Source organism: Semicossyphus pulcher, unplaced genomic scaffold (genome assembly GCF_022749685.1).
Source record: "Semicossyphus pulcher isolate SPU_LCO1_2020_fin unplaced genomic scaffold, fSemPul1.0.p SCAF_20, whole genome shotgun sequence".
Lineage (NCBI taxonomy): Eukaryota > Metazoa > Chordata > Actinopteri > Labriformes > Labridae > Semicossyphus > Semicossyphus pulcher.
Window position 1 is genome coordinate 14,599,008 of NW_027211694.1, and position 72,089 is coordinate 14,671,096.

General features: G+C 43.9%; 1 protein-coding gene across 1 annotated transcript; it reads left to right on the forward strand.

Moving 5' to 3' along the window:
- Window positions 1-1,590: 1,590 nt before the first annotated feature.
- On the forward strand, window positions 1,591-29,382 carry mdfic (MyoD family inhibitor domain containing). Its single transcript, XM_069671209.1, has 5 exons — window positions 1,591-1,807; window positions 2,099-2,257; window positions 4,103-4,213; window positions 21,170-21,544; window positions 26,299-29,382. Exons 2-5 carry the CDS (start codon window positions 2,164-2,166, stop codon window positions 26,550-26,552), a joined length of 834 nt encoding a protein of 277 aa, XP_069527310.1. The 5' UTR covers window positions 1,591-1,807; window positions 2,099-2,163; the 3' UTR covers window positions 26,553-29,382.
- Window positions 29,383-72,089: the final 42,707 nt, after the last annotated feature.

Here is a 72,089-nt window from a genome sequence, read left to right on the forward strand (position 1 = left end):
GTGCGCAGAACAAAAAGAGAAGAAAAGAGGAGGAGAAGAGGAAGTTACAATATAAAGGTAAAATTAGGCGGTACCATTTTTTAATCATGCCGTTTTGTGTGAAGACGTTTTATTTATTTCTGCTTGCTAGCTACACCGTGTTTAATGTGAAATGCGCACTGCATCGGCGCTGTTTATGTTTGTGATGAGTTTTCATTAGTTTTCTACACAGTTATCATCTCTGCCTGTATGTCCGGTCTGATTTGGTATTTTATTTCAATTTCATCACGTCATCATTATGTTTGGTCGAGTTGAAAATTAATTTTACCATAGTCATCACTAGTATATTAACAACTGTGTGCCCACTGACACAGTTGCTGCTGCTGGTGCTTAGTTCTCCTACTGTCTTATCAAAAAACATGTGACCACAACCCTGAAATCCTGGTCAGATACAAGATGGGAGAGTCGAATCAACAGTGTAGAGGCTGTGAGATACCAGGCTGCAGAAGTCAGAGATGCACTTATAGAGGTGAGGGACAACACCACAGACCCAACTATAAAAATCGAGGCACAATCTCTAGCTGAAGAGGTTGGATCTTACAGATTCTCAATCTGTACTGTGGTCTGGCATGACATCTTGACAAACATTCAACATGTCAGCAAATTATTGCAGTCAGAAACCATGCAAATGGATGTTGCAGTTGACCTTCTAAGGAAAACTGAAGCTTTCCTTGTAGGCTACAGAGACAGTGGATTTGCTTCAGCTCAAGTGTGTGCCAAGGAGATGTGTGACAAGATGAATGTAGAGGCTGTCCTTAAGCAGAAGAGAATACGAAAAACTTAGAGACAGTTCTCCTATGAGGTTCCTGACCAGGAAATGACAGACGCACTAAAGAAAATGGAAGTTTCCTTTTTCAATGTGGTGGTGGATATCTCCATTGTCTCACTGCAGGAACGATTTCAGGCATTGGGTAAAGTTGAGAAGACATTTGGTGTTCTTGTCAACTTCCCAGAGTAATCTCGCCTAGGGCACTAAATTAGGTAGAGCCGGCCCTGGTTGTGACAATAAATACATAAACAACTCAAACCCAATATGTGGGCTTTTTCGTTAAATCAAGTCATTGCTATCACGTGACCAGAAGTTCTTCCGGTCACGTGATAACAATTAAGCGGGTCAGGGACAACTAGCAACTTTGTTGACAGATGTTAATACCTTAAAAATCTTTTTTTTTGGCAGTGTTTTTTTAAAAGCCTGAATAAATTACAATACTATGTAATGTTTTGATTCCAAAACATGCTCAGAGAGAGTATATTTTAATCACTTTGAGGGAAATTTGAACATTTTTATAGGCCTACATTTTAAGGACATTTCAATGTACAACAAGACAAAAAAAATCGACGAGCAATTCCTTTTCTTCATAATTTTGTGTCTTGTTTTTCAGTTTTTCCTAACTTAATTTTGAGGACACATGTTTAGGGAGGGCTTTGTGCACTTCTCTGCAGCCAAGCAAGCAAAGGAGGAGAAGAGAGGCTTCACTGGCTGTACTTCAGGAATCCGGATATGATGAAAATGTTTTAGACCTCAGCAAACTACCGCCACTGAGCGTCGACGGCGTCGCGAGGATTGTTATTGATATTTTAAATACGTCAACAACGTCTGAACAAACTTGGACATATTGTTGCTGAAGTTACCGAAAAAGTTTCTGGACGCTGAGTTACTCTTTCACTCGGTTTGTTTTTTTCTTCCCAGCGTCTCGGGGAACGAGTAGGAGGAAGGAAGGATGGGAATAAGTCAAATTTGAAGCGAGGGAGTTGTCATGTTTGAAAGGTAAGTTATGCTTTATAAAAAATATGTCCGCTTTAGCTATAAACAGCACTTAACACTCGTCCGTAGCGTTTTGATAAGGAAAAGGGAGTGTGTGAACAAATGGGCTGCATGTGGCTGCAAGTTTACGTAAAAAGCGAGGGAAGGGAAATTTCCACCAAGTTTAACTGCAGGTCGACGTCACTTTCTCGGTGTGTGAATAAGCAGACGACTTTCTGAAGTTGAGTAATGAGCTACACGGTGTTACTTTGTGTCTCAAAGCTTGTGCTGATGATGAGGCATTGCTTTTCACAGCGCTGAGGGCTGAGGAAAGGGAGGAACTACTTCTGCTGTGTTTGTCCCAAAAAGACGACTGTCTCATGTCCAAGGAGACCGTCTTTCCTCCGGATGGGCCGGCTGGGCCAGGGAAAGGCCCCCAGCAAGAGACGAGTCCGCTGCTGTCACCCTCACAAGGTAAGGGCACACAGGACAGGCCAGAGATCAATAGCAGGGGGTGTTAAAGTTACATTTAGGGGTCAAAGTGGAGTCTAGAGGTAATTTGCAAGATGTAACTGCAGTTATAGTTTATTAATTTGAAGGATTCTGTACAAGTTCACATCTAACATCTAATGTATATCTCATTGGGTCGATCATCCAATTTTTAGTGGTTCACAAGCTAAAAGTATGTCTGTTCAAGCACTCTGTGACTTCCAAACATGTAGGAATCTCTGCTATATAATGCACTGCTTATGTGCACTTGAAGTCCTCTCTAGTGAATGTTTATGGAGAGCACAAGCAATTAAACTCCGCTATAAATATCTGTGACACATTGTGTCAAGAACTCATGTTGCTCGTACTGTCAAACATGGCAGAAAACAAGGGTAAAACTACATATAGAAAATTAATCAGTGAGTGCGTAACAGATTACTGCACGTCAGGATTTATCTGCTTGGGACAATATCAGCCTTGTCTTTTTAAATTACGTCCATGTGAGTATACATCAGTATCTGTGTGCTCCAGTGTTAAGCCTTGATAATGTTTTTGCTTTTTTCCCCTCAATAAAGTCTGAAGAAACGCCCTGGTGACTATTAACAGTAACCACAGCCAATTATAGTTTTTAATTAACTTTCTAGTTGCCCCTAAGATTATCACATGTAAAATAAGCTTACCCCCACACCCCCTTTTCATTTTTCTTCAAACAAGCAATGAACCGTTAACCAGCCTATTTATACCAAGCATCATTATGGCACTGTCAAAAAATAGCAAAGTAGGACAAAGTAAGCAATCACTGGGGCTGCTGGATTGCGAATGGATTTTCGCTGGACCCTTCAAAGGCGCTTGCAGTTAAGACTGGATTTCCCCTCTCAAGGGACTGTAGATGTACTGAGAATAGAGCAATTTATTTCTAACTGTGATCACTAAATACTGCGATGCATCACACAGTGCTGCTGCTAACGCAACTGCCGCTACCATACATCAGCTGCAAGCTGAGATATGTGCCACATCTATCTCAGGCTGCTGGCCTGCGCCCATCCGTTCCACTCCCCGATCCATCACTGCTTACAAACAGAGAGTGTTGTAGCGTCGGAGCAAACGCATCAAGCTTTGATAAACGTGTTGCTGAATCGCTCTTGGACAATTTTTCTTTTCCCAGCTCGAGAAACAATATGTTACTGAAAAACTTGCAGGCTGTGAGAAAAACTGTGGGTTATGAGGAGGCGATCTGGCACCAAACCACTGAATAAAGTCATTGTGGAAGGTGTGTTTGCTGAACAAAGCAGCAGTGTGCGACGAGCAAAGCAGTGAGAAGACGGGGCTTAAAAGGATGAGTGGAACTGTCGCTCGTGTTTTTGCAGGCCGAGCTATCAGGCTGAAAGTCTTTGCCCACATACTTTTTCCAATTTAGATGAATGCAGCCTTTATGGCAGTAAAGAAGCAGCTTGGCAGGTAGAGCACACCCGGGAACAGAAGGGGAGAAAATGAGATCCAGAGCTCTGGCAAGGCCTTCACCTGAACCGCCCCACCATGTTGTGCAACCATTTGCCAGCGGCCTGTGTTTTTTCTGGCAAAAACAGGCCGAGCGGCCTCTGCACCTCTTGCTCGTCCAGCTGTCTCTGATACTTCGTCCACCGTGGCTGACCCTGCTTTAAAAGTTTACATCTGTTCTTTACACGTTAATTCAGAACAGTTGCGCTCGTAATGGGATAACATTAAAGTAAACAACCCAAGCACTCGCTGTTCTTAACTATGCACCATAATATTTTGCTGCTTTACTTTGTGTGCAACAAGTTTTCCAACATTTAATGCTTGTGACCCTAGATGCCTGCGACAGTGAATCATCAGGACGTACACCGTCTCCCAGGAAACCAGCCAGCGAAGGACGAAGTCACGTGACCGAGGAGAAGCCTAATTATCGCGAGCCTGTAAGAAGTAAGTTTTAACGACCGGGGAAAGCTGCAGGCAGACAGCAGGATATCGTGGTGTTATTTTTTTAATGATAAACAACAATGAGGCGTTTAATTGGAGAGTGAGAATGATTAACATATTTCGCCTGCTAAGTCAGATAGTTGGGCTTGAATGCAGTAGGTGTGAAGCGATGTTTTATGTAACATTTAAATGGCTCAAATTTCTTAGTGTTTTTATGAACACGCTCCGGGAATATTGTTGCACAAGGCAGGGCCAGTTAGCCAACTTCAGTATTAGCTTCTGTATTTCAAATTAAAACGACATCAAGATAGCACTGAGGTCTTTTGTGAGTTGTAACATGCTCGCTGTCTCATCGAGACTTGGCTCGTGTCTTCATTTTCTCCTTCCAACCCTCAGCCGTCTGTTTGGGAAGTGGGGAAATCCTCCTCGTGGTTCTGGCATCGACTGTTATAACGCGCTGATTGCTTCTTAACCGCAATGTTTTCACCCCGTACCAAACATTTACCTATCGGAAAGGAATTGTGGCAACTGCTGGAGGCATTTTTCCCTTTAACAGTGTCTTAAGTTTGCACAGGATCAGGCTAAAGCAACATTACAGGGGCATATTGTTCCTACTGATTATAGCACACCAAGAGCATATGTTCTGTGTTTTATTTTATCAAGCAAATCAAAATTATTCATAGAGCACTTTACACACAACGCAGTTGTTCTAAAGAAGGAAACAAACACAGAATAGAGGAGAAATAATAGAAAAGGTAATAAAATAAGATTTATAGCACCAACACAAAAAGCAGCAAAAGTAGACATTAGTGTAATAATAGAAAAACTAATAAACAGTAGTGACAGATGATGGCAAAACTTCAGGAGAAGTACCTGTACTGGTTTTACTGGCACAGTTAAAGTCTAACGAGTATAAGTGAGTTTTAAGTTGACTTTTGAAGCAACACTTCGTCCTGGATCTCTTTGGTCAGATGATCTCAGTTGTCTGACACTGTGATATGGGGACAGTAGTTCTGTGATGTAGGAGGGGCCAATCCATGTCATGCCTTGTTAACAAACATGATTTTAAAAATACTTCTGTAGCTAACAGGCAACCAGTGTAGGGAGGCAAGAATGGGAGTAATATGCACCCTCTTTTTTTGACCTTGTCAAAACTCTTGCTGCTGCATTTTGAATTAGCTGGAGACGGGATAAAGACTGGGTGATACCAAAATATAAGAAGTCGCAGTAATCAAGGCGGGAGGATATGAGGGCATGGATCAGAAGTTCAGAGACTCGATCTGAGTTTGGAGATAATGCGGAGCGGCATGAAACTTACTTTTACTCCATGATTGATTTGTTTGTCAAACTTTATTCCTGAGTCGAATGTGACTCCTAGATTTTCTGCATGAGTTTTAACGGAGGGCGCCAATGAGCCAAGATGAGGAGAAATAGTATTTGTCAAATGCTGTGGTCCAAATAAAATAGCTTCTGTTTTGTTGAAAGTTTGCAGCCATTTAGGATTACATTTCTTGAAAACTGTTTTTGAGGTCAGTTAATTTGTTGTAGTTGTTCGGCTCTAGGGGGAGTTATATCTGAGTGTCGCCCGCATAACGGGGAAATGAAATGTGTTTTTGAATAATGTGGCCTAGCGCAATACGTGGGGAAGAGGAACGGGCCGAGTATGGAGCCTTGGGGGACGCCACAGGGCCTATGGGTGAGGATATGATCTGACTTTAGGACAATGTATTGCAACTCTAAATAATCACATTATTGTATGCAGATGATCAGACACAGGAAGGTTTCACAAACAAACACGTGGCATTAAAGTGCTTGAGTTATTAGCAGGTCAAATTAAGTCGAGATGCCCTCTTGTTCAGTGGAGTGTCTTGATACTAAGCGATGGTACAGGTCACAAAGGAAACCAGCTAAAAGCTTTGTGTGTTTTATTCTTCTCAAGAAGAGTGAGACGTGTCAGCGAAGGCTAATAGCAGCTGATTGCTTCCATCCATGCAAGTGCCGAGCTATAATAAGAATTGTGTTTTTTTTGCATTTGCCACAACAGTTCTTTTGTTTCTAGGTTGTTAACTTTTCCAGGGCGCTTTTTTTCCCCTTTTTTTTGTATTAAGCTTAATGACTTGCCGGTGGCTTGTTTACTGAATCAGCGAGGAAAAAGAGATTCAGTTGCAAAAAAAAAAAAAAAAGATTTTCTGTCAAGAGGTCCTTTTAGCTTGGCAGGTGTGTGGAGTATTGCACTTCTGGGGGGAGGCATGCTTTTCTTTCATCTCAGCAGATAAGCCCCTGTGACAACAGTTTTGCGTTGTAATTGATGTCACCCCCCCTCAGCCTCCACACATACTCTCTCTCTCTCATACACACACACAGACTGTCTGGTGAGGGAGTTTTAGACGAAGGAAGATGCGCTACTTCTCCTTTTTGTGACTAAAAAGAACATTAAATTAGTCATGTAAAAAGGAAGCAGATTTGTGCTGTGATAACCTCTGCGCTTTCAATACTCGCACCTGCTTGTGGTTAAATTAAATTTGGAAATCTTACATTTTAAAGGAGCTCAAGTCAACCTATTTTTTTTCACAGCCTCACTGTGATTTTGTTTGTCGAGGTGACCAATCAGATCGCTTGCCTGCACGGGTAATTGAGAGCCCTCTTCAGCGCAGAAACAGGAAATCAATAAGAAATCATCTTCCTGCCCACATCCTGGCCCTCGCTGTTTTTTTCCCCCCTCCCTGATGTCCCATTTAAGGCTTGTGTACAGTGTGCGGAGAGCGGCTTTTCACAACAAGAGGAAGCCTATTGTATTGTTGTAATAACAGCGCAGATCCTATTGCAGTTAGGAGAACATTGTTTTGACAAGTTGTCTTTTTAACCTTAAAACAGGAAAGCAAACATGGCAGCGGCTTCGTATTGAATAATCTTCTCGGAGCACGGCTTGCTTTTTCAGGAGGATGTATTCAACACGAACTAACTTAAAGATACAATGTCGAACATTTCAGTTTTGTGCTCTTGGGCTCCACCCACTGACAACAGCTGGCTCCTTTTGTCATGGTTCTAACTCTTGATTGTCCTCGCTTTCGTTTGTAGACTGTTTGCCTTCATCTGAGCGTCGAATTTGTTTCTTTTTCTTTGAATTTTCACTTATTTTTGAAGTTGTATCTCTTGTTTGTTCAGCCATAGTAGATTACTGTTTACTTGCAATGCTTGCAGAGCTGCTTAGCTCAGCCTACCCTCTCTGGCAGACCAACCACTGCTAGGTGATGGAAAAGGCGTCACTAACTGGGTGCCGCTTGTGACACCCAGTCCATAATAATACCATATACTTGCTGATAGATAGTGACTTAACAGACAGAGTTTGAGATTGTATCTTCAACTTCTGAAATCATCATTTAAAGCTTTTTGGTAAAAAAAATACTGCGCTGGTTCCCAGGGTTGCCAAAAACTGCAGCTCGTTAGACCAAAAAAAGAGTAAAAACTCTGCCCTTCCTCTAAGGCCGCTGTCAGAGAAGGGTTCCTCTGTGGCTCCGCCGTCCTGGGGGAGGAGGGAGAATCTTGTGGGGGAGACAGACATTCCTCAAGAGACCGTTCTGGGTTTTCAAGCAGCTGATATCTCCTGCAAACAGGAGCTGGGCTCTCCAGCCTCTTCCTACGGATAAATTGCTGCCACCCAGCACCAGTTTGAGGACTTTAATCGTCACATTATTCACCAGATTGTCGAATACTTTTTCAGTGCTTCTCCGGTTGATAAAGATGACCTTACTCGCTTTGAAGAAGAGGTCTGTTTTTTTTATCTTCTGTCGTGAGAAAAGGAAGGTCAAATAACATGACTCTTTTTAAGGGAAGACATTAGTATGGCCTTTGTGTGAATCCCTGATTGGGCGCTTTAGCGGCACACCTTCAAGGTTATTACCTGTGTGCAGAGTTGACCTTTGCGAGGGAATTTGTGACCCCTAATAAAAGGGATTGTTTAAATGGTCACACTTGTGCCTCTCCTGCAGGAAAAGATTCCCCGACAGTGTAACAATTAAAATTTAAACACAAAACTATAAAGCGTTATGATACCAGACGGTTGGCGGAGTTAGAAGAGGATGAAACAAAGGGCAAGTGCCTCCTCATCATCATTTTCATTATCGGTGCTGAAATATTTTGCTGCCCAAGTGTTGAATCAACATTCTCAGACTGTCACGCGTCGCCTCACGTATTTTCCAAAGTTACTCAAGTACTCAAAGACTTTTTAACCTCACGCCAGTTTTTCTTTTCCCCCCTCAATGTTTTTTCCGTCTTCTATAGGAAGTGCACGCTGATTGTTGTTATGCAAGATTCATATCTTCATCGTAATCCTCCGAGCCCTGTCTCTGCAGAAATTATGTGTCTAAAAGCAAAGACCTATTATAAACTGAACCGTAATTTTCAAGTGATTACTTACCAGTGGGTCATGGAATCAAAAACGGTATAAATAGGGTGAAATGCTAGTGTAGGGGTTGATTAAAATGGCCATTGTAATTCTACCTCTGTTGTAATTATTTTCTCATTGTCTTGGTGCAGATAGATTTCATATGGGAAATTTCAAGTGTGTTAATTAGCATATTTTACCCGAAGTGCCCGAGCCTATTCACTCTTAATTTTTTTTTTAAGATATTCAAAATACTTGAGCCAAATGATTAGACATGCGTACCTCGATTCATGGGCTGCAGTCTTTTAAGTGCTTATGCGAGATACTGGAGAACATATATGGACTTTGATTGTGGAGGAAGAGTGTGTTTTTCTTCCTTTTATTGCAGAGCATTCGGATATTAACAGCAATCTGTCCAAGTTGTTTTAACACCAATTGACCTTCTTGTTTGAATAGTTCTTTTGCAGCACATGGTGGAGAAATACCCGGACCTTTTTTTCACCTGCTAAAATTAGCAATACCGCATTTGGAAATTACAGATGATATATTAAAGTAATAATCTCAATTTCATTTAAATAAATGTCTGTTAAGTCACTTGTTATCAGCGAGTTAACACAGTGGTGATTGAGCCTATATGGCCCACTGATGAAAGTTTGCATTTGCAGTATTACAGTCTGTGGCGACTTTCGTGTAAAAAATCACAAGCGGCGCCCAGTTAGTGACGCGTTTTCCATCACCCAGCAGTGGTTGGTCTGTCAGAGAGGGTAGGCGGAGCTAAGCGGCTGCTTTTCCAGTCTTGTTGCGAGCAAACAGTAATCTACTATGGCTGAACAAACAAAGAAAAGAGCGATGACTACAGATACAACTTCAAAAATAAGTGAAAATCTAAAGAAAAAGAAACAAATTGGACGCTCAGATGAAGGCAAACAGTCAAGGAAAATCAAGAGTTACAACTGGAGCCAACACTATCTGGATATCTGGGACGTGTCCTCCCGCAATTACCGTTTATCGCCATAGGGGCCGCCAAAGACAACGAAACTGACATCTTTGAGATAACAACTTTAACAATGATTTTATGTTGTGGATAGTTTTATTATTCTTTTTTGATGATCGTGGATTTTTTAACAATATGTCAGGGCTTTTCAATCTGTCTTTGAGTGACGGGTGGACAGCGTTGCTGTTATGGATAAGGACAGGAAGTAGTGACGTTATTCCTCTTGGCCTTGTACACTCATCGCACTGCACCTTGTGGTGTTTATCCAGGTGGTTGAGCAAGTTTGGTGTTTTGCTTTGCGGCTCAGACACAGGTTTCATGCACTCTTTGCATGTTATTTTTTCATGCCTCAAGACAACCGATGATGAGCCGTTAAAGAAATTTGACTTTTGCTTCTCCTGAGCTATCCCTGTTGTTTACTCTTCCACTCCAAACTGCAGCTGCAAGGTAGGCGCGAATGGCATGACATGTCAGCTCCCCCTGAAGTGAAGCTAAAACCTCTCTATCGCCCCCTGGGGGTGCTGCTGATATGCAGCAGAGTTTTCTACGGCGGGAGCACGCATATTAAACGCCAATACCACCGTCAATCATGTTTATTTAATCGTGGGAAGCCAAAATGATGCATTCTTCATCATTGCAACCACTTCTTTTTTAGCACAGAAAACGCAGGTGGACTGCCCGGTTCATTGTTTACCGCCTCCCTAACCGACTCCTCACAGGACGGCCTCTGCGCCGCTCACAGCGAGGGGAGAGTGAAAAAAATCAGCCAGTTCAAATGAGAGCAGCGCAGGGGGGATTACTTGGCCTCTAACAGGGTTTTGGCTCCAACATTAAGGTTAAAACCCTTTTCTATTACTTAGATCTCTGCTGATGTTGCCCCCGCCAGCCCCGACCCCCTCGAGCTTCCAGCCTCTTGCCCCCTTCGTGTTTGCAGGTTCAGTGCCTTTCTGCGAGGTCATTCTGTCAGCCCCCCCCTGATCAGCGGAGGGTGACCGGGGACCGGGAGGATGGCTCCCGTCCAGACTCGCAGACAGCCACAGCCGACACAGGCCCCCCCCCCCCCTCAACCCCACCTCCGCCCCCTCCTCTCTTTCAGGCTAGAGCTAAAATCGATACGGGCGTCTCCGTGTTTAAAAAGCCACTCAGAGGCAGACGAGCACCTCTGTCCCGAAGGCTGATCTCTCAGCTTAAGGCCTTGATTGGCATCCCGAAGATGCGAGGCGCTGACCCACAGCTGTCCCATTAGCAGAGGGTTAATGCTGAGATTGATACTGAGCAAATAAAGGAACTAGATGTGGGGGTATTTTGATAGACTGCCTATCCCCTCTCTGACCCGGAGACAGACCTCGGCTTTATTTTGGCTTTTAGGGAGTGGTAGATCCTCATCTCTGACTCCAGCAGTGTTTGTGGATCAGCTGCAGACAGTATTTATTCGGCATGTGTAGCTGACAGTAAGTTTTTGCCTTTTGTGTACAAGCAGGATTGTGCGCATGTGCATGTACATGTCGCATTTCAAACAAGCGAGTTTCCTGTGGAACTTCTACTTCAGCGAGGAGATTTTGAAGCCGCTGGAATATTTGAGTCATCGATGTAACTGAAACTGAAAATACCCCCCCTCCCCCTCCCCCCCCCGCTCTGTTGCTCTGGTTTTGTTTTGAGTCGTCAGCGAGGAGAGGGTGGAGCACGTTTTTGGAGTATGGAGCCTGGCAGCTCCCTCAGGCCTGCTCTGAGTCACGTCATAATTGATCTTTCTAGAAATTGCGGTAGCTAGCCGTGTAAAGCCTAAATCCGTGCAAGATGTGCAGCTTTTTAAAGATACTGCACTCAGTTGCTTTTCTTTTTTTTTTTTTGTACAACACTCCTTCTCCCTCTTCTCGGATGGTAAGAAACAGATGAGGGAGAATAAAAGGCGTTTGACAAAGCTTAATGCAGAAACAGGCTCGTACAAATTCATCTCCGAAATGAGACGAGGAGGAAAAAGGCTCCGTTTACAGTCTCTCACAGCAGCCAGGTCGTACGGCTTTGAACGCCTCTTGATGTCTTGCTACATTAGTAGCACTCAAATTAGCACCGTGCCAAATTCCACACAACAGTGGCGAGTCCGGAGACTTCTGCGGTCAGAGCTTGGAAATGAAGGGGGGGTGAGTGTGAGTGACTCCCCCTCAGCATGATTCATGTAAGGGAGAATGGCATCTCTTTGGGAGTTTCAATGATTTAGATAGCAGTCGGACATATTAATCTGGGGAAATGTTCCGTTTTGAAATCAAAGCATAATTGATGACCCCCTTTCTCCCCCTTCCTCCTGTCACACACACACCTCAACCGGGCTCGTGCGCCGAGTGTGCTGAGAGGTTCGTCAAATCAAGCTCTTGTCTTTCAAGTTGCCTTTTCTACTGTAAAATGTAATTAAGCAGAACAAGGTCCGAGGGGGTTCTTTTTTTCCACTCAATCAGCAGCAAAATTTGAAATTAGCGACTCCCCGACGCCCCTGCTTCTCTCTCTTTGTTGCGCAGAGGCGGCGGTGAGGGAGGCAATAATATGAAGCTCTGTCTTGGCGTGTCGCTTCCCCCTTCAGCAGGTTGGAGGAGCCAAATTTGAACGACTGTCACAGAGAATTAAAAACAGGCTGGAAACGAGCCGAGCGATACACACCGACCGTCCTGGGATATGGGGACGGGAAAAAAAAAACAGGGCGAAAAAATGTGATGTTTCCCGCCTAAATGAGACGCTACACAATGTGATCAGCCTTGACAGGTGACGAGAGCTAATAGAGTTCTGTTGCGGGTTAACACACCCACACACACACACACACACACACACGTAGAGCATGTCACATTTGCTGATGAGGATCCAATATCAGAGCAGGTAATTTAGCTATCCTCAGCGGTCATCACCATCCCTACCTCGCCTTCATCATCATTTTATCTTGAATAAATAGAAAACATCAAGCGTGTGTGTATGAACTGACATCGCCATGATTACTGTGTGATGTCCAGAGTCACATTTTTTATCTCTTGGAACAAGTGACATTACTCTTAGCCTTTGTCAGGTCTGTAAACGCCATGTCTTTACCACGGACTGTATAAATAATGGAGGTAGTATCAGTGACGTCACCCATTGGTTTCTAAAGAAGTGTTTTGAAGCCCAAATTGCGGTTGCCGAAATCCCAGAGCGCGACCGAGCTGAAGCGTATGGCTTAGGACTATGGGCATGAGTCAGCCAGCTATGGCTAAGAAGCTAGGCTATATGCTAGTTTAACGTCGTGTTTCCCACAGAGGAGATTCTGTGTGTGACGGTGACTGACTGCAGGTGTTTATTTTTCAGACTTAAGAAGTAGTGGACTCGCCGCTCGCTCGCCCGGTGAGTTAGCGACGAGTCGACACGTAACGGGAAACTTAAAATAATCAATCTTCTCATCACTACAGTCCGCTGTAATCCCTCCCGGGGAAAGCCAACAACTTCTAACTCCTATTTACCGGCCGACGATTAAATAAATGTTGTGATAAACACTGCACAGGCTAACAAGCCAGCTATAGCAAGCACTGTATACCTGCTATGTAGTGCTAAAAATATATAATTGCAATAATACTTATTTAACTCACTGAAAAGCTGGAGCACAGACCAGAAAGTTCCACATATCCCACAGAGAGAGACAGATTATTTGTCCCTCTAAAGGCTCCAACAACACAAACAGGTGAAGTTAAGCTCAGTGTTTTTGTTTATGTCTAGCAGACAGCCAGCAGGGTCCACCTGTCAATCAAGTGATCCGGCCCCTATGATTTAAGGCTTTATATAATTAAAACAAGTGTGTTATGAAAAAATTCTTATCTTGAAGAGTAAAATTAGCTTTTTATAACAAAAACGTTTTTTTCTACCAGGCTGTAAACATGTTTATTTCTGCTGTAAAAATTGGCATTTTCCCATCTGCTGTAATGTTATTTCTTGTTTTCCGGAGCCTCAAGTGGCCACTCGAGGAACTGCAGTTTTTTTGCACTCCCGCATTGGCTTCATTTTTCAGCAGCGGAGGTTGCCCCTTTGTCTTTACGCTACAGGAGGCTAATTTTCTTCCAAATGCTAGCTCTTGGTTGCTTGTTGACATCGCCAATTTGCTCTCATTTCACGCGCTGATATCTGTGTTATGTTGATGCTAATCACAGTTTTTGAATGATGATCCTCAAGTTATGTCTCTTCCTTCTGATGCGTCTTCCCACACAATAAAGGAAGTCCTTGTCCCGTAGTTTGGAAGGTCAAACGGTAAACGAAGCTTTGATACGCCCAAGGAAAATTTCAATCAGAGCCCTTTGTAATAACATTCATTGTACTATTTTCCTCTCTCTCTCTCTCTGTCCCCCTCGCTCTCTCTGCAGTATAATTCCCCTGGTTTTGCGTCTATAAATATGGCCAGGGAAGATGTATAATTTCTAATGAGAAAATATATCCCTTTGGATTGAAAGGCAGGGGCTGCTCCACGCGCTGCTGTTTGTTAGGAGGAGAGATGATACCTCAGGCTGTTTTGGCAGAGAGAGGAGGAGGAGGAGGAGGCGGCGGCGGCGGCGGCGGCGGCTGCAGTGGTGGTGGTAAGGGGAGTCTGGCTAGGTCATTGCACATTTACAAATTAGCATTTCAATCATGCAGGTACACGGCCAGTCGAGCAGAAAATATACATGTTTTTCTAATGCAAAGCACAAAAAGATAAACAAAACGCAGGCCGTGTTAGCGGAATTAGCATGTTAGAGCTAGCTGTCACTGTATATGCTACAGTGGAAAATAAAGGTGCCTCTTCCTGCCTCATATTCCATGCACTGACAAACTCGCAGCATTGTGTAATAACGGCCATTAGGAGATAAACACAAGATCTGGATTGTGGTGTTTATTTGGCTGACATGATGTGACATTTGAATAACTGTATGCTCGCTATGATGGGCATTCTAATAAGCCTCGGCAAACACCTTTCGTCTCTCCTCTCCCTCTTCCTCTCTGTCTCTGGTGCATTAATATTAAAAAGGACTGAGCTTTAGAAACACACAGCTCGCGCGCTTGTTCAATCCTCTCCCTGACTTACCTGCGAGTCCCGGCGCAGCCGTGTGTGCAAATGAGAGCCTCCACGCCGCCCTGTTTGACCTCTGTGTTATATTTTCATGTTCTTGACTATTTTAGATTCTTGTTTATACAGCTCTGTTATATTTGACATGCATGCATGCATATTTCTTCCTGGTAGGTCTGCCTCTGTGCGCGCGATGCAGTAGGCTTGTGACATATATTTATACTCCCGCTCTTTTTTCTTGTGTCTTCTGGGTGCAATTTCCAGCTCCCTCCTGTAGGACCTATTTTCTGTGACAAAAACGGAGGTGTTTATATGCTCAGTTTTACATACAGAGCGATCCCCCGCACAGCTCCGGCGCAGCTCCAGCGCTCTCCAGACACTCCGGTGCTCGGTCCCTGTGTGGCACAGCCGCTGAAGACTCAGTGACAAATGGCAATTATATTTGTGTGTTCTTCATGAATCCATCAAACACTGGCCTTTTAAAAATGCTCCCCAGATATTTGAGGCTGTCAGCTACTGGTAGCTGGGACCAAATTGGGATGCTGCTTAGACAGTCAAGAACCACTCACCCCCTAGTTTCCCCTGTGATGTGTGTGACAGCGTGTGTAGGGGAGTACCATGTTTTATTCAACTACAAATGTACACTCTCAACAGTTGTTGATGTACTCGGAATAGGGAGGTTACAAGTCCAATTTGAAGTGCGCGTGTGCATGTGTGTGTCCAGTTTTTCCTCCATAACATGGTGTTTTAATGCAGCCTGTCAGGTTGTGTGCGTTCGGTTATCTCAGGACACCTACCTACCTGTCTCTGCACAAAAACTATCTGGGAGAAAATTTTGATGCAGGTTGTGTTTCCTGCTGCGCTGTAGGAACGATGCTGCAGCGGTGCTTCTGTGTTGCTCTTTCAGGATTTATTATGTGGCTCAGCTCTTATTTGCAATTATCTGCTGAATCCTCAGATGGAGAATTACACTTTATGCTCATAAAGTTTATTAAAGTAGAAGTTCAGTATTTATAAACATGGGCCCTATTTTTATGAATTTGTGTGACAAAAAATGACTCATCGGAACAAAAACTTTTGGAGTTGATCCAGTAGATGTCCTCCGCTGTAGCCGCGATACAGCCACAATGCCTGCAGAGTAACCTCTGGCCCAATCAAAGTACGTCCACTAAAAGTACTGACAGGCTCAGATTGTCCGACAACATTACGGAAATGATCCCAACAAAGATCGTTCTTTTTTTAAAGAGAAAGATCCTTTTTGTGTAACTAGAAGCAGTGACATTTCTAGGTAAAGAAATGACATGCATGTGTTAGGGCTACTTCCTCATGGATAGTTGCCCGTTTGGTCCCTGCGGTCTTGGCCGCCTCCTCCAGGTTACTTTGGGCACATGAAACAAAGTCTACAGCACAGCCCTGTTGATCAGAGGGGGAAATCCTCCGACGTGGTTACACAGCGTTGTGTAGTGTCCGAGGTATCATCCCTGGCCATCGAATTCAAAAGCCTCATCTTCATCGTCGATCAGGTAAATATTCAGCCATGGCTTTATCATATAATCTTGCTGGCAGTCCTGTACGTAAACAAATCCTCTCTCCAACTCTAAGTCACGCTTCTACCGTCCTGTTCAGGTAACATCTCACCTCCCGCGGGATTTCAGAGCGAGACTTCTGTTTCTGGTTACACAAGGATCTTACTCTTTTAAAAAAAAGGACGATCTTTGTAGGGATCATTTCCGTAATGTTGTCGGACACCTGGGGTAACAATCTGAGCCTGTCAGTGGCAAAAACAAGCACTTTTAGTGGACATACTTTGATTGGGCGCAATTGGCCCAGGGGATTATGTTGCAGCCATTGCAGCTGTATTGCAGCTACAGCTACTGGACTGCTTCCAAAAGTTTTTGCTCCTATGAGTCATTTCGATGCCCAAATCTGTAAAAATCGAGCCCAGGTTTAAAAATACCCAACTTCTCCTTTCGTGCAGTAATTTATTTTGATGTCTAATGTGTGTGAACCCAAAGTTAAAGCTTTTAGAAGTTGTCCACACACTTCTAAAATGTCTATAATACAGTAAAATCTACAATTTGTACTGATTAATACAATGCAAAATTGCACAATGAGTGGCTGCGGTGCTCTTACAGTAAAAGTTTCACATCCCCCAACTTACCAGCGTAGCACAAATCCAACAGGACCTACTGTGTTCCTCCTCTCTCTCATTATGTCTTCATTTCTCTCCCAGTGACTGTACAAGTCTGTCATTGCCATCTTTGACAGTATCATCATTATCATGATCAATGATTATGAATATCACTCCACTGTGTCCATTCGTCTTAGTCGGCGTATTCATCAGGATAAAAATAAAGACGATCCAGGAACCTGCCGCCTCTCCGCACACTTGAACCACTTTTGAGGGTTTTGCAGTGTGTCAGAAACCCGAGTCGCCGCTCGTGCTCTCTGGGTTTTACGTGGTGGTTTCTTAATGACTATTTATACTTTGCTAAATTGAAAGCTTGACTTCCTCAAAAAGGAAAGGTAATTATGCCTCCCAGTCGACTTTGGCCTTTTTGTGCATGAGCGCGTGTTTATATCTGAGTGTGTGTGAGACTGTGCGGCCTGCTCGTTTAACCTAAATGGGACAAAGGACTGTGTTATTATGCCAGATGTTATAGGTGACTGATTTGTTAAGGAACTGTGATCCTCTTGACAGGAGTCTGTGTTATATTCACCAAGACTGTGTTAGCTGTGTTTGTGTGTGCGTCTACATGGTGTCTTTGCAAATGAGTTTGGACAAGTTAGTTATTGTTGTAGACAAGGATTTCCCCTGTCAGTGCCTTTATGTCAGCCAGTGTTTTTTAGTGCTCAAACATCAAAATCTGTGGAATCAAACAAAGTGAGAAATCACCAAAGTTTGAATTCAAATTTTAAATTGGGAATTCGACAAATATTAAAACACAAATTGGCAATAAATCAGAGTTGCGGCTCAGTTTGTTTCTTGAGCTCGTGGTAGCTTTTGTCAAAGTTTTCGATACTTTTCGAGGCCGCGTGTTTTGAAACGATACAATCTTCATTATTTTTATGTTCCACAGTACTAAAAGGAGTTACAAAAACACAGATCTACAGTGTGATTTTCAACCCAAAGCTGCCGCGAGCAAAAGAGAGAAAGCAGGAAGTGAAGTGAGTGAGTGCCGTTCATGTCAATAAAGCAGTGAAACAGAAATAAGACATTTTCTGCTTGTTTCACAGCGGTTACGCTCTCAACAACAAACCAACGCGCCTACACTTGGTACAACCCCGCAGGAAGGTTCAGGGTTTAGTTTTTAAAGGGCAGAGTTGCGCTTTATCTGTAGCTGTGTCCCAGTCCAGGGGCTGCAGCCTTTGAAGGCCGATTGTATCACCTCGGCGCATCGAAGGCTGTCCCATTTCGAGGGCTCTTTCAGATGCGGGCAACAAATGCGTCCTCCTTTTTCCGGGCCATTCAGGATCCATCGGGTCTACGAACGTCTTTGATTTCAACTCACCTGGATAGCTAGTGGAACAAATGTTAAACAACCCAAAGGGCCTTTGAAACAAATTATCTTTAAATTAATAGGTTAAGTTACGTGAGATTATGTTAGCTATGTCAGTGTCTGTCTGGTCCGCCCTACTTCACACCTGCAGCTCTTATACAACAACGACACAGCGAACTGTTCTCATTCATACAACGGCAAATTAAGACGTTTTGTGAAGTCACGTCTCAAAGATGCAAAAGTTACGGTTGTGTCTGTTGCAGACAGACACACAGAGCAGAGAGGATTTAGTCCCGACCTGCTGACTGTTTAAATATGGTATTATAATATTTTAATATGGGTCTATCCAATATTTTCATTACTATTAACAGGATGTCAAATGAGCTGGTGTGTGTTTGTAGTTACTTTTTTCTGTACCAGCGCTGTGTGAAGGTGGGAAATTAAAAACAAGTTCTTTCTGGTTGCCGTGGTATCCAAACAGGTACCGAGTATGTTCTTTTTGTTTACAAGTATCGTACAGAAGTTTGAAATTCTGGTATCATGACAACCCTAATTCCTAATATGAACAGGGAAACACATTTACAAGCTGCACAAAACGAACCTCGGCCATCTAAATGAGGCCTACTGTGTTGATATGTCGAGAAGCGTTCTGCAGTGTGCATGTATCCCTAGATTTCCAGCGTAAATTGCAAACACCAGGGAGTGAATGCAAGGTGAATCTATTAAAATGAGTGAAAAATGTAGCACAAAAAGCAGCTGTCAGGGGTAAAACCGAACAACAACAGATGCGGCGAACTCTGAGTCCTTGTTAGCCCGCTTTAGTCCCACCCCACATTGTCATGGGCGGCCTGCAAAGCTTCTGTCTTTTGGAGAAAGAAAAAATCCATCAACCTGCTCTTAAATCACTGCATAATGAATTCTAGCGCGCGCTGCCCAGTTGTCTAATTCAAATTGCATGAAATCCTGATCCCCAAAGTCTATATTTGTTTATCCAAGCTGCATGCAGAAGCCTGAATGAGGAGAAGGCGAAACCCAGCGTGCGTATTTAATTGCTTTGTTTTACATCCACATTCACGTCCGGCCTCTCCCAGGGTGACGTGTTGTTAAAAAGGCGCGAGGCCCTGATTCCCACACTCTCGCCCTCTCTTGTTAACCGTAATTGCGCTTGTTTGGTGAGCTGACAGAAAGGAAACAAAGATGGGAAGAAATTACAGAGTTCTTTATTAAAATTTGCTGCCACGTTGGAAAATTTGTTGATTTTCGGACAACTGTGGGAACACTCTGTTGAATAAGGCAGACTCCGGTCGCTACGATACCATATATTTAATGTATATACAGGAAGTATGGAGAAAGAATAAGGATAGTTCACACAGACATACTTAAAAAGAGATGAATAATTCACAAACTCTCAAGTTCACCGTGCACTGGCGCCGCGTGCACACGCACAGCGGCTCTGATGTGCAGGGAAGGTAATGCAGGAGTAACTCCCAGTAGAGCTGAATGTGCAGGTGTTCCTCTCAGTAAAATGCCACCTCCTTTAGTCACTCACATCCTTCGCCTTCTTTCTTATCAGACAGGTCGCTGTCTCCTGACTTTCCCCGGCTGTCACACAGGCGCTTAGAAAGACTAGTTGAGGCCATCTCTGAGCTTTTCAGAGGAAAGGAGATCATTACTGTTGCAGACAGCAGCTATTTTGTATATGCACAGTATCACAGGCTCTCTTTCCCTTTCTACCGCATTAATCTCGCTCTTTCTCGTGCAACTGTCTCAACTCACCTGGGTGCTGCTCCCCGCAAATGTCTGTCTGCCTGCAGCGGTGGCTTTTGTGAACCTGTCACACATATAAGGTTCCTATATCTATCTGTTCTTTCTGTCGTGCTGGGTTGAAATGTTTGCCATGTGATCGATATTATCGTGTTGGGAAACGGTGGCAAGATTTGCTGAGAATTATTTAGCTGGGAGAGCTGGTGTGTCTCCATTAGTGTTCGGTTTGGAAGAAGTTAACTTCACAAGCTTCAGCGACTTTATATACGAGTTAAAGTATGAAAAGGTAGGTGCCTATAGTGCAGACGAAGTTGTTTCAGTTAAGATGAAGTTAGAGCAAGTGTTTAAGGGGGGAAGGAATCCGCAACTCTTTGTCCATGAATAGACACAAGGAATTGTAAGGAAGTTATTAAAGAGGGGGTACTATGCTGTTTTTTTAAGACATATATACAACGTTGGATGTTCAAACTAAATGTGGGTGAAGTTTCAAATCTGTCGGTAAAAGTATGTTGGAGTAATCCCCGGCTTCAGGTTTCAGACAGACTCCATACACTTCACTTTGTGATGTCACAAAGTGGAGGAACGCAACTCAGCCATGGAAATTGTTTTCACTGCTCTGCTCGATGGCTCTGCTCGTCAAGTTGGTTAAGATAGCTTAGAGAAAGTGTTTCTTTGGCTGTGATGGGAAGACATCACTGTTTACTATTCCAAAGGACAAGAGCAGCAGACTTTCATTTCAAATCGAGTCCAAAGTCAAGTTTACTCTTTGCCGACAACTCTGTAACACAGCAGCAGCAGCCCCGCCTACTCCCCGAACAAAGTATCCAGAGCCATGTAGACAGAGTCGCGTCAGTGGAGGTCCAATATGCTCCATGATCCGCCATTACGATGTCGCAACTCTCTCTCTACACAGCTCTGAAAGTACTGTCACTCACTCAGTCAGTCAGTCACTCAGTCAGTCACATACAGACCCATGTGTTGGAGAGAGTGACATATGAAGCTTGAAATGAGCATAATACCCCCCTTTAAATTACACCAGGATTCCTTTTGAAGCTCAATTATTGTAGCCTGTTATGTTTGTAGTGTTCAAGTTTCAGTTTTATTATTTTATTCTTGTTTTAAGAGCCTGAGCTTGCAGGTTTTTCAATGAATGATTGGTGAAATACAGGAAAAACTGTCCTTATATACGGATTTAAGTACTGGTACTGAAGCTACACACCCAACCCTTTTACTGAACACAAGTGATAATGTAATCCTCCATGTCTCCCTCCAGCTCAGCCTCAGTCTGAAGCTCAGCATGTGCCCGCCGAGCCTGCCGGGGGAGACGCCGCTGCTGCCAGGGACCAAAATGACTTTCTCCACAACTACGCGCCCGCGCTGAGCAACGGCAACGGAATCCACCCCGGGATGAACCGGGCCGGGGCCACGTGCACGTGCTCCTGCGGCGCCAACATCAGCAAGGGTGCCACGGCTGGGTCGAGAGCTGCGCCGACCGCGCCGACGACGGAGCAGCCCAGGAAGCAGCCGTCCACGCCTGTGTCGCAGAGGATGCAGAGGAAGCTGAGGTCCAGCTTGTCGGTGAACAGTGACAGCAGCCGGCGCAGCAAAGGCAGTTCTACCGGGTCACAGAAGCCTCCTTTACCAGAAGGTGAGTGATTACACGCAAGGTAAAGGGAAACCTACGCGCGCTTGCACTCTCCGACTAACTCTTCTAAACGTGGCTGCATGCTTCTCTTAATGCACCCCAACGTCTGTTGATTTATTCCATCTTCATCTCTTTGGAGTCAAGCGTCTTATCACCATCAAAGGGAGTGCTCAGTCGAAGGGGCCCTGCTGAAATAATACCTTCGATATTGGTAGTAAATTCCTCCATCTTCTCACCTTTTAATGATGAGAGTGCATGACCTCCCATATTTATCACTCCCGCCAACCAAATGACATCTCACTGCGCTCCCGTGGCTTTTATTTTCTCTAACAACAAGTCAGAGGGTCCGCTTGCCATGCGGGGAAGCCGTCACTTTTGTCAGGTGCAAGGCCGAGGTGAGTCCAGTAATGAAGGCGGCCGGCTGGTCCTTTTCCATCGGGGAGATAGGTGTGACCGTCTAACGAGGCCTGAGAGCACGGGGTGCCTATTAAAAGTCGTGACCAGCCGTCTTCGGGCCCTTCACGGCCCCTCACACCTCTCTGGGCCCTTTCTGGCTCTCCCTACATCCCGTCAGCACCACCCCTGGCCCTCATTAACAAGGCCCCGTCGCATCCCTCCTCCCAACTATTGTACATGTGCGTGTTTGCGGACATGCGTGTGTTCTGTAGCATGCACAATATGAGGGTTGAGGCATGTATCTCTAAAGTAGAGGGGCAAATCCTGCCTTCTCATGCACTCAAGGCCTTTGCTGTATTTATGTGTGCTTCTACTTCAGGGAGAAAATGGAAAATAATATGTAATTAAAAGATTCACAATGGTCCGCTTTATGTTTAATGAAGGCGGCAGTGGGCAGTCAGATCTTTATTTGATGATGCTTTTCTTGAAATATGCATCATATGGATTTGCAGGCGATCAAAACAAAACATCCACAACACCTCCTGAGAACAGGTGGGATGCATCCACCAGAGATATTCCAGACACGTCATGTTTTCAACGTCTTAATTGTTAAAGAACAGAAGAGAGAGGGTGTAAAAGGAGAAAAAAAAAACATCAGCTCAACAAGTCTGTCTCATTATGGCTTTTGTGTTGCTTATTTGCCGACGCGAGAGCTCTCAGAATCAATATGTTCGCTCTCAACTATTTATTTCCCCCCGGAAAACAGCCAAGCTGTGCTGTTTGAATGTTTACACGGATTAACATAATCTGTTTGCCTGTGAAATTAGCCTCCTAAACAGCCCCCTGAACACAGGAAATAAAAGGCGTAAGCTAGCAGAAGCTAGCTCTGGGGATTCTGCTGCTCCCTGTGTTTCTTGGCACACGCCGTCGGCGGCGTAGCCAATCTGTGATAACACCGCCGCTTCTGAGGAGTCATTTGCCACATTGTTTTCGTTCAGCGGGGCGGGTTGTCTCGACGCTTGTCATCCAGTTTGTGTTATTGTTAATTGTGTGTAATCAGTTAAGGGCTTCAAGCTGCTTTAGCCTCATTTAGAGGTTTAGGGCTGAGATGTGTTTGTACTCCTCCAGCTTTCACTTCCCCTCAGTCATGCATTATAAACAGGCCTGCTTTAAAGTGCATGTTGTGTGGACCTCCGCTATCCAGCCCACATCCTCTGCCCTCTTTACCCGCGTGTGCCCACTGTGCATTCCCATGGCCACCAAGGCTTTTTTTTCCTGATCAATCTCCCTCTCTTTATCTTTGTCCGTCTAGCCATCTCGCCCTCTCTCTCCCTCTTTGTGAGTTTGAATGTTTTGCACAGCTTGCCGCTCTGAGGCCCATCCAGCTTGTTTTGTGTCATGCCGCTCCCTTTTTTTTGATGTTAGCTTTCCAGATGTCTCAAACTATTTCCTCAGAGGCGCCGGACGCTGTTTTTTTGGCCCTGCAAACTGACATTAAACAGGAGCGGTGTCAGCGTGTGCTGTTCTGTCTGTCTGTTGGTTGGTTTCACTCTGTCTCTGTCTGCCTTTCTGTCTGTCTCTCTCTGTGTTTTCATGGAGATGTGCCTTGCGTCCAGCTCTCTCTTGTGTACAGTATACGACCCCCCCCTCCCTCGCCTCGCTCCCCTCCTCCTTGCTGGCTTCTCTAAGATCCAGACTAATCGCTGGTGTTGAATTATACATCCAAGTGAATAGCTGAGATGGCCGGCCGCTGCTTAATGCCTGTGTACTGTGTTTATATCGTATTCACAGTCTGCTGTTACATCCCGAGCGCTGGCATGGCTATACCCTCTGGGTCCTTCAAAGTTTGTTAGGATGAACTTTGAGGGTTTTGTGTGGGGAGCTGTGGCCGGGCGGCAGTTATTGTTGCACTTTGATGGCTCTACGTTACACTAAACGGCTACATCACTGCTGCTATAGGCTGTCTTATTAAAGATCATCCCTGTTATTAACCACAATACTCCCTCAAGATTGTTTTCTTCCAGCCCTTAACGCCGCTATTTAATGGTTTCACTTTAGTTTTTCTCCAATAAAACAAATCCCTAACCTGGCCGACAGCAACTTCCTCTCCCGTCCACATCAGGTGCTCACGAGCGAAGGATTTATTCTCATGCATCTTCCATCACACCCAGTGTTACGGCCTCAGATAAGGATAATAAGATGCATTCAAACTTCAGGCCCCCTCGCGGACGCACACACGCGTACTCGTTTCATGTTCCCTTCTCTATCTTGTTTGTATCACACACGGCTACTGCTTCTGGTCAGCTCCGCAGCCCCCTGAGCGCCTGCGAAAATAGCAAAAAAAAAAAAAAACCCCCCTTTTACTTTGATTAATCAAACATGAGCATCCAGCGGTCCGCAGCTTGCCTTCCCATGCCGTCCTCCACACTCTCCTCCTTTTGCGTTCCCTCTAACCCAATCAGTAACAGCCCCTTCTGACAGCTCAAGATGGGCTGATGAAAGTTATGCAAATGCGGCCTGTTTGTAATGCTATTTTTCTGCATACATCCACATCATGTCTTTTTAACACTCCAAAGCAGTGGCGCTGCGCTGGCCTCGGTTCAAAAAGGAGACAGCTGCAAGGAGAGTGTGCCAGGCGCACTTACCCAGTGATATTTAATATGATTTACTGGCTCAGACACAACTACAGAAGTCGTAGTGTGCAGCTGCATGATTGATGACAGCATAAATTGTGTACATTTATCTGTTATTAGTGCGGCGCTGTATCCGTGTCAATCATTGCTCTGTATTTAATCTCACCTTGTGTCCTAACCACTGCAGATTCTCTTGCTTTCTTGTATTCTACAAGCTTTTTCTCGTTGTTTTGATTAAATCACTGCAAGTAACACCTGTACAGGAAATAAAGCTTGAGGGCTGTCATGATATAGATGTAATGGGATATAGAATTAGTCGTATGTAGTGGTAAATACAGAGCTTCTGAGGTGCGAAGCGTAGCTCTGTTTTGTGAGAGTGGGGTGGTAGAGCGAGTGACAGGAGTTAGCCCCGAAGCTAGCTATAGCTTCGTCCCTGGAGCGGAAGAGCAACAAAGCTGTGTCTCAACCCAGGGGCTGCAGCCTTCGAAGGAGGCGGTCTACGGAGGATGCTCCATTCATAGCCCGCATAGGCCGTTAAAGGTGAACTGAAATGAGTCGGTCTGATCTACTGAGGATATCCTGTTTGCGTAACCAGCTGTTCCCGGCCCTTACCCTTGCGTCCCCAAGCGCCGCTCCTGTCGCCTAGCAACAGGTAGCAAGCGGGCTAACTAGCTGGCCTAACTAACATCACATAACTTAACCTCTTATTTTAAGCTTTAACATTTAAAAAGTAAGAGCCCGCCATCTCGTTTGCACCCGATGGATCCTTCGCAGCCCAGGAAACGGAGGACGCATTTGTCGGCCGCATCTGAAGGATCCTTGAAGGCTGCAGCCCCTGGATTGGGACACAGCTTAAGTCTCCCCTGTGCTTTTTGACCACGGTCGGGATGCTGAAGCTGGATCGGCTCGGCTCGTTAGTTTCATACATTGGTTTGTAGCAGGCGGCATGTTATCGAGTATAACGTGGCAGCATTCTGGGTCTCTGGAAAGCAGATGAATTCGATCACATCTTCGAACTATTAATATTCCACCAGGTTCGAACGATATATCGAAATTTCGACTGAAAAATGTGACAGCCCTATAAAGCTTGACTCATAACGATTTTCTGACTGTAGTTAAAGAAAACTTGCATCCTCCTTTAGCTGTGCATGGCTTTACTAACATGTTTCGAGGTAAAGTGTTAATTTTCATACATTTTAACGCAACTAATTCAGCCAATCAGACCCACATCTGCGATGGTTAATGGGCCTATTGGTAATATAAATGGGGCTTCTTTATTGCTGTGAAACAACAAGCTAGGGAGGGTCTGCGCCGAGGTTAAATGTTAATCAGAGGTGTGAGCATTGCCCGCATTAATCCACCTATTTACCGGTGCAGACTCTTGGACTTTGCTAATCATCTTCGTGTGATCAACCTCGCAGTTTGCATGATAATGCCACAATTATTCAACAGTCCGTTAATCAAAACTGCAGGGGGGGAATTCATGTCTTTGAATTTCTGTTACTTCCTTCATCCCCCTGCTTAGTTAGCCCTGACCCTTCTTTTACCTCGTGCCTACTGCCAGCCTCCCGAGCATGCACTCACTCTGCATGCACTGCTTTCATTAATAAGCTCTAATATAAGGGATAATCAAATTTGCATCATGCATTTGTATATTTAAGTGTTTAGTTTCTGTTTTTCTACTTATTCAAATATTTACTTCACCTCTCATCACCCCCCGGCTGTCAGACTGCTGCGTCCACTGCATCCTGGCCTGCCTCTTCTGCGAGTTCCTGACGCTCTGCAACATGGTGGTGGCGCAGGCCTCGTGCGGCGCCTGCACGTCCGAGGCGTGCTGCTGCTGCTGCTGCTCCGACGACCTGGGCGACGACTGCAACTGCCCCTGCGACGACATGGACTGTGGCATCATGGACGCCTGCTGCGAGTCCTCGGATTGCCTGGAAATCTGTATGGAGTGCTGCGGCATCTGCTTCCCCACATAGGTGCCTCTCTGCGGGGGATAACTGGACCCTGGATGGAGGAATGGAAGGAAACGGCTGCTGCTGTCTTTTTGAATTCAGCAGCAGACTGAGGGGATATGTGTGTGTCTGGTGTGTGTGATTGTAGACATATGTTTCTGTTGAGTGTGTGTGCGGTTGTGTAAAGCATGCTTTGATTCATGTATTTTGACACTGGGCTTCTACATCAAAACCAGCTCAGCAGGGGCTTGAAGTAACTCCACATATATGAAAATCGCAGTTAAATCTGTAGTGTATAGGACTATTTTCTGTTTCGTATTCTATCCTTTGCATAAGAAGTATTATCACAGGCTGCCTTAGAGATTTTATTGTTACATCAGGAATGCTGTCTCATCATATCTCGCTTCTTTTTCTGTCATTTTGATGACTGACGTGTCGCGTATGCTAAACAAAATCACCAAATCAGTGTTTTTTGTGACGCTCACTTCATTAGTCTTCGTACTGTACTACACTGTAAAGGATTTATGTGACACTTCACACATTCTTAGTTGCATACTGTAGTTTTGCAACGCTCATTTACACATATCTACTGTAGAAACTGGTGAAATATCAAAGGTGAATCTGGACGTCACATCATCTGTGACTCTCTGAAACCAAAGGTGTTTTAGGGATGTTTTTACTTTGATATAAATAGGGATTTTTTAATAGATTAAGGGGGAATTCACTAAAGGATAGCGCAGCATTTGCGCCTGCTAAACCTGCGCAAATGACATAAAAAGACAGATGCACCTCAAAAGCCTTTTTTACTCTACGGTTCCGCCTCAGCGCCGTCATCATGCCACCTCTGTCATTCTACATTGGACCGCGCAACGCCAGCGTGAAGCCGCCCCAGTGTGTGTTTTTAAATAGCGCTCTGGTGTTACGAAAGCAAAACGTGCGTAAGGTGTAAACAAACGGCGCGCGCTTCAGATACACACACACGGTGCTGTTCAGCCCTGACGGCTCCGCAGTTTACACAGACACCGTTTCGCCTCTGTTACACCTCAGAGGCGAAACGACTACGCCCCACCGGTCCACCTCTGTGCATTTTACATAGAAGATGGAACGTAACAGAGGCGTAATAATCCCGCCTTGAACTGGCAGTGTCAAAAGCCCTAAAGTGTGCTGGCAAAAAGAACACTAACGCTAACAGCACAGTGCAGTTATACCATTATAATATACCGTCTGCAGAGAACTGCCGCTAACTGTGGCGCAGTGTTGGGCTAACACGCTCTGAGTTTCCAGTAATCATGACGACAATTCCACCTTTTGTGTGACCAAAACATGTATTCTGTCTGTAAATACATTCTGTTAATAACATATTGTCAGTATTATTAGAATCGGGAGACCAATCAGTCCGGGGCTGTGCGAGGCTCAACCCCCGGCACACGTGCACACTTTGGAGCCTTTACGCAGGACAGGGATTATTATATGGATGAGCTGCTGTTGCGCGCATGTTTAAAAAATGAAGTTGCATTACAGACTGTTAAACTAGTAAACACCTATTGAGTCTGGATTTTATAGTTAAAAGAGCTGCCCGCTCCTCTCCCTGCTCATCATCGACCTGCGCATGGAGTTGAGATCAGTCAAACTGCACGGATCTGCGAAACTTTATGGCCGTGTTTGCGGTTGAATATCATAAGTGCAATTGTGAATCGGACCTTGAGACGAAGCAGATAGCGAGGGCAAATGGTGCGCAATTTATGCAGGTATCGGCCACCACAGTTCAGTCTTAGTGAATTCCCCCCTATGTCTGAGAAACTGCACAAAATAGCTTTAAAGCTAACAGTTGCTTGAAGTGTTAGATCTATGAAAGCGCTAACCAAAGAATCTCATTTGGCTCCTGATTCGGCTGCATTTGAATCCTCGGGTTGACTGGAAACACGGCGCAGATACTCTCATTCTAGATAAGAAAAAGGTTCTGACCAGCTTACTGTACAGTTTTCTGCAACATTAAGATAAACAATGTTCAGCTTATGTCTTTATTGCGATGACAGCCCTCCTCTAGTGTTAACAATACGGCTTTGTCAGCAGTATACGGTACCCGTCGTCTCTGTGATGCTGCTTTACATGCAGACTGTGTGAGCGTGACTTGTTGAACTGCACTCTGTTCACGAGAGGCCGTGATAAGGAATTAAAAAATGGTGACCCTGGTCGCCACATAAGCGGCTTTCGTGTATCAAACCCAAGTGACTCACAATACAAAAAAGGGGAATCAGGAGCTGTCATGTTGAAATGGTAAACTAATGCAGGGTAAAGGCAGTTTCCTCCCTCTGTAAGTCTGTGCATCTCCACATGAGTGTTTGGTGAATCACCAGCAGAGTCATTTTCTTGTCTTGGAGATCCGCTTTGATGTTGTTTAAGTGATGATACTTAGCTGGCCCTCATTAGCACTGCTTGCTAAATGGTTACAGAAAAAAAAAAAATGTCCCTTCCAAACGCCAACAAAGATAATGTGCTGTCATGTGCGGCTCGTCTTAATGGTGCACTGTTATTGTGTATACGGAGGTTGGATCGGCACCTCTGCAGCAGATAGCGTGCAGAGAGCAAACCTCATTTTCATGTTGATGATTAACTCTCGCCGCAAGTTTGTTACGGGCTTATGAGTGTCAAGAAAACACTATATATAATGTGAAAAGGAAACATATATACATGTAGCTGCAGTAGATGTCCTCGTATACTATACTGTTGTGTTATTATTCTGTGCCTTAGACTTGATCCCTCTCGTTTTCATCTCGATGCATCATTTTACAGCTGAGTTTCTTAGTTTTGTACATTCTCTTAAAGCTCAAAGAGTTTTTTAAATAAAACACGACCAAAAAAAATATGATTCTTGTTTTGCAGACTTTTTTTAACGATACATATTTGTGTCCATCATTTCCTTATCATGTTCAAACTCTTTTCAGCCTGATCGGGTAATACTCAGGTGAATTTGGGACCATAAAACCTTGTCTGTTTTTAGAATATAACATCTTGTGTCTTGACATCTATGTTGTTATTTAAATTTTGTATTTCAGGATTCAGGCTTTGCAGAAGATTTGTGTTTAAACTTCGTCAACATACACCGCTTACACATGAAACTGTCTTTAGGGCCTGTGTCCACTAACAGCGCTTTTTTTGTAGTTCAGTTTTCAGCGCAAAAACGCCCTCGGCCTTGTTTGTCACTGCACTCACAGGGCTCTAAATTTAAAACAGTATAACTTTTGGAACATTGCAGTGCTCGTCAATGTCACATCTCCCTCACCGTCCAATCAATACAAGAAGGGGCGGGACTTCAGATATCAACTTTGTCACAAACAATGGCGGGGACGCTAATCCTCTCGCCCTTTTCGAGGGTACAATTTTCTTGTGGTGGCTGTGGCCTGGTGGTAGAGTCCGTCGTCTCTCAATAGGAAGGTTGGGGGTTCGATCCCTGACTGCTACAGTCTCATGTCGAAGTGTCCTTGGGCAAGATACTGAACCCCAAATGTGATTGGCACTGAGGCCTCTGCCATCAGTGTGAAAGGGTGAATGTGACAGTGTAAAACCACAAGAGTGGTTGGAAGACTAGGAAAGCGCTATATAAGTACAGTCCATTTACCATTTGTCTAGAGCTGTGGCTAATGCCAGGACATGATTCCTTTACACTGTCTCTATGTTTTCTTTGCAAATGTTAAGCAAACAGAGCGATTTAAAACAGACTTAACAATCACCTCCGAGGGAAGTGGAAGTGCCACCAGACAACTTTCGTGACCTAGCAACAGTAAGCGCCGGTAAGAAGCGCTCTGAAATTGAGGTTGTGGCGCTTTTTGCGCCGTTAGTGGGCACAGGCCCTTATTTGCGTGCTCGGTCCAACCGTTGACTTAACAGTGATTTACAGCAGTCTTTAATGTTCAAGGCATCAAACGCAAGCAGTTGTCACTCATTGAATCGACAGAGGCACTTCATATTAACATTAATTATTTCAATTACAGCTCCATCAATTAGACAATGTAACAAATACAGAATATACAGAACATTTTTTCGCAACTCTACTTAAGCAATTTCACATGAGAGGGAATATCTGACTGAATATCATCATTATTGGATGCAGATAATCACAGCCATGACAGTTACACAAGCAACAAATAGCAGAACAAGTTACTTAACTGAAACTTTTGTTGCCAAGCAACCCAAAAATTCCCCTGCCCACTGTGTTTACAGGTTACCAGAGATCATCCACATTTATCTGTATGTTTTAATTTATCATCAACCATTAAAATAAGATAGATATTTGGAATTTTCTACTGATTTTTCATGGCTTAGATGATAGCGCTATAATTTAAAAATGGTAGTTGCTAGTTACTTTTGTGTCACTTTTTTTTATGAATGTCAGACCTGCTTATCTGTAATGGGACACTTTTTTTCTCACAAAGATGGAGCAGAAAGTGTGAGTTTCATCTGCAACCTCTCCCCCTCCGCGACTCTGTGTCGCACATCCCTCCATCCTCCGCTCCTTCTTTCTCTATTAGCGCGGGCACTCACCTGGCAGCAGCAGCGTTGGGCGCTAACACGGAAACATGACCAACAACACTCAGCGAGGTCATCAGAGAGCGGCGACCTCCTGCTGGCTGGAACAGCAGTGTGACCTTCAGCTGACACCACCCCCTGTTAACCCCTCAATTAACCTCCGCGTCAGCCCACCTGCTGCGAGAGCACAGAGGTAGAACCCCCCCCCAACACCACCACCATCCTTTCATTCTATCTTTATTTCCTTTTATCATTTTCTGCCTGGATACACCCCTGCCCCAGGAAATTACCATCTTCTTTCACTAATGCGTCGCGGAAAATATCACTGTCCAGAAAGTCTGTAATCACCCAGGAGTTGTACTTTCTTTTTTTTCTTTCTTTCACTTCATTCCAGGAGCAGTCGGAGAGTGGGAAATATTCAAAACTCCAGGTAGAGTGTGCGATGACCTTTTCACAAAGTCGGCCACCTTTCCACTCCTCTAATCAATCCCCATCTGATCGCTCGCTGCGCCGGATTGTAATGTCACAATTAGGACGGCTGCGTTGTTTCTGTTTGCCGTCTGGGGGAGAAATTCAGCACTTCTGATCTCAAGGTCATTTCGCTTACAATATTTAATAAATTAGCCTCGTCCATGCATCCGTCCATCCATCTTTTTTTATCCCTTCTTCCTGCTCAATTTGTCTCCGAGTCGCCGACACACAGCCGCACGGACAAATTACTGCTTTTTCTTTCCATGAGAAAAACAGCAGATGGGCGCATTAATGTTTTGTTTCCTTCATTTTCACGCTGAAGCCAGACGTCAGACTTGTGTACTGCTAAGATTATAACCATATTATAATTACATATAATACGACTAATTAGACAGGACATGAGGGGGTGGCAGTAATGTGTGACACCTCTCTTTATTCGCCATCTGTTTTATTTTTTTCCAGATGGAACATCAATGATTGTTTTTATCAAACTGTAGCTGCACGCGCCCATCCTCCCGAGTCCTCTGTCAATCCATAGGATCTATAATAGCCATCATTATGAGGCTGTTAGCATTGAGGTGATTCATTCTGATATATTTGTCATAATCTGTTGTCAGTCATTAAAGATAATCGTACAGATGCAGGAACTGTCAGCATCTGTGACCACATGGAGGACTACATGCGCTCGTGCAATATGGCACGTGTCGGAGCGGATTGTAAACATACTGCATGTGTCTTTGTTAAATCGCTGAAGAATGTGGGTGGACGTCTTTGTTATGCATTTATACGTGTGAAACCTAAATTCATGCAGTTTTTCTTTTCTTCCGCCCCCTCCCCCCTCGCTCGTGTCAAAGTTTGCAAAGCCTCAACCTTGCTGTTTACGCTCGGGCACGACGTTAAAATAAGATGAGAGGATATTTCAGAAGGCTGTGCAAGACAAAAAAAAAAAAAGAGGAGGGTTCAAGTAATGTCACTTTCAATTAATCTCCTCAGGTAGTGGCCCCATTAGCCCTCTCACACGAGGGCCTGGTTTACAATGCAAATAGGGTCATTACCTGAGGACTCTAATTGACTTTGACAAGAGGCCGGAGAAGCCTTCCTCCTAACCCCAAGTGTTATTTGTTTGCTTATTATTACTCTTGCGCAAATTATTTATGTAGTTGCCGACATGTAAAGTGCACTTACGGTGACAGCTTGCTGACGAGACAACAGGAAGTGCCATTTTTTGCACAGAAACTCAAATTCAACACCCTGAAATTGCATCAGCCTCCGAGCAGTGTCACAGCAATGAAATGTAAATGATTTCCAAGGGAAAGATTTGTCCTCTTTGTTCCCCTTCTCCTCTTAGAGCAACAACGTGTGATCGTACTCACACCTTAAATATTTAAAGACCCCCTTTTGCTCGAGCTTTGCTGCCGTACACGGGCCTCTGACTGCTTCTAATCTCCTTGTTACCTGGAGGCGTCGCCACAGCGATGCAAAGATGATAACGTGGCAGTTAGCGAGATCACGAGACAGGGGGGAAAAAAGAAAAACCTCCGGATGGGGCACGGCGAGGTTCAAAAGTTTCTGCCACGCATCCTGCCCTGCGCCGACAACATCTGCCTGCGAGAACGCGGGAATGAAAGGAGAGAGAGGAGGCGCAGAGATGTTTTCAAATCCTTTTTTTCTTCCTCGACAGCGCTGAAAACATCCCCTCCTTCCTCACCCTCATCCCCGCTGAGTTCAGATGTTGTGGCATCTTAAACTGTACGTTTGTGTGCACATGTTCGGGGAGGTTTTTCTCTCACAGATGCCTGCAGAGGTTTCTTGAAGCAGCAGCAGAAGCAGAGCATCTCGGACCTGTAAATAAGACATCAGCGCAACTCTTTCAACTTTTCTATTTTCCTCCCTGTCCTCCGTCTGAGAGGCAATGGACCGTGGGAGAGGCAAATTGAGAGGGACGTGCGGGCCAGGGATGCCTGTTTATTTGCTTGTACACGCTCCTTGAGCTATAAATTAGATGTCACCATTGTTACATGTCATTTGCTGATGTGGACGTGTTGCGGTCTCCCAAGCAGCACTTTTGATTGTTTGTTCTTAACATCACTTAAACGAACGCCGACTCCACTGGCCCCGTAGTCATCTGGATCTGGCGGGTGATTGGCAGGTTGTTTGGCAGGCTTTGCGTGTTCTGTTGTAGCTTATCTGAACATACAAGCACATACACACGCGGATCAAGATCAAGGGAGTTGTTTTGACTTCTGCAGATTTAAACTTGCAGGTTGGAGAGCCCGGTGAAACAATGTGTAGGAAAATGATTTAGTAATTTTCTTATATTTCCACATCAAAACAGACAGCCGGTGAAGAGAGTCCCGCCGATTAATGACTAATGAATTGGGTTTTACATTAATAAATATGCATCTAAATGCCAGTCTTGTCATTGAAGATGAAGAAACTGTTAATTCATATGCATACGATGGAACACAGGCTTCTAATTATGAGCATATTAGGCCTCAAAGACACCAGGAACAGGCCAGGATGAGGAGAATTAACAGCCACAGGAGAGACATTGAGTTGTAGTGCAACGAGAACCAGTGGAGACCTTGGCAGCTGTCGTGATGAGTGACCGGCGTCAGCTTGTGATATCTAACGCTGGGCTTGCATCACAGCATTGTAAAGTTCATCACATACCAAAGGCTATAACAAATCATGAGTTGTAGCAAGTGGGAGCGTTAGTTCTTACCCATTACAGTCACTAATGGGCGAGTGTCAGCTTGTATAGTTGTATTTTGTATTGCCTTCTATAACGGTAAATCCGTACTACGTTTTACGGTGCCACAGTGGTGTGAGAGAGAGAGCGACAGAGAGGGAGAGAGAGCGATGTTTCCTCATGCTGAGGCCATGTTCACACGTACACGGTAATTTTTTTCGTGTTGCGTTTTGACCTTTCGTACACACAAACGCCGTTTTAAGTCACTCACACAAACTGATCTTTTGTAAAACTCAGACCAAGACTTATAGAAACTCCGTTTCCATGGAGAAGTGTAGACGGGGTAAACAGCTTTTTTTTTATCTCCTTTGTGAGGCGTCACAAATGGTAAATGGTAAATGGACGGTACTTATATAGCACTTTTCTAGTCTTTGCAACCACTCAAAGTTGCTTTTACACTACATATCACATTCACCCATTCACACACTGATGGCAGAGGCTGCTACGTAAAGGCTATGCCACCGGGGGCAATTTGGGGTTCGGGGTCTTGCCAAAGGATACTTCGACATGTAGACTGAGGGAGCTGGGGATCGAACCTCCGACCTTCCAATTGAAAGACGACAGACTCTACCACTGAGCCACAGCCGCCCCGATGGAAACACAATGGAACACAAATGACGCAACATTCCTCGCAAAAGAGACAGTGATGCTTCTGACCTTGCTAACAGGATTTTTTACATGTTTACACATATATGTACAGTTACTCGTCCACTATATTGATATATAATGTCCCCCTTCCTCAACGCGCCATTGCAGCCCGCCAGGTAATCTTCCGGCAATAGATTTTCCAGACTTTTGATTGGCCGCGATTTTCTTTTTCTTTTTCTTCGCCTGTTGGTGTGGCAATCACAGCATTTCTGTTCTGTTTTTGCGTTTTTTTCTGGACGGGGATTTCGCCACAGCTGTGGAGAAAGTCGTACAAACAGCTTATGCTGTCAACCATTCTGCATTCCTACAACACCCAGCGTGCATTGCACCCCTCCCTCTGAAAGGAACGGCCCAACGAGAGACTGGAGTGAAATACTACCATTTTCTCTGCAGGCGATGGTTCAGAGTGGTACTGAATCTGACATACGACAAGATTATACCGGTGGATTGTCAAAAAAATCTTTAGGTCTGCAGTCTATATTTCAAACCTGACGATTTTGAACGAGACATGACATCGGAGGATTGAGGAAGTGTAGTTTAGCAAGCTATCTGGCGGAGGTTTCCAGGGTCCATTGAATCCTCCAAAGGCACAGAGCCAAATAGTAATTTCTTCCTATCATAACGGCATTAGCTCCCCAAAATAGCATGATAGGACTGAGGTTAAAAATCGGTGAACTGGCCCTTTAAAAAAAGACATACTAAAAACATACTTTTCGCAGTTTGGGTTCCAATCACAGCAATTTTCTTGGATTTTCCAGGTGAAATAGTTCCGACAACAAATGCAGTGGAAGAGGGGAATAGTTACTCCGTCACACAATACCCTTTTTAAGAATCATCTCCAACCTTTTTCGAAATGAAACCACATTTATTTGTCACAACCTTCCACCAAAAATGCTTCAAATTGAGCATAAACACGAGCCCAACGGAAACTTCCTCATGGTGGTTTTTTAAAAAAAAAAAGCATGTTTACAGAGCCGAGATGTGTGTTTGTGTGTGTATGTCTCCTTCTTAACCCGCCCCAGCAAGGAGAGAGAGAGAGAGAGAGAGAGAGAGAAGGAGAAAGCATCCAGTAGCTTACGTCCCTCCATGCAGAAAGAAAACACGGATCAAGGTCTTAATAACACCAGCCATTGTGGCAAATATATAGGACTCAACTTTCCGCTTGGAGCAGCCTCTTCACATTGAGTTAACATGAGTGACAGGCAAAGCCTCTCGCACACACATACATCCACACACAAATAGGGCCGGCTCTGACATGCTTTGCAACAACAGGCAAAAACATAAAAGATCAAACAAACATGTTCATAAGAGGGATTTTTGTATTCAAGTCAGGCGAAGGAAAGCTGCTCCATCTCATTTTTCTTTCAGAAACAAACAAACAGAATTAATTGTTTGTCAGATCTGATAAATTGTTTTCCTGCGATGTAGAACGTCTTCTCTTCACGGTGTCATTTTTGATGATTGCCTCTAAAAGCTCCACCACAAACAACTTCAATGCAGCAGCGATAACCCGGCGCATTACGCCTGCTTTATTTGCCTCAGTGTGTTTATTTGCCTGTCAGGCCTCCTTAATTGTGTCATCTGCTACAAATAAACACATCCCCTGTTGCATCTTTGTTTACACACCGCTCAGCTTTAAACCCACACTTTGTTTGCGATGATGTGTCGTCGCACGGCGCAGATGAAAAGAGAGGTAACCAGGCATCGGCAGGGTGTTTTGTACACACGCCGCGGGGAATTTGAAAGGTGGGGAAAGTTTACAGGTGTGCATCGGAAACACCTGCTCGCTCTCACATCCAGGAGAGAACTTCATAAAGTGTAAATTAACGTGTGTAATGCCGGGGTTCATTGTCGGTGAATGCAGCGCTGTTTCTGCATGTCATTACCACATACAAGTGCTGCTTGAGGCCTTTTGGCATTGTGACGAAGCTTTAAAGGGCCGGTACTTCCACATTACAACAAAACACAACTTTTGTTTGTTTCCTTAAGTGCTGTCCTCTCCTGCAGATAGATCAGGTGTAATTTACCCAGGTGTTGAGTGATGTGTCTGCAACCTGTTTTCCAGGTTATAGCAATATTAATTCACACAATCTTTTACGTCTTTGTCAGGCCAGATACTGGAGTGGAGACGACAATTACTGGAAGAGAAATGTGACAAAACAACTTAAAAGTCCAGCAAGGGCTAAGCTCAATTGTGGTAGCGGTAGCTTGCAGTGGCACATCTGTAAGCTGCCAGGACCTGCTGGTAGCTTCTGTGACCTGCCGCGACTTGCCAGAGCTGTGGTGGCAGTTTTGGTGGCTGCCAGGACCTGCCAGGGGAAGCGCCGGTGACCTGCCGCCAGAGGTAGTAAGTTACTGTAATTGAGTCAGTAATTTTAGTACTTTTACTTAAGTATGTTTTAAATGAAGTGAAGTTATTTGCTACATTTGTACATCCATCCGTTACTGAGTAAAATATTTATTTACAGATTTTGTGAGCTTGAAAAAAGCTGACTTGGACCAGACATCAATCAAATGCATCGCATGCATTGTGACAAAACAGCTGTGCCGGTTGAGTCCGAAGCAAAGAAGGAGATCTGGGCTGCAACGACGTAACGTTAGTGAACCATGAACGGGACAGAAGAGAGTTTGACACACACGGCAGGAAGTTTTTTTATTTAACCAGAAACAGCCGTTAGATCGCTCTCTCCAAAGCCACATTTTTACCTCGGACTTGCTTGTCTACCTCTGCCTCATTATGTGTTATGACGCACGTTAGTTCAGAACCGAGCTAACCCTTTAAATCACCACACAATAACGCAAACTAACAGCGGCAGCGGTGCACCATCAACAACTCCCATCAACTCCGCGAGGTAAAATGACATGTTTTTGTCTATGGAGTCTGGTGGCTATGAATATAGCTAAATAACTGCCGTTTCTGGTTCAACAAAGGATCTTACTCTTTGACAAAAAGCCAGGTTGTGGCAATGTCACGGTAGCTCCTAGCAAGTCCAGCCAGCTACCAGATTAACCGGGCAAGCTACGACAATTGAGCTTACCCTCTCTCTAGTTTGATTTCTTACAGAACTTTCTCTCACTTCTTCCTTAAAATAGTTTCCATACGGACTATTTTCTCTTTGGTAGAAAGTAGTTCCAGTTAAAACGGTTCATAAAAGGGTCTATGGTTTTTTCTTAGTAGATGGGACATTGATTATGGAAAGAAAAGTTCTTCCATTGTGTCAGCGTGCCTGCAGTCATTGTTTGGGTGACATTAACCCTTTAAGTTTGATCAAATAAATGGAAGAAATGCAGCTTTTGCACACATATAAAAATGAGCGCAAACAATCCGGGGTGTGATTTGTATCACTGTTTTTAGAATGACACAATTAAGACGCAGGAGGCAGCTTTAGTCGTAAAGGTGGGAGTGTTTTACACTGGGTGGGAAATGTCATTTTTCCTGACATGTTTAATGGGGCACCTGGGGCGAGCAGAGGCGGGTCTTAAGGTGGAAGGTGTCGGGTGATAATTGACATTTGTAGGATACTTTGTTGGCACGTGGCTGTTGCGTAAATTAATTTCTAATTTGTCTAATTCTCTTTGTTAGTTTGAGTCATGTACATGTTGTTACTTTAAATTGACAACTATTTGAATTAGGTTTGGTTTACAGATTTGTGTTTTGAGTTACATACACATCTAGTGTATTGAAGCCATATATTAATAGTTTATTGGTACGTATTAATACTGTATATTTGCTCTTCTTTAACAGTAAAGTCCTGGGGATCCATCTAAACAAGCCAGCTCCAAATATTTGATGCCATCTGAGAGCAGTCGTAGGTAGATAGAGAGGGAGAGAGAGCCAAGTGAGGAGGAGGAGGAGGAGGCTTCAGATCGGATGCGCCACATCTCATATGTTGCAAGGTGATGAAGTGCAGATATCTGCCCTTAAAGAATATGTGCCCCGCGGACATGAGTGAGATTTATGTGTCTTTCTTCCTTTTTTTTCTCCCCCACCTCAATCTTCAAAATTCAAACGTGGCGCAACAAAAGACGGTTTGAAATATTCTTCTGAGCCCCCCGGAAGAATATTCCCGACGTTTGAGCTCGCAGGTTAAAAATGTATATGCAAATGCAGGCTACATTAGAGCATGCACAGGTTGTTAATAAATTAACACGTGGCAGAAATAATTCAGTTTAGCGTGATAATTCTTGGGTGCGAGCTGTCAGCTGTCGCATTGTTCCGGATAGAAAGTGACGCTGAGATGGCAACACGAGCAGTGAACTGTGATGTTTTAGTGTACCTTGCTCTTCAGTCTCGGCACTCTGACACAATAACTGCCTTTTTGCTCGCCTGGCTTTGCTTTTTTTTGTCATTTTGGAGTAACAAAAGGTTTAATTAAGGATGCTTCTCAAAGGGGAGGTGACACTCAGCATGCACATATTATCTCAGAATGGGATTGTGTTCGTGAGACGAGCCGAACCTACTAACACACTTTCTGTGTTAAAGCGCACGATCCATCCTTAGCCTGTCTTAAATTTAAGTTTAATTTTCGCCTTCATAAACATTGATAACCACTTTCCAGAAGCGGTGCAGTCTGGAGGAAAAGTGTGACATAGTAAACGTTCTGTTTCCGCTCGGGTTGCTGTGGTTGCTAAGCCGCCGATTGTAGGAGGGCATCTTGACGTTCCAGGCGGGGATGCTGTATGACGAGCGCGCTTCCTCCCTTTGCCTCATCCTCCAGATTTGCATAGCAGGAACCCGGGGAGCTGACACTCTGTTTATGTAGCTCAAGGTGCAGGGGATATGTGAGGTGTCAAGTGACTCACAGTCAAGTTTTTAATAAGTGCCATTTGTTCAATCTGCTGTTTAAACACTCCCGTCGCCTCTCAATATCCTTAAAGACTGTATGCCCCGCTATCTTTTAATTAAGTCTCGGGCTAATGTGCCACTTAATTGACTAATCTGAGAGATTTTGTTTTCTCTAATTTACTTGAAAAACCGTCGCCAGCTAAGCTTTTTAATATTGGCGTGATGAGGTTGGATACTTAGAGGATGCCTCAGAAGTGAGTGCAGGGGTAGAGGGAGTACTTGAAGGGGAGAGAAACAAAGTAGCGTTAACTCCCTCTAATTCCTATTAGGTTTGACAGCAGGCTGATAGCTAACTAGGACATCATGTCATTCTTGTTTGCGTGTGTTTTTTTTTTTTTACAGGTATGCTGGCAGATCTGCTTAGTAAAAGCTGCATTTGCATAGAGTTTCTGATTGCAAAAAAAAAGTTCTCTGCTTGAACTTTCTCTCACCTGCACCGCTATCAGAGGAGGAATGTCTTCAGTAGCAGGTTGTGCAGTGGGAAACAGAGGGCTTTTCAGCGCTACGGCAGGCTGAAACAAAAGGCTAATTCAACAGTAAATTTTTCCGGCAGCTTCGCCAGAAGTTCACAAAGGAACATTCAGCAGCTCGAGATTCCATTCACTCTTCCAAATACGTGTGTGTATGTGTGTGCGTGTGTGTGTAAATATGTGTGTTTGTGCTTTGGCTGTGGCATTCAGATAGTGTTAGAAGTGTCATATTTCGTACTGCTAAAGTTAGCTTAATGGCTAGTTTAAAGCTCCTGTGGGGAGTTTTTTACTGGTTATGAAACGGACTGAAATTAATTTTGATTACTCTATATGACCTACAAACGCAAACCAGACCATCAGCGACAAGATTGATTATTTCTATGTAGTTATTTTTAATGCCTGAAACCGCTGGAGGGGGGTAGGTGTCAGACGAAGCGGTTAACTGCATGCTGCCTTTGTTTACATTTTCCAGGGCAAAAATTTAAAGTAAGAGATACATATGACTGTTAAAGGTATAATAAGAAGGATTTTCCTAGAAAAATAAAATATAGACTTTTACAAATATAATATAATATAAATCATCACTTATGGGCCTCTATACATGTGTGTTGGTGAGTGTGTGTGCAGACCCTTGTGAGACCCTTCCCTCTGCATATATTCTGTTGTTTTGCTTTGCACAGGACGTTTTCAGGAGGGGCGCCGAGCCAATCACAGCGTAAAGGTAAGTGTGGGAGTGATTCAAATTAGCAACTGGGCCCCATTCAGACCGGCGAACATGGAGAAGCGATGCAGAGTTGGCCTTCTTTCTGTTGGACAAGCTAACTGCCGGTTAGCATGCTAGCGCCAAGGTAACCGGCGGTTAGCATGTCAGCGCAAAGGTAACAGTGATGCTGTTGGTGTTAGCTCGGCGAGGTGGGCGCTTTCTCGCACACAAGAGAGCGAGGCTGAGCTTCTGGTGATGAAGAGTCCAGTAGGAAGGGCCTAGTTTGAACCGCAAAGAGGGCACAGGGGGCGCCAAAATCAACACAAACCGAAAGCTCCTCACAGCAGCTTTAAGTGCAGAAACAGAAATGTTATTGTCTATCTGCTGGCATGCATGTGCATCAAAAGTCCCCGGGCCCAGAGCCAAGCTAAATTTAAAAAGTCAATAAAGGTTGTGTAAAGATGCAGCCAGTTGCAGCCCCATTATCATGTGAACAGGAGCAGTCGGCTCAAGGAGGAAACGCAGGGTCAGTTCACGGTGTCTTGCCACCACATGCAGGGGCTGTGATTGAATGGAAAAGCGGCGTCAGAGCAGTGCGATAGGACAGCAGAGTGAAAGGCCTGTAAACAATGACTCACCCGGCCAGCTAGCAAGGGACGGGAGGGGAAGGAAGGAAGGGGAGGAGGGCGGCCAAAAGTAGCCCGAGTGTGAGTGTGTGTGTGTGTGTGTGTGGGTCAAAAAGAGAGAGAGTGTGCAGCCACAGACAGTCAGGCCTCTGTCAGGAAGTCTCACACAGATAAAAACACTCGCAGTTATTACAGAAAGCTGAACAAATGTATGGAGTACATCAAAATATTCACAAACAATCTGCTTCTCCTTTCATACACACATCATTCAACAATACACAAGCACAAACACACACCAACATGCAATAAATAATTAAATCTCCAGTGGCTGCCCTCAGAACTACAGTGATACATTAATTGGGCAAAATTAGCATGAATTAAAGCAAGTAAGTGTAACATGTAATTTATTACTTATCAAGCGTAGTTTAGCAGAGGAAGGCTCCGATTTCCCCCAAGATTGCTTTAACAGCTATAATGCATTTCTTAATTTACTCTGTGGAAAATCAATTTTTTTCAGAGTTCATTAGGCACCAATATGTTACAATGCCGCTCCCCTGAGCACCCAGCAACAAAAAAACATTATGCAAATTCACACCAGTGCATCTGTATGTAAATAGCAGCCAAGGCCGCAGTCAATTCTCCATGGGAAGCTTTGTTAGCGGGGCCCCCTTTGTTTCTAAGCTGGAGCCTTGTTCATGATAGTCTGGAAATTAGGGAATGTCTGCCTGTGACAGGTGAAAGCAAACATCTTTGACTCTATTTAAGGTTGATTCTTGTATCATTTTCCCAAACTCTTTCCCTCTCCCCTTCTGAGCGTATATGTTCCTCATTTTTTTTGCTTCTTTGTAGTCTACAACGTTAAAATTTCCCTCTTATGTAATCAAAGCATGTTGTGATGGTTAAAACGGGCCCTGCTTCCACTGTGGGATCATACGGTGCCTCCGACTACAGGCACTCCTCTTTAAAGTGGGGAGCTCGTGTCATAAAAGAGTAATTGAAGCCACAACATAATCCTGCCAAGCTCTCAGTTGATCATCGGTTTACATTCAACTGTACATTTTTCCATCCCCAAATATAATGCTTATGTCCCTGTATGAAACTCTCAGGCTCTACGTCCAACCTATCATCTCAGTAGGCCCTTCTGTGTGCTTAACAACTGTATATTGTTGCCTATACACAAAGAGTTTTCCCTTCATATTCAAGTGATTACAATATGAAGCCATGATGGTTTTGTATCTTTTCGGAGGTTTACATATGTATATAGACTTATGTTTTAAGATGTGTAATTGAAGTAAGTCGTAAAACCCAATTTTGTTGCTTCAAGAAGGAGCTAAGTATGATTTAAAGACCAGCTCCAGTCATGTTTTAAGAAAGTGCTCTGCTTGAAATAATAAATTGTCTCTGATATGTTTTTGTGCAAAATACGTTTAATTACCTTGTAAATATCTCTCCCTCATTAAAAATTCCTGAATCTGCATAGGCCCCGCCCACTATTCCCCCTCCGTCGCAAAAACAAAATACGTCTCTGCTATCGTTTAGTGGCAACTTGTCGAAACGTAGCTAGCTTGAAATGTAGTAATTAGTCATAGTAACGTTAACGTTAGTAGTCAGTAGTGAGTTTGCAAAAATTACGATGACGGTTACAGGTGGCTCATGCATCGCCAAAGTGGTTGCCATAGGTTAATGATACGCATAGCACCACCCCGTCCATTAACGGGATTGGCTCCTTAAGTTTGTGACGTCTCAAACCTGCCAATCTGAAAACATGTTGTTCAGTCCGTCCTTGGTACACTGCAGTTTAAAAGCAGACAGGCCCAGCCATGGAGATGACTGCTCATGTTGTCCCTGATATGTCTTGTAGCACATGAAGAACACCACATGGAGATGTTTACAAGGTTAAACACTTGATTTTCACTGGAGGGGATCTTTAATTAGACATGGTAATATTACAGCCTATATATACTCTGCAATACATACACCATATAGTCAGATTAAGTTATTTTTTCCCCACTCGTTTTTTGTGATAAGTATGAAAACATTCTGTTGTGAACTTTCATTTTGAAATGTGTGTGCTTGATAGCAGTGTGACATCATGACATCACAGCAGGGAAAGCCCAGGTGCAATCACTATCACTAACGAGCACTGCCTTGAAGTTTTTCCAGGGTGTTGCTGTGTGCTCACTACCTTGGATTGTTGGGACTACCTTGGCTTGTTGTCGAGTTCAAAATGTGCTTTAAATAGTAAAATGTCTGCGGCAAAGAAAAAAAAGTAATAAAAAGACGGATATTGAGAGAGGAATTGCGTGGTACGCTTCACTTTTACCCATGGTTGTACGACATAAAACCTCCAATGAGGGCCTTCTTCTGCCTGGATAATGTGAAAACTCTTCCAACAAGTAAGTCATTGTTAGCTAATTCTCTTTCAATATAAGTACAGCGCAGCTATTTAGTGTGAGCAGCAGAGTCAATAAGTGGAATTAAATGCTGTTGTTTTCTGGAAAGATCTGCTGTTGCGGCTGCATGTCTGCACGGTTCTGGTAACCAGAAGTCCAAAGTTTGATGCCAACAAGGTGGCTAATAAAGCAGTTTTTATGCTAACTAGATAGCATAAACATTGTGCTCTATGTAGTGTAAAGAATGTCCTTTCCTTTCATCCATCCTGTTGTGGAGGAAAAATGACCCAGTCTGGTAATGATTTGTATTCAACCATTGTTTTTTTTTCTCTCCTGGCTTTGTTGTGTTACTAGGATACAGGAGTCAGTTACATCATGTCACTTGTTTGACTTGGCTACGAGCCAGACTTCATTATGTTGCTCCGTTTCTGGTGTCTGTTTTTGTTAGTGTCTTCCTCTTCCTCTCTCTGTCCATTTGCAGTTGACGTCATTTTGGATCATCTTCTCGTGTAATGTGTTTTTAAAAAATCTTTTTCCCACACATTTTTCACCCCAGAAAAAAAATGTCCTCTGCGTCTCCCATAAACGCTGCAACCAAAACACTGCCTCACCTGCTTGGCTTGGGCTCTCTCCATGAAGTAATTCTCACAGAGCCCATAGGCCATGTGGACCATATGGCGCTACATAGCCTGATAGGTTGTACAACATCCTTACATTCATAACGGTGACTTGAACAGGAACTAATTAGTCCGGTCTCTGGAAATTCCATTTAATCTGAAATTCAGTTAATTGAGTTGTGTACATTGAGATGGATTTAAAGGAAATTTCTCTGTTAGGGTTATACCAGAGAGCACATTAATCATTGGTAGGAAATTAGAGTTTTGTATGATCATGCTGCTTTGATTGCACTCTTTATGCTTTCATTGTGGTGCTTTTTTAATCCTGTAAGGAATGAAAAGAAACAAATTGACAGGAACTGTTTGTTTGTCTGTGGCGCGCTTTTGAAGCTGCTGCGCTCTGCCTCTATATACTTTTAGTTCTGTAATTATGTCTAACCTTTATACACAGTAGGGCATTTGTATCTAAGCAACTTCTCCCATACACATATACATCTTCTGGCTTGTGCCTTCGACCGCCTGCTCTCTCAGGTCACGCACTTTCATGGCAGGAAAATGTGACAGGAAAACACGCACACATAAACACACAGGCGCAGCCTTTGGTCTGTGTTTCTTCAAAAAAACATGACCGCCACCAGACAGCAGAACTGTGAGAGTCAGCACATATATGGATGCCAGCGTGTGTCAGTTCCTGTTCAACTTCGTACACCAAGTGGAACACAGGAAGTGCAAATGACAGACAAGTGATGAGTGTGCAAAGATTAGTGGAAGTCGTTTGGTTTATTTAGATATTTTGTACCACCAAAAAAAGTTGCATTAATTCGATTTTAAATCTATGCTGTAATTCTTGGAACTATTTGCATTTAAAATTTTTGCTCTGTCCCAAGCATAACTTAACACTTTTCAAGACGCCGCTGGAAGTAGAGCTCTTGTGCAATTGAGTGCGGCTTCTTAGCTTTAGCAATCCTTCTGTGCTTTCTCTCAAGTTGTGGCCATGTTCACCATCTGTGTTTTCTGGCGGGTGTGTTCCTCGCTCTTTCGATGGACAAAATCTTTTGTTTTGTCCTTATATTCCAGTTGCTTTGTAATCAGATGTCGCTTTAGCTTGGCTGGCTTCTTAGCTTCGTTGACGCATTTTGCTCTCCAGTCACTGTTCTCAAAAAACCAAACTTTATATACCTGTCGTCATATTTTCTCAGTTTAGCTAGTTTGGGCGTAGCATCACATTAAAAGGTGCATTAAATCCTTTTCTTTTCTACCTACATTTTGCAAATTATTCTACTTTATTTGAAATATATGGAATATAAATTAGAGTGTATGACACACCTCAATATGATGTCATTAAATTCAACACTATCACTAATATTCCTTTTAAAGTACTGCAGTAAAACCCTGTTTTTACACCCCACTCCTCATTATAACCGCTATTCTTCCCACATTGCCGGAGACAGAGATGAGTCGCTGTCCTACTTAACATCCCAAAAGGCCCCGCGCCTCCTCGTACACAACTTAGCGTGCAATGTACGGCATGTTTGTTTTCAGAAGTGTTTGTATACTCCTTGTTTGAATTAGACGCATCCAACACTTTTCCCACTGGGGGAAACATCAAGTATTAAATGCCAGTCCCCGGCATGCTTGTTTGAGTTAATTTACGCTCAAACGAATGTCACTCCCCGTCTCCAGGTGGTCCTTTCTGCCACGTCTCCGCGTACGAGCCGACACCGCTTTTGATGGCTCCACCTGAGAGATTTGCCCAAATGTGTCTGCTTTTTTCCCCAAAGTGGTTCCCTGAGTTTCCGCTCTGGGCTTGTTTACCAGTAAATGTTTTTGTGATTCCCCTAAGCAACATGAGTCGCTTTCCTTTTTTATGTCTCTTCCTTTTTTTTTGTAACGCCATTTGTTATTTAGTTTTTTTCCCTCTCTCTCGCTCCCCAAAATGGCTCGATAGGCTGTCAGTAAACAAAGTCTAGCTCCCATTAACCTCTGATTTCCCTCGGAGAAATCCACAAACAAGTCGAGCGCCGAACAACCTCAAACAAACTGTACGCGGACAGACACACACACACACAGAAGCAGTGATGTCCTGGAGAACAATATGGAAATATTCGTCCTTCCTCCCTTCCCGTGCTTAGCCCTGGTGCTCTAGCCGTCTGTTTTGCCTAATTGCTTTAACACTAGCCTGGCATGCTAATTGCACTGGGCCCCCTGTCACCACATCATTTACATGGCCTGCTTGATTTGAAATTTAATCTGCTTGAAGGGTTTGTGTTTCATGCTCACTTTAAATCCTAATGCTCTGTGGGATTGGAAGCAGTTTGCATTATTGAGACTGTAAAATAAATCCTTGTGTGTTTGTTTGCCACAGTACAATAAAAGACTTTTGTAGGATTAAGTTGGAGTCAGATAGTTTCAGTTGTAAAAGTTACCCTGCTGCAAAATCAAACTTTGTAACGCCACTTTGGTTTCACTCTGATTAAATCAAAGGGGAAAATTGATGAGACGGTGGGGCAGTGCCGTGTCTGGATGCTGGGCAGAGGAAACTTGTGGATGAGATGGGAGCGCGTGGTGTGTTGGCCGGCCTTTTTGACTGCAGATGGCCTTTTTGATGTGGAGCTGAAAGAGAGTTAGACAGAGACACAGAGAGGACTCATCGTGTAGTGAGCTCACATCGCGCAATTCAATCAAAGGCCCGAAAGTTATTTCAATTTCTTAGAGGTTTGGTCCATCCAGGCTCTGTTTCCTCCACCCGAGCACGGCTTTTCTCCTACAGCGGGATTTTGTGAAGACACCTTGCTTCACTTTTGATTTTCAGTTGTTTCTTTGTCGTCTTTAATGGAACATGACCTTTTATTCTTAAGCTGAAATATCATCAGAACCACAGCAGAATAAAGACGCTTTTGTGCTCAGCTTTAAAACTGTAAAAAAAAAAAAAAAAAAAAAAAGACGCTGTCAACCGGATTATCCAGCAACAACAACACCGCTTCCACCGCTGCCCTTTCTCCAGCCTGGGCTCCCGTCCCGGGCCGTGATTAGCCGCGCTCGTGGTGCTTTTATTGCCGTAATTTTTTGGAAATCCGGCCCGCGTTTCCAACTGTCACCTTCTATAAAGCGAGGGCCGACTTTACAGTGAGCCCGCTGACCTCTCCGAGAGCAGTCGAACTCTCAAGGAGACCTGACAAGTCCAGAAAATTCAAAGTAACGCTCATTATCCTCAGTGAGGAAAACAGGCTACTGAACATTCACACACACACGGAACGGGGAGCACAGGGAGGGTAATTTATGTGAAGACGGAGCTACACATGAACTGGATTGTGGTATTGCACTTTTTTTTTAAAAGAAATTAAAGCGCCTTATTTTTTTCTTCCCCCCCATACAAGTTCAGCCAAACAGAGAGAATACAGTCAATATTAAGTCAATTATAAATATTTATAATCTACACATTTTAAAAATCCTGTCAATCACAAAGATGTGGGGGGATAAGCTCGCAGCAGCTGCTTGGTCCGGATGTGATTTGCATGCCACAGAAAGCCTCGGCTTGCCATCCCCGTTTTGTTTTTGACTTTGCACGCCTGCTTGTTCTCCGCGCAGATTAAATATAGAAGTTTTGTTCTCGTTGAGGATAGATGTTTTTCCTCCCTCTCCACTCGCGCACACACAACACACAGAGGAAGTATTGACGCCCGATGCTGATGGCGATTCATTATTAAGAAGGAAATCGTCTCAATCTGACTGGAGTTTGTTATGGGGAGCTTTGTTCTTGTCATCTATATTGCAGCGCATCTTTGTCAGTCAGCACTGTGAGAGCCGTTTCTTCTCGCTGTGTTTGTGTGTGTAGCAGAGAGAAAGAGCTTTCCTCCCTCTGTAGTGTTTGTCAGTGCTACTGTCCTAATAACTAACTGCCTTATTTTTCAGTGGATAGCAAACTGAGATACAGTACTGTTCAGTTTAGCCGAACAGTCGCTCTCTGATAACTTATGCTCAGTGTGTCTGCTCGGCTGAGGGATATCTGAAACACAATGCTGGCCCTCTTGAGTCTTAAAGGAGCTTGTTTTTTTGCTCTTCTGTCATTTATATGATTTTTCTCGCCCCGTTCAGATGGATCATAATTACTTTTGGCTGTTTGGCACACCTGCGACCTGATCTTAATATCGATGTACTGATGTGGTCTGGTTTGTCCCTGATAACTTTTCAGATTACATGAATATGGCCAAAGGCTATGAACAACATCTGTTTATCACACCCCTGTTGCGGAAACAAACCATCAGTGACTCGGTTCCTCACTTCTATACTCATTTTACCCTATAGTAAACTTCCTAGGGCCCTTTTATAGCTGTGTCCCAATTCAGGGGCTGCATCCTTCGAAGGACATACTTGAAGGCCGATTGTGTCACAGCGGCGCATCGAAGGCATTTCAAAGGCTCCTTCAAATGTGGCTGACAAATGCCTCCCACTTTTCCCGGGCCATGAAGGTTCCGTCGGGTGCATCCTTCGTGGCTATCCTGAGATTCATTGCCCGCCAATTCAAACAAAAAAGTTTTTGGTTTCGACTCAGTCGAATAGCTAGAGATACAAATGTTAAAAAACTAAAGGGGCCTTGATACTTTAACATGGTCAATGAAAACATGTTGGTTAGTTAGCGAGCTAGCTACCTGTTGCTAGGCAACCTGAGCGGTGCTTTGTGACGCAAGGGTAAGGGCAGGAACAGCCGTCTCATTTCAGTTTGGCCTAACGTTGTGGACACAGTGAACGCAAACTCACGCGGTCGAACATTCGCCCCCATTCATCATGCTGAGATACCTAGCAACGTGCACCAGGCAAGCGGCGCCGCTTTTTAACAGGTTCTCTACCTCATTATGTCATAATCATGCATTTAAAGAAAACAGCAATATAATATTTAGTAAATAAACCTTGTGGGGTGTTGGTTTGTTTGAGAAGACTCCTCAATTCACCCCAGTAAGTGACGAGCGAGGCTGGGCGGAAGCGAGTGCAGGCAAAATGGTTGTGTGCAGTGTGTATGCACCGTCAGTGGTCTACACCGGCCATGAATGACCTTCGTAGACCACCTCCTTAGAAGGATGCAGCCCCTGACACAACTTATAAGGGCAGTAATTTTAGGATTTTTCTTTGTTAATTTCTGCATCATGTGCAGCACAACTATCTATTTAAACCTCTTTGGAGTCTTCCCCTCTCATTGTAACATCTCATAGCCAGCATTTGGATCCCAGATAAAATGATCAAAATACTTTGCATCATCTTTGTGTGAAAGAAAAACAAAGTGTAAAAAACAACAAAGACAACAAATTTAATTCAATTTGTAAAACCATCTCCCAAAGTCGTTTTCGTGTTCTCATCAACAAGCCTCTGATTGTCACTTTAACTCAGCATCCACTTGATTTCATAATTTATTCAGAAGTTAGGCCGTGTCTCTGCACGCGGGTCCGTGTTTGTGTGTGCGTGCGTGCGTGTGTGTATATGGGTGGGCGAACTGGCAAAGTGTCCCCTCATAAGAGTGCTTGTTGTGTGGCATTCTCTCCTGATTTCATGCTTTGCTGATGGAAAATTAGGCCCCGGCGTATCTCTGCATGAAGAGGAGGTGTAGGAGGAGGAGGAGGAGTGCTGATGGTTGCTGTTATTGCCTCAGGACACTCTCCCCGACAACAAGAAAACTAGAGCGACGAGGAGGGAGGGAGGCTGTGTCACTGGCTGCTAATGCACTCTAAACAAGACGATGAGACGCATGGAGTCCCCGAACGCGACGCCGAGGAGCCTCACAAACGATCTCTCTCTCTCTCTCTTCCATCTTTTCTTCCCTCCATATTGTTGTAAAGTGCTGTTATGAGTCTGGCATTCTAAAACATTTTAAATGTACTCTGCTTTTTTTTTATGTGTGGAGGATTTGAATGGCATGCGGAAGCGTCGAAGGGTTCATTTGCATTTTTTGTCTTGTTTTTTTTCATTATTTTCTTCTTTGCCTGTCTGTTGCCCAATGAAGCTCTGAGGATAAAGTGCTTAAAGGACTGCAGGCACTTCACTTGAGTTGTTTGCTTGTTCAAAGATACGCCACAGTACACCGCTAGTTGAAATGCAGCTCAGCCCACTGTCAGACGTGTGAGGAGCATTTTGAAGCGGAGAGGGAAAAAAAAAAAAACCCGGTTATAATCCCACTATGTTATGTAAGTGGAATAAGAGGCATGTAAATTGTCGGGTGCCTGTGTTCATCGTGTCAGAAAGATCAAACGTCCTACAAACGGTTGCAAAACTTCTTCTTGATTTGCTTTACCTCTATTGTTCAACTGTTTTAAAGAGGTAAATAACAATCATCAAAGGCCACGTTCCAATACTTCCTAACCTCCTAAAACCTCCTAACTTGACAGCTGCATCATCTGGCGCTTTTTGTCCCCCTTCTGGGAACACTAACCTCCCAGCCGCTGTGATCACTGTGGTCACGGAAGAATCCACTATACATGAGCTGTATTCCTGTCCATATATACGTGTGTGTGCGTCTACACTGATGTGCATGTGTCCTGGAAAGTCGTAAAAACTACCCTATAGTAGAGCTCTACCAGCCATGGCCCCTATACTCGCCCTCTGGTATTATGTAACACTGAGGGTTTTTCCTACATGTGATTTTGTCCTGGAAAAACTATATGAATCCTCTGCTGTGGTGTTTAATTTGTACTGTAATCCCATACGTTTTCTGTGGTTCTTTCTGTCGCACTGTTTCAGACTGAACCTCGGATACAGTATCAGCGTTTCCCACAGGCGGTCCCGCTTGTTGACCTCTGGAGGGAAGTTATTGATGACTTGTTTTTGATGTGTCAAAAAGAAAATCTAGTTGGTCTAACAGGATAATCAGCTTGTTTTCATTTCGCTGACTGTATCTATATCATACATCCATCCCATAATTTAGGTTATGTTGTAGTTAGGGTTGCCCCCCACAAGAGCTTCATAGACCAGAAGTAGATGAGATGTTAAAGCCATTAGCAGCCACTAGTCTACTTATGATATCTATTTACTTATTTCAGTGTTGTTGTTGGAGTATCAGAAAATGGTTTGACTTACATGGCTAAGACAGATTTGATAGACAGCATTGAGAACACTTTGTATTATAGAAAAATAGCTTTAACAAGTGCACACACAAAGCAAGCCGCCTGTTAACGACGAGGCTAACTACGGCTGACGCAAATGCTTCCAAGCTTCAATCGTTGCCACGGTATTCAAAGGCAAAAATCAGTATTCCAATGTTTTTTTTTTTCTTTTTTAACACCTCCAAAGAAGAATTATCTTATTGGAATAATAATCATAGTGACTTTTAAACAAACCAAGATATCGGACAGGTGAACACGTTTTAGATGTTCGTTGTTGGATGAAAATAATGTCCATGCGCAGTTCGTCTTTCGATACTGTGATCCATTTATTCACCTTTCTTTGTCAGCGTTCAAACAAGTTCACCACGGAAGATTCCGGCGTCCGTTATATTATAGCAATGTTTCCATTCATCAAACATAAAGCAAGCTGAACCGACCGGGCACGTCACACTGACGGTAACAGAAGACGTGGTGAAAAACGGTTGGCCCCTGTATGCACTGCTATACATGATGCTCCTAGTGTTAGATATCGGAACAGCATGATAACACACAGTCACTGTGTTAAACATAAAACCAACAAAAAACAACATTATGGCTCCAGCAAAAGAAGCTTTGAACACAATCGACAGCTTACTGCTGAAGCTTCAACGCCCAAAAAAGGTTTTTGGGATAGCCCTAATGCTAACTGCAAAAGCAGTAAAGATTCTGAATGTGCCTTTAAAACCAGCTTAAGCCTGAGCATTTATTTCAGGACAGGATAACACTCTCCTTCCCAAGCTTTGGTCCTCTGACCTGTAGTTGGGACACCAGGCTTTTTACGTTGGCTTAAACCTGGCTTGTATATGCTACCTAGCTAATGAGCTAACTAGCGGAGAATGGCAGGTAGACGTCGTTTTGACGTTGCTTAAACAGGAGCTTTATTCACTCAGTGCAGCAAACAAAATACGCTTTTTGCTGACTCCTGTAACGCAGCAACTTTTGGAAAGCATGTGCCTCACTGTTTTGCAGTACTTTTCTTTCACAAGAGAGACTCGCTTCAAATATCAAACCTGCCAGACTACCTTACCGGGATACGTTTGTACAAAGCCACCATCCATAGAAGGGCTTGGATGTTAACATTACAGAAAGGTCCAACAGACAGACAGAAATTGCAGCTCCTGTCTGGAGTTTGAGGCTTTCCTTAATATATGCGCAACCAACTTACCAATGACAACTTTTTTCATAATCACTCTACGCAGTTATATTGACCTACAATAGAAGTCGTCAGTTAAATCAGTTGAGTACAGACTTGGATCTTTGGGAGGAATCTTCTGGAGTTCCGTTCTAAAATTACTGATCGACATGGTCTTTCCCAGCTTAAAGGGAAAACGGTTTACCCATCCAAGACACAGGAAGGGAAAAGAGACGGGGGAAAGGGCAGAGGGAGTACAAAAGGGAGCATGGCCGGGTCTACATGTAAAATTGTCCACAACACCTGGGCCCACTCAGCACAGTGACGCACACAAAGGAACTCTGGCTGTTGGGACTGGCAAACAGCAGCCACATCTGGGCCAGTTTGCCATCACGGAGTGGCCTCATTGGGCTGACAGCTCTTCCTGGAATGGACTTGATGTGGTGTTTGGCTTTCAGACAGGGACACAAACCGGATCCGTGATGGTCAAGGCCGTTTTTTAGGGATCTTCAAACTGCTTCTTTTCAGCTGAAATACAAGACAGAAATGGAGAGCCGGAGAGAGATGGCATAGATACACTAATTTATCAATAGGTCATCTCGTCTCCTTCTCACTCCAAGATTCTGTAATTGAAGTTAGAATAAGTTTAGGATCTGAGATTAGCAATCGTAAGTGTTCGGTCGAGCCCTTCGCTTTCCGTGTGCAGCAATCACTGAAACTCTAATATTCTATTTCCACAAAGTAATCACAGAGGAAGTTAGGCTGGAATCGAACTCATTCCAGCCCATCTGAGTCCACAGATAAATCAATATTCACAGACCCAGCCTAATATTTGGCGTGGGATAAGACTTTTTTTTGTATGATCTCACAAGCAAATGGTGCTGGAAAGGACTTTAGAGGATGGAGGGGAAAGACATTTGAACCTCAAAGGCACAGTCCACCACTGTGAGGCGAGACTTAATTACAATGACCTTACAACAGGGCAGTAGCCTAAAGCCACACATTCAGGAGAACCAAGCGCCCCCCCACCAGTGCACAATACACCCCCTGCCGCCATCAGACCTGATAAATGAGTTCTTCTCCTTGATTGCTGCATCAGGGCCGAGAGCGGGAAACGGGCAGAGAGGAAATAAAAGAGTGAAAGGGAAAGGAAGGAGAACTGGATCTAGAGATTTAGTATCAGTCCATAGCGTATTCATCCGTACAATTTGTTCTGTTGCTTTTCTACTTGTAGATTATCTTTCGTCAGTTCAAACAACAAACGTGAACACACATGAAAGTATTTTAATGTGTCTGTTTGCATTTTTAGATTCCAGAATACCTGTGAGGCCGATGGTACCTTTCCTTGTTGAATGCTGGTTGTCTGATTGATTGTCCTCTTGAGCGTAGCGCAGGACAGGATTTTGGTATAGGTCGTGTCTAGTTTCTGTTTGTTGTGCGTTTGTAGATCAAGTAATAGTGACCAATCAGGTATCGGCAGGCTTTGATTGCAGTGTGTAGAGCAAAAGGGACAGAATTTAAACCACCTTAATGTCATCATGGTTCCCATTGGCGGTCATCTTACAACAATATAGCTTTTTATTTATCTCTATCGATGGATATCTGCGCACAAGTGCAGCTAAAAATGCATTCTCAGACATTGTATCTCAACTCCAACTCTATTCTCGCTTCTCATGTTGCGAGTTGGACTGTAAACAATGCCATGAACGAAAAGGATGTCCTTAAGCGTTAACCGCTGGAATGCCCGAAAGATGGCCCGTCGCTCCAAGATAATGTTCGGAATTAGGGCTCTTTGAAGGGAGCCAGATCATTTGGCTCCATTCCTTTCATTCAAAAGAACACGTGACCTTTTTTTATAGTGGAGGGTTATAATGTAGCTCACAGTCTGCACTATGTTGTGGTGATATGATCCCGCTGCACGTGACGAGTATAAAAAGAACGGCTCTCACCTACGACTCCGTTCCCGGCTTTCGCACCAAAGAGCCGTTAAAAAGAAACGGATCGTTCGTGAACGTCACAACACTACTCCAAGAGGCTTAAGTGTCATCCAAGGATAGCCGATGGCTTCTGTGATTGTCAGTTGAGTAACATTAACATCACAGTTTGAGACTGCTGTTTCTGTGACAATGGTTGAGGGGAATGTAAAAGAATAAAGGGTATTACACTTTTTAATTTAATTGACTTTCATATTTATTCCTTTTTGGGGAAACTAACTACTAACCAAGGGTGCTTTCACACCTAAAGTCTGTTTGTTTGATCCGAATGAAAGACCAAATTGTTACCATGTTGCCTCAAGCTTGGTTTGTGTTCCACGGCAGCTTTTACCAGCAGACCAAAAGTTTTGATGTGTGAGGAAACTGCTCTCTGATTGGTCAGAATGCCCATGTGGGCAAACTCCCTGACATAAAACAAAGAGAGATCACAATCATGGACTTTAATGTGCTGTTGTTGGAGCCTTTTTTACTTTAAACCAACCTTGTTCCACAGTTCGATCAATTCCACTCTCCTTTAGTGTTTCACTGAACAGTTTAATACCTCTGTGTTCTTTGTGAAATTGTTTGGTCAACCCATTATTCTACTGGAGCACTCACCTCGTCGCTCCCCCATGCCTGTCCTCGAGTCATCCACCCGTTAACAACCCACAATGCCAACCACAGTTTTTTGGGTTGCTTCCTGTATTAGATCCTACTTTCAGTCTGATTCTCACCGAACCGCGGTTCATTTGGAAACGGATCGAGTCCCGTCTTTTGTGCCGGACAGACGAACAAAACTTGTGTTAGTGTCAAGTGTTGTCATCTGTTCTCTTTCTTACTTGCCCTGTTTGAGCGTAAGGGTATGAAAGGTGTACTCCCAAAAACATTGCCCTACAACGCTACTTGTGGTTAAAAACTTTAGGGTACCTTTTTAAAGGAACATCATCCATCTTTAGAGTCATATAAAATGAGGTTTCCTTCCGATGATTGGAGCTTCTGCTTATTTAATATAAGAGAGGTAAAATGTGTTATTACCTTCAGCGCAGAGAGATACAAACAGGTCACGCATGAGTTAGCCGAACTCTGTAGAAGCAGGGGAACTAAAATTCCCCACACGCTGAAACATCTCTTTAAACTTACACATGACATGCTTGTCTTGCTTTGGTGATCCACGTTGCCGCCTTACCCGCTTTGGGAGCCGAGCGCACTGTACACACACATGAACACACACGTTGACAGACTCCCAACACTCGCAATTTGCATTCGGCACTCTCTCCATTACTCTCTATTTCTAAGAGTCACTGGCTGCCACGAGTTGAACTTGGTTTTTGATTAAGTGTTTGTAGGTAGCGCCTCGGGCCCCGTCTCTCATAGATAAGAAGCAGTAATCCTGGTGTGTGCGCGCGTGTGTTATTGTGTGTTTTCTCTGGGATTCAGTGGCTGTCTGCCGAGAGACCGAGAAACAGTTTAAAATTCAAGAATTTAATTTTGCCGTATTTTTCCCAGCTGAAAATGAAGTGTCATTAACTTCCTGTCTGCGCTTTTATTTTCTGAATGAGGTTTTAAATGAGCCCCTTTTCTCTTAAGTCGATTACATGTCGGATTTCTAATGACAAAACAAATCAGAATTTAGCACGGGCACTTAATCTCATTCATCATCGCCGTTTAAGATCAAAACATCTGATGAGTAGATTATTTCTCCCCAAAGAGGATCCCCCTTTTTTCAAAAGCCGCCTTTTAGGAAGTGTTCCCGTGTTTGACAGCACGCCAGTCTTAACAAAGGGGAAATGCTGAGTTCCCTTTAATAGATGTATATTCATTTTCAAATGAGTTGATTAGCCAGCACAATGTCATTGGATTCAGGGGCCCATTACACATTTATGATGGTAAATTACTGAACATTTACAATCCAAATGAAATTTCATGAGGAGGGGATATTGAAAAAATGGAGGGAGAGAGACGCTTTGCGTTCATCCCTGTAGCCTTGCCTCATTGCATCGCTCTCCCTCTCTCTCTTTCTCTGTCTCACCCTCTCTCTCTCTCTCTCCGCTCCTGTCTGTTACTCTCTCACATATCACATCAGTGCCCCCTGTGGTCCAACCGGGCATCACATAAAGGTCTGTGCTCCCTGAAAATTTTAGGATGCATTTTCACGCTGACATTCAAGTAATAGCTGCATATCTACAGGTAAACACGCAGCCATGGTCTCCAGCAGCGCGGCGATGCAGACGGGAGAGTGACGCTGAGGAGGCTTGTTCCCCCCTTCTGTCTTCGGTGTAGAGTTACATGTAGGTTCAAACATCCTATAGATCCCTGAGCAAACACCTCTCCTCTCCAATCAGCTCTCGGCTCTGTGCAGCCCTGTCACTGCGTCCGCATCAATATTTTATTTCGGCAAATTTGCGGTGACACGCATTAGTACAATTAGGGCCAAGTTTTAACTTGGATTCCCATCTTCTACAAGGAGAGAGAGAGCGATAAAGAGGAAGCCTGAACCGGCCCTCTCTCTCTCTCTCTCTCTCTCTCTCTCTCTGGCTCCCTTGCTCTCTCCACCCCTCTCTCGCTCTCTCTCTCCGGCGTGGCTGCTTCGTTCCTCAGCCCTCCACCTCTAAATAATTCATCATCCAATCAATCATTTTCTCTTTGTTTTGGGCCCCAGTGCCTGAGATGAAACGGCCCGCTGCCAAAGCTGCTTTGCCTCATCTGAGGCCTGGAAAACATGATCTGCTGCTGAGATTACAACACACACTCGCACATATACACATGCGCGCACACACACACACACACACCAAAATGCATCTCGCAGTAGTGCTGGTACCACATATTCACTGTTGGGAGTCATACACATTCATACAGATAAAACAGGCACAAACAGACGCGCACTCACCTGCAGTGAGGAGTTGAAACAGTTCCACATTTACTCTGAATGACAATGAGATATTTGAGCCTTTGTGACCATAAACCTCATTATTTAAGTGCTTTATAGAATGAAGAGAAAACTTTAGCTTGATTTTCAGCTGTCAATCAGCAGAGTATGAGACATTAACTGCAAGAACTGCACTTATAACACAAGTTGGTTGCAGTAACAGAAGTCCATACTCGCTCTTTTCTTCTTAATGTGTCCCGCAGATGTACCGTGTGATCTTTCCGGGTAACATTTCTTTCATATTTTGCAGTTTTCTTTAATAGACAAAATGTGATTTAAGTCGCTTAACAGTGTTAAACGTTCAACCTTCCTTTTTTTTAATGGCGTGCCATTGTAAGGGGAGTTCTGTGAGAGAACACAGCCTTGTGTGTCTGATCTCCCAGCTGTAACACTCGGGTTTGGTTAGCTTATCTAAAGGGCCTGTCTCCGCCTTAAAGCCTGTGTGCAGGCTGCCTTAATAGGGGGAAATGTCTTGGACAAGTGATTTGAAGATATTTTGCTTCATCCCTTTGGAGCGCTCTGCAGGTGATGCCGCCGAACGTCTCCTCCGTTTGATGCCGAACAACACAGATCCAGCTATTGAGTGATGGCTTCAAATGCGGAAAGAGTTGAGGCCCTACGTGCCGCTCCCCCTACTCGCGCTGCATCAGAGGAAACTGACATCTATTATGGTAAAGAAAAGACAAGTGTTTGAAAAATTCACGTACGCACATTGCAGAAGTGTCAGGATTTTTTTTTTTTTTTACAGAGTGCAATTCTTTCTTTTTTTGTTAACAAGGTGGTTTTAAGTCGAGCATGTCTATATGAACTCTGTTGGATGGAGCATGAAAGGGTGCTGCTAGCCTATCATGGTAATATTTGAGCCCCCTGAAGAAGCCACCACCAGTCCCTTGTGTCCTTCTAACAAGAGGAGATTAAACTCTCCGACTATGAGCTCAAATTTGATCTGCTCCAACTCCATCCAACTTTCTTTCACCAACACTCTGTGTCCTGTCTTATTGTCTGCTTTTACATTTAATTCAGTTTTTATTAGCATTACATTCTGCCGTATCGCTTTTGATTTTTTTGCTTTCTTCCACTTCAACTTACCATACAATCCAGGACAATATTTTTCATGATTTTTCCTACATTTTAAATTCTAATCAGAGTGTCCTAATTGATATATATGCATTTGTACTTGCATCTATGCATCTTTCTGCTGGGGCTGCACAATATTGGAACAAGACGAGGTCAAAACCTAGTATGTGGCTGACCGCATCAGGTCAACGTGCGCCTTTGTGGGCAATGTGTTACAAGGACTGTTCTTATGAAGCCGATGACGACGTGTTTGAAAGCAGGCGCGCTGTGGACGTAGGTTAGGACAGCGGACGAGAAGCGGAGGAGCAGCCCCGCCTACTTCCCAAACAAAATATCCAGAGCCGTATAGACAGAGAGTTGCAGAAGTGGAGGTCCAATATGCTCCATGATCTGCTATTGCAATGTCGTAACTCTCTCTCTCTACAGCTGTGAAAGTACTGTCAGTCAGTTACTCAGTCACATACAGACCCATGTGTAGGGCTGACCCCGGCGGTCAGCCAAAAACCTGACATTGCGATAACTTTTTGTTCTGCGATATTTATTGCGATTTAAGAAAAAATACAGGAGATTATACCAGATAAACGCAGTGTGTTTACATTTAAACAATCAGGGTTGGGAGGGTTACCTTAAAAATGCATTCCAATAAAGTTACTAATTGGCTGTTGTATGTAAATGTAATCAGTATCCCAATCCAAGCATCACAACTTTAAAGTAACAAAACTTCAGTTACTTTTGGATTACTTCAATACTAAATCTGCAAATAAAGACAAGAGAAAAGACATTTCAATACTTTTGTACTGCGCGAATGCCCGTCTAAATTAGTAGCGGTAATTATGTGCATTGAAAAGTACTTTAAGTATGCTGTTCACACGACTTCACACTCAAACTTATTCCAGTCTGGAGCTTGTGTTATCCCCTCCGCGACCATCACCATAGTCAGTATTTTTTTAGTTTTTAACTGTAATTCTCTGCGGCTAACGTTAGCGGTTGCTCTTAGCTGTAAATGTTTCTTTAAAGTAGTTGTCGAGGCCTTGGATAATGAGAGCCGGAAGGCATAACTCGCACTGCACTGCGATGTTGCTCCCATTTCCACCCAGTGGAAGCATTTTTCTTCTCACCACAGTTGCCATGGCAACCATAGACTGTTGATGGCAACTTTGAGGAGCGGTGTTGTGAGAATTGTGTGTTGTAACATGTGCGCGCAGGTGCAGGGGATTAAGGTATGCTCTCCGCGGCACATCCGCTCGGTGACCAGTGACCGGTCCGTTTATGTAGCCACAGCGTTAACCAGCACCGGGACGAGGCACCGCTGTTAACAGGAATACACGCACTTATACTTGTTTTCTTTTTATCTAATCTCTATTTAAAGAACCTGACAGCAAGAGCACTACTGTTTAATAGCTTTTTACTTATTTTGATTCGACTTCTATGTTTATTCTTCACCTAAACACCAAGTCAAATTCCTTGTATGTGTAAACCTACATGGCAACTCGCGAGCGAGTTTTCCTTTCGGACCGAGCAACAATAAAGTCGCAGCTTGACGTGTTTCACTTAATTAGCCTCACAATCGCACGTCATGCATGTGAATATTGCACATGCGCACATTACAATTGTGATTGTTAAAGCCCTAACACTCCTCCAATATTTAATATATATATTGTGCTATATATTCCCATCATAATACACAGAACAAGTTGGGAAGCACTTATTCCATCTGAAAACTCTTTATTACTGTTAATGTTGGCTTTGGCTTTAGAGGGGACATATTTTAGCTGTGCAATCAATTTTCTATTCAAATGTTTTTGAATCACGTTAGTGTTTCGTTTTTAAAAATTGTATACTGTACATATTTTAATTAAGTTATTTTTCGGAGCCTCTCTTTCCTCCTGAAACGAAAAAGCTGTTTTGCCATCCAAAGGTCAGACCTTAGCCACGATTGGCTGACAATATTTGGAGTGAACCCGTAGCCCCTTGCCCACATGGGGAAGCGGCCGCACTTAACAGTCACTCCAAAGTTGTTGTAAACACGGCTGCCCTAGGATCGGTAATTCGACCTTTAAATGTACGAGCCAGACTCACCAGGAGGTATAGGAATGGTAAGTTACGATCTCGACAACGACTTGACAACAAGCTAGTGCATGAAAGCAGTCTGAGGTGAATTCGATTCGATTTCACCGAAAACAAGGTTCTAGGTAGAAACCTGCAGCTGTTCTGAACTGCCCATTTCAGAGGCGACCTTTTTAAAAATGTGATGAAAAACAATAAACACCCAGAAATGTGAAACCCATGCCCATATGCGAACATCCATATAAAAGATACGGCCCCTTTTAACAGCAGCGAAGAAGAAACCGTTTGAGGCAGCATCCTGGAGTTTGTGTTTGGATGGTTTCTTGCTCAAGATGGTCAGGCCTCGTGATCCAATGCAAAATGTGATGAGTAAGTTCTTTCGATACCTCCTCTTGCAGTAGTGATCCATGACTAATCCATGAGTAAAGGTGAAGCAGTTGACACCTCCTCTGAATTAGGTCAGCTGCTAGTAGAGTGTTTCTCGCTCTTCTTGTGGTGATGTGCGGAGGAGAAATGATCATATCACTTTTTACAGCACTGTTGGGACAAACAAAATTTCAATGGAAATAAAGTACACAGTCAGCAGGGATCGCCACGTCATCAGCTCTAACACTGTAATGGAAAAAGGCTTCAGTAAAATAGTAAGTCACAGCTGTTTACTCCATCATAAGTTGCATTCTTACTGTTAAAATGAGCTAAACGTTTACCCCTGAAGCCTGTAGTGTAGATACCACTTATTCCTCCGCACATGAAATGTAATAGCCTTGTTGAAATGTGCCGCGGGGGACTCGCACACACAGTAAACGCGCGTCTGAAGCCTGATAAATAGCAGAGGCGGATGCGGAGACGTTAACCGTAAGCGTCCTGGGCACCGTAAAAAGACAAACAGCTTTATTTATCAGACTGGCAGGAACACATTATCAAGACAGACGCGCGAGACTGCAGGAGTAAATAAAACACTGTGGGAACTTACAGAGAGAGAGGGAGGGATGAAGGGGGTAGGACGCAAGGAGAAGGAGGGAAGGGGACAGGCAGCGAGTGTCAGGCGGTAGAGCTGAAGGATCACCCAGGGCCTTGTAATCATGCCCCGTAGGGCTCAACGTCAAGCAGCGCTCGTGTGAATGAGCGATCACACCTACCTGCCCCCTGTTTGTCCCCTCCCTCGCTCTCCCCCTTTTCTCTCTCTCTCTTTTTCACACACTCAGTAACACGGGCCGCAGCGAGTGCAGTATCTGCCCCACTTCATGAAATAAATTGGCCACCTACCAAAGACAGCAAGAGTCAGATTACCTCCGGTGAGAAGTCGCCTATCGCAATAATTGTTACAGAATGTGTCGAGAATCTGTTCAAATATGTCATTCCAAAACACGGCCTCGGCCCGTGCGACCCCCGAATCTGTAAGATATTTATTAACAATTACGAATTAATTGGAGAAAATATTTGGTTCGTATATGTCAGTGTAATTTAGGCGGCAAAATGTGATGAGTTCTTGGTTTTTATTAGAATATCATTAACCCTCTTGTAATTAACCTCGTTCAAAAATTAACCACGTTATTATCAAACCAAGCAAATAATTGAAGCAGCAGCTTAATTTATAATTTGACAATTTGCTACCTCTTTTTTTTTTCTTCCCCCCTCCGCTCCCTCTTTCATGTGTTCCTTTAATAAAAACGAGGAAATGGAGAGAAACATTTAACAGCAGGGACTTTAATGAACATGTAGCGTGGTGAAAAGGAGAGGCAGAATTATCGCGCATTAATGGCATCTGTGATCCGTCCTCTTAAACTGGACTGCACTCACCCAGAGGACCCCCACCCCACCCCACCCCTCCTTCTACTCCTCATACACACACACACACATGCAGGGAGGGTGTGTGTGTGTGTGTGTGTGTGTCTTGGAGGAAGTGCTTCAGAGGCCACAAGGGGATGGTATGGAGATTCGGCCCTGGTGGGGAACACAACCTGGCCCTTGTTTTGGCTGCACAGACCAGCGAAGGAAGGCCGAGGAGGAAGTACAGAGGAGGTGTAGAGGATTTTTTATTTTTTTTTTGTCTCATTTAACTATGTTGTTGCGCACTTTGATTCATTTAAAATGTGCCAGGTTAATGTCCTACAACTTCAATGCCAAATCTAGGCTGTCAGCTCGACGCTTATCTCACAGAATGTGCCGCTTCTGTCATATTTAAGTTGCTTTTAATGATGTTTATATCTGCATTAACTTTAAAATACATACTTAATTACTCCTATAGAGATCATCGTGACTCGTAGAAAGTCAAACCACAGTGTAGAACTACTTTGTTACAAGACAATTGTCATTTTCAGAATTATGAGTTACTAGAAATAAAAATACAATAATTACTAATCTTTTAATTTGTACATATTTTTGATGTTTCCAGCTGGTAACGCTGGGGTTAATTTTTAGTACTTTTTCGCTGTGTCACTTGTCAATTTCCCTGTAGGAATCAATTGTCTTATTTTAACCTCAAGTTATACATACACTGTGAAAATAAAGGCTCGTCAATTAAATCTATGCAAATTGTTTCAAATATCAAGGCTGTAGAACTGGGTAGGGAAGGTATCCAGAAATGACTGAATTGTCCCTGCCAATCATTTTGACCAAATTACACTTGTTGCACTGACAACCAGCAGAGGAGTCGTTTATTTGAGACAGCCGTCACTCTGTCTGTCACTGTAAACAAGGACTCCAGTCTGCAGTTCATACACGAAACTGAAAATGATACAGCTGAACAACATGTCTCCGAATCAAATGACCAGTTTTTGCGTCGCATTCGCGCTGTCCATATGCATGCGCACTCTCTCTCTCTCTCTATCTGCAATTTGTTAAAATATTATAAATATTACTTAATATTGCTGCCCCAACTTCTTTGGTTACAGTGTGACATTTGAAATGGAAACACGTGATCATGAAAGTGTGTGGAATCAAAAGTTACAACCTGCCGCGAGACGCGTCACTTTGAGAAGCGAACACAGAGAAACAGAGATCAGAGATCACATACTTAAGTCTCAAGCAGGGCTGAAACAATAATCACCTGACAGCAGTTATTTGTTTGTGAATTCATTAATCCTTCAAAATGCAGGAAGATGTGCAGCTGTCATCCCCACCAATGTTACAATGAAAACTACACCCTTGTCAAGTATGCTAAAAGTATATGAAGTTTACAGCATAACGTAATTTTCAACAGTAACATTGGCAACCTGAAATAACACAATAAAATCTACTCAAACATCTGGCCCATACTGCAGAGTGTGCATGCTTCAACCTCAGTCCTATCATGCTATTATGGAGAGCTAATGCCATTATGGTAGGAAAAAAAGCAATGTCGCTCTGTGCCTTTGGAGGACGCGATCCGCTTCTCCAATGGGCCCTGGAAAACCTCCGCCAGACTACGTAAAATGCGTCATCTGGCGGAGGCCAGGGAGCTCGCTCAACCACACTTCCTCAATCTAGGCCGCCCACCTCCACGTGTTTCGTTCAAAATCATCAGGTTTGAAATGTAGACTGCAGACCTGAAGATTTTTTTAGATGATCCACTGGTATATTCTCGTCGTATTTTGGACTCTGAGCCGTCGCCTGCAGCGAAAACTGTCTTACTTCACTCCAGCGTCTCTCGCTGGGCCGGGAGGGAGGGGCGCAATGCACGCTGGGTGTTGTAGGAATGTAGAATTGGCGAAACTACGAGCTGTTTGTACAACTTTCTCCACAGCTATGGCGCCAATTTCAAATATTATTGTTTCTATCGATGACGGAGAACACCAGCTTTGACTGACAGTGGCAGTGGCCGGGTACTCCGGCTTCCTCCCACAGTCCAAAGACATGCTCGTTAGGGGAATTTAGAGTCACCAGTCAATCTAATTAGAAATGTTGAGTTGAATTTACCTCATTTATTTTAGTGTATCATAGTTATTAAATTTAGGTTCTCTTCACTCAAAACGTGGGGTTAATGGACTCAATCAAATAAAGTTACTCCTTTTTATCTAGTAGATTCTATAGGTTGCTTTTAATAGTGTAGTCATTTATGTGTTGATTGTAGTTTTAATTCAAATCTGAATCTAAAAGTAACTAAAGATAAATTTAATGAAAGAAAAACACACTCTTTGCCTCTGAGCTGACGTGGCGTACAGCTAAGAAGTAGCAACACTTGACAGATGTCAGGAAATGACCTCCTGAAAGTACTTAAACTTTAGGTTTCTGGAGCTACTCTCCACAACTGATGCATACTCCACCATCTTGACCCCTACTTGCACCCACCTCAGTCGCTCGACATCAAGAAACCCAATCCCTCAGAGAGTGGGAGTGGCCGTCCGCCAAATCTGCCTCATCATTGACCTCAATGGGCCGCCGGCGCGAGTCTTCAGGACAGACGTTTAACTGCCATACAAAACTCCACGCCTCGCTGCCTATTCAATCACTCATGTGACAGTTAACGGCCCACGGTGCCTAATGATTTTCTGTCATGTTCGGGGCCACGCCGCGGAACCGGAGGATTAAATATCGGCTGACGATGGACACATCAACTGCTACAATGGCCCCCGTTCATCAGACTCCGTCCTGGAAGAGAGTGAAGTATGGGGCCACCTTGTGCCGCTCGTGGAGGGCCCGTTTGTTATCATCGCTCTGTGTGGGGGCAGGATGTTCATACTGTACGCTTCATTTCCTCTGGGACATTACGGCAACTTCTCACGGATCTCAATATTGACGAAATAGAAGAACTCTGAAGTCTTCTTTTGGTTGATGTCCGCAGGTTTGGTCACTCTTCCTGCGTTGCACTCCTTTCCCCACAAGAATAACACCCAACTTTTTCTGCTTATGTTGCACTTGCAGCACCTTCTGCAGTGGGATGTCACTCGTCTGTGTGTACACAGGCATTTTTGAAGTCCCAGGGCCACTCGCTCCCTCGCTCTGCAGGCCTCTCCGCTCTTCCTGTGAGCTCCCCTCTTCCCTCCTGTGTTGTGTCTGAACATGTATCTCGCATTCATCCCGGGCTCCCCTCCACCTCCACCTGCTCTGCTCCTCTACACATCAACATTGTTTGGCCGGACGGGCATCTCTCTGGCCGGAGTTGTGTCGAAACTTGGGGAGTATTTATTATTCAAAGGCCTTGTTCCCTATGCTGTTTTAGCACGGAGGGGGAGCAAAGGTGTGTGTTTGGTGGAGGGAGATGCCGGGCTGACACCGTGTCACTGGCAGGGAGAGCTTCAAAATCCCACAGTCGACTTCCCCCCCATTATTTGTTCCAGTCCTGGAAGGCACAGGGAGATCACACACACATGGATAGTGCAGTGTGTGTGTGTGGATTTCGATACATATATGCGAGCGTGTTTGTGTGTGTCTTTATGCAGGCGAAGTGTCGAGTGATTACAGGTTGATTTGGCTGTGTGTGCAGAGGCTCTCACTCACATGTCATACAGCGGCAGGTTGGTTATTACCGGCCTTGGCAGCTTTAGTCTTGAGAAAGCAGCTTCCATCGAGCCGCTCCGAAAGTTTATTCACCAAAAAAAAAAATCAATCCCATTGATCTGTCCAACTCATTTGTGGTTTACACCTATCTGTATTTACCCAAAACATTGCATCGAATCAATGAAATTAATCACTCGCTCATGTTTTCTCTGACAAACCACACACACACTGTCCTCCCCATTGCAAACACTCATAATGAACAGCACCGAGCGTCTACAGCCTTCAGTCCTCCCTCCCTTCTCCCACCAGGCGAGCCAACTTTGCACACTTTACATACAATATTCATGGCCTGTCTGAGAATGAGGATTCACGGTCCGGTCATCTGAAACAACCCCGGCAATCACTGATTGTCTCTTGTCCTTATGAAAGAGAATAATTCTTTAACATGCGCCAAGACGGTTCAAAAACAGCCTTTTTTGATGAGTGACACTTCCCGTCCTCCGGATGCTTTTTATGTGTCGAACTCATTAATAAAGCAGCACCCCGGAGAGCGAGACGGGGGACACATGAAGTGCGTGCGCCGGTGCGAGCGTGTGTGTATAACTTTTGGCGTTTGAATTGTCAGGTGTGATTTTGGGACTGTGATCTTCACACAACAAGGTTCAATCACGCTAGTTGTAGCGCTATTTATCGGTTTTTCTTCTCTGACAATCTACCAGGTTTTATTCCGGGGCTTTTTTTTTTTTTCCTCTCCTTCTTTTTGTCAAACACTGAATATTAAAAGAGTCAAAAGTAAGAAGTGGAATTCCCTGCAGTGAGGTGTGTTACCCACAAAAGAATGAGGGGGAGTGCAAATTCTAAATTACTGTCGATGGGCTCTATTAGAAAATAATTCACTTACATTTTTTTTCCTCCCTGAAATGTCATCTGCAGCTCTCTGTATCCGTTTGCATCTTTTGTTCTGGATTTTTCTCTGTCAAATAGTCAAACTGCAGCTTGCACTGTGGCTCATTCTCTCACAAACACAAAGAACATCATCGCAAATTTGCTTATCAATGTGTTCTTTCAACATCTGCCTCGTCGCTTTGTTATAATTTCCAAGAATCAAATGTGTGTGGTTATATTGGAGCATTTAAATGGTAATCTCCCGCTGCCTTTTGTGTCCGCGCTGCTGCTGCTGCTGCCGCTGCGTGCGTGCCCGCGCTGCACCCTCAGCTGTTCACTTGTGTTTAGCCTTCTCTGGCGTCTGTATTAAAGCTTAATGCACTTCCATTCTAATAAGACATGGGGCTTTTGATGAATGCAATGAGTGCATGTTTTGAAGCCGTACAATATGCACAGCAGCATCTTATCTATGTAATGCAAGTGTGTTTATGAAGCCTTGAGGTTAGGAGGATGTTTTCTAAGTGAGCGTCTCTCCCTCTCTCTCCCTCTGCAGAATGCATTTTAAGTGCCAAAGACACACAATGCACGCACACTGACGCAGAGACACACAGTCACGCAGGGTAATTTAGAACTGTGGGCTTTTAATCAGCATATTAAATGTGTCAACTCATAAAGTAAAATGCTGTAAATGCTTTCAATATTCATGTTTTCGTATTTGTCAACCCACATTTCATAACAAATTCATGAAAAAAGCCTCTCACACTGCATGCTGGGAGAAGGCTTTGTGCAGGGCATCCATTTTTGAAAAGACAGCATCCATTTAGAGCTCATCATCATCACAGATTTGCATCCGGAGCCTTTGAAAAACAAAGATAAATATTTTGTATCATGCATTTTTTAAACGGCGCACCGATAAAACATAATTTATAAGATCGGGCTTCTGCTCGGCGCAATTTCTTGTTGTGCCGAAGAGCAACGCTAATGGACTTTTATGTCACTTTGTTTAGTGAATAATTAACACTTATACAATATGTACAATCAAAGAATTGTATTATTGATCGCCACGGTTGTTTTTCAAAATCTTCCTCAGCAGCGGCTTGCTGTGAATAAATAACGGGGGAGTCTCAGCGGGAGGTTGCATGCAGAACAGCAGCTCTGTTTAGCGAGTGCTTTTAGAGCTGTCGACACGCACAAGGAGCAACTTACCCACCTTACTTACTCAGAGGCATGAGCTGAATATTTGCTATTTGTAATGCAACAAAAAGTCAGACACAGAGTGTTTTTCCCTCGTCGAATAATGTTTTAAAAATATCTTTAAAACCTTGAAGGTGCTGGGGATGTCTTGTAGAGAATCATCCTGGTTTTTCAAAATAAAATGCATCAAATGTTTGCGAATCAACAATTTTGCATTGACGTGAAAAAAGTATAGAACACAGGACATTTAAGACACTTCTTTTTTATAGCTTTCACACATACACACGTGACAGTACCTACATTATGCCCACCCATTGTCCCTCCCCTGGGACCAAGAGTCCACTCTAAAGGCAGAACAATAAAATTAGGCTATAAATTAATTGACATGGAAAAGATAGTATTAAGAAAATAAATAAACAACCGTTCTGGACCATTATCAAGTAAAACAAGACAAAAAGAGATCCAATGCATAACCAATATTAACAGCAGCAACAAGCCCAACAGGTGAGCATCAATCAGCTGGAGTCAGATCCTTTACATACTGAAGTCAACTTGTCAGGTGACCCGCACAGTGTGTGTCGAGTTTTGTCAAGCTGGAGCAAGGACAACAACTCCTGAATCCATCTCTGCGTGCTATGAGGCAACTAAACGCCATCGCTTTCTTTTGTGCATTTGTGGCATGAGTTTCCACGGGCGTTATACCAAAGATGGGGGTGACTGGGTTGGGCTCGAGGGATGTTTCACATAGAACCGAAAGGCAGTCGAATAAGGACGACCAGAAATTGAACAAAACATGTAACTTAACGAGACCGGGTTACCGCACCTAGCACAGTTAGGGTTTTATTTTAGCTCGTCCGTCATTGGAGTGATGGATTCTGTGGAACACCTTCAACTGAATTAACCCATGTCTTATACAAATAGAGGAAGTATGTACAGGAGAGATGCAATCCACCCAGACATCCTCAGAAATGACGTGAAATTTGGTGTATAAGACGCACTTTCAAGACATCCATCTAAAAAGTGGGCCGCATCCTACATTCTGGTGCGACCAATATACCTTTAAAATGCAGAGAGGTATGTTATTGTGTTACGGTATTTTACTGGTTGTTAGGTGGTGACGTCTCCACATTAAACCGTTTCCAGATCCAAGCCGCTACCACGTCTCCTATTTCCATATGCAGCAGTGCGGTTTTCTTCGCCGTTTTAAGCGAGGAAAACTAACTCAATTGTTGCTAACGCTTCGTCACGGACATGCTCGCCATTGCAGCTGCCACCCTCACAACAATCAACGTTACCGTAGGCTGCCAGCTGCCGCTAGCTAAGGCACCGGCAGCTAGCAGGATCGCAAACTTTACATGGCGAAAATAGAAGGTAGGCTGTAATTTGTGTGTTCTGAATGTGTTATAAATGGGATACTCCCCAAAAACAGACTGCGTCTTACATTCCGGATTTTCCGGTACCATTTCTGGATCGCGTTCCCAGGATACTTTGAATGATATTATACGTCCTGGAAATTTGTCCAGTGGATTCAGAGTCATTTTTTAACATCAGTGTTGCTTATCAGAGTTTAAAAGTAATCTGTTGCTCGGAAAGAAATAAAGTTTTATTCTAGTTAAACATTATTTTTAACTCAAGCAGCATTTTCACAGACGTGTTAAAGACATTCAGAAGTCTACACTGGTGTTTAAGGCTTCCTTTTGTGGTGTCTAATTACTTACAACAATCTGTAGCTTGATTAATCGTCTTTTAATGGAGTGCAAAACAGCAGCAGCCATAACCTCATGAATGCTTTTACTAAGTGATGATAAACAATTTAGGAGTAATTAATGCTTTTATTAGAGTGGTGATAAACATAACAGCTGCGGACAATGAAAGCACCATCATTTATTTATCATACGCAGAGGATGAACAGGAGATCACAAGCAGACGTCTTGTGCTCGTGTGGACGGAAGAAATGTGTCTTTTTTCTGCAGCCACCTGCTTCTCATTCCCAACATTCCCGAAGTTTTTATGAGGAAAAGAGGTTCACGGTGAGCACGTAACCCAACAGTTGGAAGTGCAACCTCTATCCTAATAAAAACACATTCACGAGCGTGTCTAATGGGCACGATGTAGAAAACAGCCTGAAACAGAACCCACATTTCTGGAGGCCGTCGGGTTCAGGAGAAGAAGCAAAGCAGGTGTCCGTTATAAACCGCTGCATGCAGGAATCTCCTGCACGCCATCGGAGATGCCTTTTAAAAACCCATAGGGTATTTACATTATCAATTAATAGAATATTTAAGCGTGTGTGTGGAAATGGGTCCACGTGGAATAGCCATGAACACCTCGCAGCAGGACGCCGCAGTTAATTGCGTTTTGAGAGGAAGCAGGAGAGGCATCCAGACCCTTCGCATCCTATTATTGCCACAGAGTCAGTTCAGATGTGCTTACTGTGACACTTTGAAATACCGCCAAAGTAAACTGCTTTGGTGTGTTCCTCAACCACGTTACCTACCAGGCTTTTGCAACCCTAGAAACCCACACACATAAGGCCGTAACACACCCAGTGAACACTTTAAATAACTTCTACATGTGCGTTCCCTTCTCTCCTCTTCCAGACTGACAGTTCCTTTCCCCTACTTGTCGCCCCAGCCATACTGCGGGCCACATAATACCCCTACTCTCTCCATTTCACCGTGCATTCATCTGTGAAGTGCGTACAGCCGCCATTAGGAAGAGACAATGCAGTCTGCAAGAAATACACATCACTTGGCCTTGATAAGAGGGAGACAAATAGGAGGAACTGTTTGTTGGGAGCCATCCTCTGCTTATACGGAGCCCCTGTGAGCTTCTGTTTCTTCTGCGCAGTTAACCTTTTCCATTAAACCACATTGCATAATTACGGCGAGTCAGTGGCATCCTCCATTGTTGTTTAATTAGCCAGCTAATGTTGTTACTCGCCGCTGCAAACCCTTCATTTGTCTTGCTTAAGGAGGCTCTCACTTTGCATTACCACTGGGAAATTGAGTTTATTTATTGTAAGAGGAGAGTATGCAGGCGATTAAATCTTAATAAGCTCCGGTTTCCACTGTTACAATGTGTTAACGACGATATCTTCATTCCTGTACCTCTGAGTGTTCCTCATGTGGAATGGGGGGGTTGTTTGTTTTAGATATGTCCGTCAAACAGAAGCTACAGAGTCCCATAAGCCTCTTGTGGCATTTCATATGTGACTTCAGTAAGCAGTGATGGTGGACCACCACTATGTGAAGTTGCAGACAATTATCGATCCAGGCGATATTCTCCAGCACTTAACCTTTACACTAGCCGGACGGGATATGAAGTCCCTTATTGAATGTGTACTTTTATGTTCTTCTCTGGTGACAAGCCTAATCAATAGTCCCCCCCCTCCTCCTCCCTCCTCGCTCTCATTAGGGGCAAGACTATCTTTAGCCTGGACAGGAAGTCCAAATGCCTGGGCGGCCCTGGTGGTCTAATTCAGCAATGCAGAGAAGGAGTTATATGTGAAGGTTCCCAGTCATCCAGGTCATTCTAATCCAAAAGGCAACTGGACTTGAAGTTCTTGGAGACGTTTCATCCGAGCAACCCATCAACACCAGAGGGTTCTAACGACTCTCATACCTCTTTCCCACCAAAATTAGCTCGTTAACACGGGTTCTTTAGACCCGGGAAGACCCTCTTATAGATACCGATTGTCTCTTTTCCC

Bases quoted from the DNA above. Each gene is read 5' to 3' on its own strand.
- mdfic (XM_069671209.1), top strand. From the start codon at position 2,164: ATGTCCAAGGAGACCGTCTTTCCTCCGGATGGGCCGGCTGGGCCAGGG. The intron at 2,258-4,102 runs GTAAGGGCACAC...TTGTGACCCTAG, and splicing joins GCTGCTGTCACCCTCACAAG to ATGCCTGCGACAGTGAATCA. The intron at 4,214-21,169 runs GTAAGTTTTAAC...GTCTCCCTCCAG, and splicing joins TTATCGCGAGCCTGTAAGAA to CTCAGCCTCAGTCTGAAGCT.